The sequence below is a fragment of the Patagioenas fasciata genome, chromosome 2 (assembly GCF_037038585.1).
Source record: "Patagioenas fasciata isolate bPatFas1 chromosome 2, bPatFas1.hap1, whole genome shotgun sequence".
In the NCBI taxonomy this organism is placed as follows: domain Eukaryota; kingdom Metazoa; phylum Chordata; class Aves; order Columbiformes; family Columbidae; genus Patagioenas; species Patagioenas fasciata.
The window spans coordinates 125,098,971-125,156,564 of record NC_092521.1 but is presented as its reverse complement, the minus strand read 5'-3'; the positions used below and the strand labels follow the sequence as shown (position 1 = coordinate 125,156,564).

Here is a 57,594-nt window from a genome sequence, read left to right as displayed (position 1 = left end):
CTGGGAGCTTCAGCCCAGTTACTCATGAGTGTTTACTACATTATGTGCTACAGCATGGTGAAAAACTGCAGAGTCTGACTGACTGCAGAGTCTGACTGACTTCACACATTCTTAACCTCCTCATGCAGCAATATCATGGTCTAGATTCTTGTAGAAGTTACGAGATATTAAACTCCATGATTATTTTGACATTTGCCTATTTTCCTGCATACTTAAGAATGTTAATTACAGGGATTTGAACAGAATTAAATAATTTAATGACAATACTGACTCAGAAATATTCTGGATACTTCATATAAAGAATAAAAAACATTTATTAACATCTTAACAAATCATCCAAAATGATCCCCCCAATTACACTATATACTTTATAAGACATGGTAAAACTATCAAGCCTGTATTTTCAGCTTGTCACCTCTGTCCCCAGGTGGGTTCAGGATCTCTCAAAACTATGAGTACCTTTAAATAAAATTGTGGTAAGTCTTCCAAACAACATTATTCTGGTTTAGTTACAAGAAACTGTCCGCATTTAACAAAAGTAATCTTTCCAAGAGCATACCTTCTAGGGAGTGAGAGTTGAAGAAATATTTTTCACAAAGGGAATTTCTCACGCATCTAACAACATACAGTGTTGTCTAGACCTAGCTACTGAATGCAGAAAAGTTTTTTTCCACATTCTTGTGTCTCCTTCTGCAAACAGTTAAACATACGTTTTATTTCCTATATGAAAAATCAAATATATCAAATGAGTTGCTTAATCCCAAACACTAAAGTTCTTTCAGCTACTAAGAAACAGTAACTTCTATCTGGGCAAAAGCAAAAATAGGCAAATCTGTATTGTCTCTGTTGTATTGAACTTTTATTCTTTGGAACATTTTTTTTCATCATTCCAGGCTTGTTTCTGTTCCACATTGAGGTTTTGTCCTATTCAGCACATGGAATTTCTGTCACCAAAAAGGTACTGAGGATGTTGCTCAAAAAAACCTTTCTGATGTTTTGATGATGCAGGGAGCTTGCTTTGCTTGTTAATATAAAACATGACTGATTTTGCATCCTATCAGCTGAAGATGATACTCGCCAAAACATTGCACAAATTTTACACAGTTCCAAGTTAAGCTAGAAGGTCAATGATTAACCTCTGACTGAAAAATAGGCAATGTTTGGATTTTTTTTTTCCTGTGGATGATCTAAGTGAAAATTCAAGGTTGCTTATAGTGGAAAAAATAATGCTGTCTCTATAACATCCCAAGCTTTCAAGCCATACAGATTATCAAGAGAATTTTGTCCTTCTGCGTCTCTCAAACACTGTGTTAGTCACATCTGGTACCGCTTACACAAGCGTGGGATTTAGCTGAGGTTCAGATAGCCTCTAATTCCAAGGAAGATTAAGCTACAAAGAAGTATCTTACAAAAAGTAATTAGCAAAAATGACTTGAGTTTCTCGCTGCCAGTTTTAGTTTGTTAAAACCTTCCAAAATTACTCTTGCCATTAATGCTGGAGTGGTTGGATGAACATCAGTTTAGATTCTTCATCTGAAACCTGATCACTTCTTATCCTGTCTTTCAGCTACTGGGAAACAAAAGCAGCAGAATGCTCCTGGATTTGTCCAGGTTGACAGCCTTAGAAATGGCAGAGCCATCTTGGTGAATATCAAGTGGTGGAACCCAAAGTCTGTTTGAATTAGTGCCAACTGTTCTTCAAGAGAAATTTTGAGGTAATGGGCCTTTAAAGAAATGCCATCTGATTGTGAGTACTGAATCTACCATTTTTCAGAAGGAAAGCAGGTAAGTCCCCCACAGAAGAATGATACCCTGTGAAAACACAAGAGCCTCCACCCCTGCATTTTTCTGTATAGGTGGCACAGGAGGAGGGCAACGATCTTGGCGGTCATCAGATTCAATTCTCTGTCTTCCAGTAGCAACTCCCAGACAGACTGGGTGAGCAGTGGTATCGAAAAGGGTCAGGACCTGACCCTGAAGAGGGTCACAACTGTCCACCAGATTAGTTACATCAGATTAACAGGATGAACCTCAAGACCGGAGTGGCAACACCCCAAACAAAAACACACTTGACACCCGTCCAAAACCCTCTACAACCATCCAGCGCTAAGATCATGATGGCTTTCATGATTCAGAGGCACAAATGAATAATGCTGCTGGAACTGGGAAGACACTCATACTGCCTCAAACATTGAAGGCTGATGCCACCATCTTGATCTCATTTATGATGGAACAGTCTTAAAAAACCTCATGAACTTCTACGCCCAAAAGAGCAGAAATTTTCAGCACAAAAAGCTCTAAAGGGGAGGGAGAAAAGGACCAAAAGAGCTGTATTATTGCCATGTTTGTGAAGATTGATACTGGAGATGTAAACTAACACTACAGAAGTGGGGAGCTCAGGAAAGTATCAATATTGACAGAAGTCTCACAGATTTGCCATGAGAGTTTTCTGATATAAAATGTTTGGTCCTTTTTACTTAGGCTGCAGATCAGTAGATGAAGTGTGACATAAGCAATTAATGCCCTGAATATGATTCAGGATTTGTAGCTGGAAAAAAGAATTCCCGAAGAACCAGGAATGCTAGAAGCAGCTTGCCAGAAGCCTCATCATGCAGTTGGCAGAAACTAAACAAACAAACAAACAAACAAAAACCAGGCAAAACCACTTCCCTATGAGAGCACAATCAAGGGAGAGAGCAAGTTTTCCTTTTCAGTGAAAGCATGTACATATACATACGTGAAGCCATATACAAGTTATTATCAAGACACAACTAAACCTTCAGCTGTGAGCAACTTGTGTAGACTCAGATCTGTGTAGGAAGGCATCTTAAGTCAGGCATGTCTCAAATGATCTTGAAGTTATTTTAAGCTCAATTCTTTCTTCTGGGTTTTTGGAGTAAGGAAATTAAGATCTAAGGGGCACACAGGAAAATATCCTCCCAAGATACTGTGAGGAAGACAAAGGGAAACATGTATTACTTCTACAGACTATGAAGCAGTGTGGAAAACCTCTCAAGAACAGTAGATATGCTCAATCAATGTACTTATCACCTGCTGCGTGAAGAATAACAGTGCTAGATGCTCCATAAAAACGGAGAATGTAGGTTCCGAGGCTGTGGCTTTCTCATAATCTAATGATGCTGTCACAAAACATCTGTGTAAGCCAGTGTGACAATCTATATAGTTAGGAAAAAAAATTATACTCTTTCTGTGCTACTATCTGCATTATCATCAATATGAGTATTTAAAACACAACTGGAGTTTGAAGCCTTGCTGTAAATCAGTAAGGCACAGTCTGAACACAGTGGGAACTGCCTTTATTAATTTGTATTATTGTCAACAATGATTGCTTTAACCATTAAAAACCAAAAGAGTCTTTACTAATTAATGACTGCTGAAACAGCCAGACCTTCGCAGCCCACTTCATATTCTCCTGAAGCCATTTTACAGCAGATGCAAGCTCCAAGCTGTAAACTTTTTCCATATTAACATTCATTGTCATATGTTTAAGAAAAAGCTTTGGATCAGATAAACGAGCAGCCAGGATCAGTCTCTCCGCTGCCGCTTGATAGTCACTGTTATTCTGAACTCCCCGATCTTCACATCTGAAAGGGAAATTTTCACAAATACAAAATTATGTACCATACAGGCCCTTTGTTACTTGCCAAATGCTTTATACTGACAATGAGGTTACAAACCCATTAAAATAATGCTTCGTGTTCACTCACAATAGACTATGTAAATTTCTAGACAAATTTTATCTGATTGAAGAATTAAAAAGATAGGAATATTGATCTTTTAACATATTTTACATGAATGAAAAGTAATAGAATTTAATGCCAGCGCAAAGTAGGTCTGCAATATTCACAGCATGTTTAATGAAGAAATGCTTGATGGAAAATTCAGTAAAGGAATGTAAACCATTTTATGAACTGGATATAGCAAGAATTCATGTTCATGCTTGAATCCAAAAGGATCACTCATTGTTGGCATGTAACCACTTTTGGAATAAGGATGTGCCTAAGTGACATGCCTACATTTTCACAAGAGCAGAACTTACTCTTCAAGCAAACAAGCAGAGGTACAACAGCATACAGAGGAAAACAAGAGATAAAAAAACTTCTCAGTTATCTAAAGAACAAAATTAAGAGATGTATTCCTTGGGAAGGGTGGAGGGGAAGGAAGACAGAGTACTCAAGTTGGAGATGTCCCTGTCCCTTCTTTACAAATGTTCCTTTCCTAAGCAGTTTCAGATTTTGATGCTGAATGAGTCAATCTCAGAGAAAATTGGTCTTGAAAAAATAAATTATAGGTATAATCTAGTGAGAGTGGTTGGTGGTTTATAGACAACAGGAAAAAGCAGCAAAACACATTTTTATCTGAAGGTACTAAGTCTTACAGAAAGTGGAAAATAATCTAGCAAATTTAAGATATCCCTTAGGAAGAGAATCAAGTGAAATGGCTTCATGCACTTTCCAAGAAACAGTCAAGAAATTAACGTTACAGTTGCTTTTTCAAAGGAGTAACAACTTGACTGTGCCCCTCTACTCCACTGCTTAACCAGAACACAAGAACTTATACACCAAGATATGAAGCCATCTTGGTTTTGAAAATACTGTGCACTCTTGGTGCAGTAGACACATTCGGTCAGGGAACACATGCCAATATCGCTCTGGAAAAGTTACTTTTCTGGTACAAGCATGTAAAAACAATGATTAAAAAAATCCCCAAACATTTACTATTCTACAACCATTTAGAAATATGGACTAAAGACAAATTTAAAACCAAGCATTCATTTTCCCAGCCAATGAAAAATAAGGTCTCTCATTAATTACATGATCACGTGGATAAATACAATCAAAATGGTACATATCTGACAACAAACCTTTTCAGTATTATTTGAAGAGACTGACTAGTAGCCGTTGGACTTTGAATATCACTGGCATTTGAAACAAGAAATATTTCAATGGCCAACAGCATCTCAATCTCAGACAGGTACGCTGGAATCATCAAAAGTTTGTGATATAAATTTCCCTGCAGTGGTGGGTAGCAACCCAATGATAAAGCACCTGAGAGTAAATGCAGAAACAAGAGGAATTAGGATTACCAATACTCAATGTAGATCTGTTTTATCCAGTAGATAGCTAAAGTGTGGAAAAAAAAACCAAACCCAAATAACAAACTCTTAATGAATTTTACTATTTCACCTATTTGGCCTGATTTCAGAAGACAGCAAGTAGTATTCACTCATAATATTCACTGTTATAAAATGTTATGTTTATCAATGAATATTATCAGCGATGTTTAAAAAGCTCTTTCTGAAATCTGGGGACTCCCAAGTGCATAATAACGCAAGTACAATTTAGAACAGGTCAGACAGAAGCTTTATGAACAATGATCACAGTGAGAACACATTTAAACAGCATCTCCCCCTTTGCTCCCCCTCCTCTGCCAAGTGATCCACTAATAATTTTACCACCACAGATCTAGACAGAAGTATAAAGAAATCTAATTTGCCTAGGTGACAAAAAAGATGATGCACTTTTTAACCATTTCAGGGTTCACATTTTTTAAATTCTGAAACTGAGCGTGAAAAACCAATTTTATCACAATTACATTTATTTCATGCCAGGTAGTATGCACAGATTCATATTTTCAGTTGTCACTATTTCCCAATAAACATTTTGGTTATAAATAAATTCCTGATAGTGACATGCAAAATACTTTTTTCTTCTTACAAAGGATATTCTTACCTATTTCTCCCCAACTTACTGATCTATTATGAGCGTCCAAAGAACATAAGGGAAGGATATTGCTTAAGAATCAACTTACTTTTGTAATAGGTCCTAGCTTTAGACCACAAAGAACTTCTTCCCAAAGCTGTGATTAATCCTCTAAGTAAGAAAAAATCAATAGCTATGTTTTTTGAAAGCATGAAGTCTACTGCAGAAGATGAGACCCCAAGGTTCTTGCTCTCAAAACAGGCTTTTATCAGCTTGTTAAAAAGGCAGCTGTACTGAGAAACATCTATAGTATCTGAAATGAAATGAAGAGTATTAACTACTGAGTTAAGCCAAATGCAATCTAATTGAAGAATCACTTCTCCATCAGTACCTAAAATCAGGACTCTTGCTTCTATCAGCAATATGGAACAAGGTTGAGATAACTTATGATAATCATTTATTTGTCAAAAATACTTTCATACAGTTAGTTCCTTCAATGCTGTGAAAGAGAAGTGTTAAGGTCCAAGTAATAATTTCCTGCCAAAACCAATAGGATCAGATAACAATCTCCCTCAGACTTAAAATGTGCACCAATAAAAATCACCTTGGTGTTTAAAGTTCTGCTTCTACTCTTACTTTGAACTGTCCACTTCATCTCAACTGTCTACTTCTTGGCAGGACCAAGCAGCCTTGTATCTACCTCATGCCTCAAAGGACTAGATCCTTTTAGGATTCTCTAAGCAGATGGTCTTCCAACTAAGCTCTCCTAACATACCCAAAAGCACACACTGGCAATAGGACTGAGACCTACACAAAGGTTTCCTCAGTGGAGCCTAAGAAACTACGCATCTCATTTTGAAGTACACACCTAAAACTTGTCAGATAAACTGAGTCCCAAAGTGCACACAGTTCTTAACATGGTATGTGAAAGAAGCCTAGGTTGGCTAGCTCAGTTACAGAAAAACACAACGCCCTCATCTGAAGCTACAATAAAATGAATCACCCCAATGAAATCCCTATTTTATCTTACTGTATAGGCTGTGTATGATCCTTAAAAATTTAGTGGGTCTTTCGTGTTGCTCTGTGTAACTGAACCAACTGGAAAAAAGAGGACAGGTGTACAAACTCTGTGTGAATGGATGTGTGTGCGCACGTGTGCGGCAAGAGCTGCAGAGTACAGTATGTATTTCAACTGACACTACACTCTCAGGAATAAAAAAAATGGGCTTGTCTACAACCATTTTCTTAAAAAAAATTGAGCTGTAAAACAAACAAAAAGAACAGTACAGAATCATCTGTTAAATTTTTTAGCTCTTAACACAGTACCTTTTTCTTTACTTACCAGAATGGTTTTGAAAACCTGGTAAGTTCTGCAGAACTTCAAATGCCTGCCTGTATAAACTCTTCTTCAAGGATTTGTGCACTAGTGTACATAAGAGATTATGTCGATTGAGGATGTCCACTTTATCACAGGGCCACAATGGCCCATTTGTGGTCCACTCTGACTCTGTGGCAAAGAACAGGGCAGTGTTATTTCTATGAACCAAAACTGCTGGACGTTCCACTTTTTCCCATTAAGGATATACTGTAAACTGTAGCAGAAAACAAATTTCAGAATTTCACAGAAAATGCAGTTCTAGTTACTAGTAATTCATTCCTTATCACCAATACTTCTCAGATGGATCTTCTAAACCTTTATACTGTAAATAACCCCTTTTATTAAAAATCACAGTAGTAAAATGGATTGTCACATAAATATATCTGTGTATATAAATATGTATATATCTATGTACATATATAAAATCAAATGGTAAATTTTAGATCCTCAGTATTACTTTATAGGACACCTTCTATTCTTGTTTATACTTTTGAGTTTCTCCTCTTTTCAGCAGATCAGACTTCCAAAAAGGCAGTCATTATGCATTATTCAATTTAACTCTAAAGCTATTTTACTAAATGTGGATATTGTGAGGGGTAAAGAAACTCTGCATTGACCCAAGCCTGAAAATTTTTTGACAGCGAATGTCACCTGGCTCAAAGAAAAACTACATGGGGCAGGGTCACTTTCCAAGCTGCAGCCCTCCCTTATTATGGTAGGCTTTTGAGTTGAATGGTGTAGATGGCAGACTACTGGGAAAACTTTTCAGAAAAAAATTTGGTATTAGTCAAATATTTCTTGTATATATCAAGAAGAGTACTAACCAGTAAGATGTATCACGTTTTATTTTTGATGTCCCACTATTATTAACTTGTTTAATAACACAGACCAGCTTGTAACTTTTATCTGAAAGCTGTCATAGAAGGGGACTATTCAAATTTAAGTCAAAACTCAGTTTTCTATAAAAGAAGCTTACCTCTCAATACCCATGTTGCTCCATCCAGACTTCCAGTTTTAAGAAAAATTTCTGCAGCTTTATTAACAATTTGACATCTTGATGCTAACCTCTCTGCACCTATAAGTCCTTTCAAGACTGTAAAATGTATCTGTAGCTCATGCAATTTATCCAAAACCTTCCTTCCCTGGCATAAGAGGGAGGAGGGAAAGGGGGAAGGTCAGAGAAAGTAATGGTATCAGTGAACACAGAGTATATTTACATAAAATACAGCAGATTTAATTCAGTGATACAGATTTAAAGGCATCGGTTTAGTTATCCAAAAGGAGTGAGGGGAAAAAAAAAAGGTATAGTAAAATTTCTAATGAATAGTAAGGTTTTTTTGACTGTAGGCAGAACCCCCCCACCAACCCATTCTTGAACAGTTCCCAGCACACTATTCTCCACAACATTATTTCTACTATATAATGTTCCCATACAGCATTTTAAAAATACTTTGTAATGAATTTGTATTTGCTGACTTTAGCATATCAGTATTTTTACTCTTTTGATTGCATTCAGCACTACATGACCATAAAATTCTAAAAATATCATACAGAGAGTTTTCATCTTGCAGCAGAGGTGTAACTGTTAAACTGCAATAATTACTCCAGCATAAGCCAAAGAAAACACTGATAAGTTGTACCCAGCAGGACAATAAGCTAGAAAAAATTTGGCCTGTAACAGTAAAACCAACAACTTTATCATAATATTCTGGATTAACATTTTTATACTGGTTTGCTATAGAAGCTTCCTCTTCACAACTAGCAGTCGCAAAGATAATTAAGACATGACGAATCTAAGAACCATGATGATCAAGTCAAGGTGGGATAGCAAACTGATGTCCCCAGGAAGGCAAGGACAGGCAGGATTCAGCACTTACCCTGTCTGGCTGCACCCTGCTGGTCAAGCAACACAGATGAAGTTTTAGATTTGTTTCAGCTCTTGCTTAGTGGGTACATCAACAAGGAGGTGGTTTATTAAAAAGTGTGGTCATGTGTGTGCAAGCATTGTGGTGGTAGAAAAAGGGTCGTGGAGGCAGAGGGAAAGGGAGCCTTAGGAGAACAGAGAAGTTGACAGAAAATGAAACTTACTTATTAAGAAGACCTGGCATATGCTCAAAAATTGAACACTTTTGAAGGCCTACAGGTATCTGCAATAGTTTATTTCAGCATAATGCATCAAAGAATATTGACTACATCATTGACGTTAACATTTAAGGTATAAAGAACCCATTCAGCTGTAGATGTATGTGGTTGAAGGAAAAAATACATACTCAAAAACTCAGCTGAAACTTTGACAGCAAAATAGAGATTTGAAATCTAAGCACAAAGCAGAGACAAAATACAAAATTAAGGAGGATCTGCATCTATTCCATCCTTCCAGGAAAGGGAGGGCCACTAAGAAGTGTGTCTCTTTACAATGGTGGAAAGCATCCAGCTATAAGCACAAATTATCTACAAAGGAAAGGCACCCTATTAAAATGCGCTTGTGGAATGAGAACCTTAATTGGACAAGAACCACTGGCCAATCCTCTGAAGTCATAAAAAGCTGGGTAAAAATAAACCATGGCAAAGTCCTTCAAGATAGAAAATAGCTGAAACAGGAAAAATAGGAAGAGGAGGAAATAGTTGCTAAAGCCGGGTACAAATAAATACCCAGAAAGGAGTCTAGTGTTGCTTGAAGAGCTGTCTCCATGGAAGACTTATTTGCATGTCTCAAATCTGCATGGTTTTTTGGGGTACACCTGGTTTATGAACTTTCCTTAGCTCTTACAAAGAATATTCTCTTCAGGACCAAAGAGCATACATATTTTACTCCTAGGAGGCACCAAGCATCAAAGCTATTTGATAAAGAGGTTTGATGTTCATGAAGGGAAAATGATCTGAAAAGCACATCTAGAGCTTTAGGCAGTTCAACATATTCATAAAATGATGCAGGGCATGTCGTAAAGCCAAAGTTACTTTGGATACAGCAGGAAGAACAAATCCATCATTGCCTTATTTTCTGGACCACTTTTTCTAAGAAACAAGACATGGGATCAAGCTGATAGTGCCCTGTAACCAAAGGATTAGCTGATACATCTAATAGAATAAAACTGGTTGGAGAGAGGTAGGAACAACAGTTCTAGTTCACCCCTGAAGCAGACATCAGTTTGAGATCTGCCAGTTCTGATGAAAGTCATTCACAGCTCGGCCTCATTCACACTGCAGTATGGTTGGTCAACACAGGCTGTCTACAAAGCTATTTGAAGATCTTGGTGAGCAGTCTGTTGAGAGGTGGGTTTGATGCCTAGTACAACATTCTCAAAGAAGCAATGATCTTTTGCTCTAGACATGAAAAAAAACATACTATCGTAAGAACTGTCTACTTCTAGTAACTCCTGTTATACAAGAGAAACACTACACATGCTTTTGACATTCTGCACCTCTGAAAGTAGGACATGAAGAAGAACCTCCTTGCAATATCAGAGGTCCTGCAACCCAAATACTGGGATCTCCCTTAAGATGGATCTTAAAAACAGCTAAAATGTGTCAGGGCATCTCCTTACAAACACTGAATATATCCTGTCTCTGCTGAAGAAGACAGCCAAAACCCAAGCCAAACGAAGTTCTTTGATGGGCATGTAAGCGCTGATCACTCCTCTAATGCCAAAAATTTAGACTCTCTCTTCCTATGGCCAGGAATATCTTGACTGTTCTAACTGCTGAGTTTTCTGGAACAAAAATGCTTAAAAAATCTTTAGCGCACTACTACACAAGACCCTCTCTCCTTCTCTTTACTCCTAAATAGTACCATGCTATGCTGCAGCTTCATAGGGACCTGTTAAAGACCATTCAACTCAGCAAGCTGATGCTGCAAAATTAAAGATTCATCAAACGGCTGTATTGCCTCTAGACTAAGCACCTCTGCCAAACATCTCCTGGGACTTGGGTTGACCTGGGAAAACAGACTGAGCAGTTCATAGGTTTTACATAATTTAATTCCTGAAGGTTATCCCCTAGAGACATACAGTACAAAAGACATTTTAATTCTTTGCTGCAAACCAGAAAGGGTTCCTCAACAACAATTCACAAAAAAACCTCAAGAGACAAAAGGGGACACTGGTCATAAAAATATATGCTATAAACCATCTTGTATGGGAAGAGAAACATCCCAGTACAGCATAATTATTAGTTGTAAGGATCAGGCCCAGTGACACAAAGGTAAGTTCACAATGTGATCAACTGACCAAAATACACACCAAAATCATTGGTGGTTTATATTTTTTCTTATGTTGTCACTGGCCATGTTGCATTGTGTAGGAGATCTGGTCTGGTATACACTGCTTCCTTCCAGGAACAACAAAAAAGACGAATTTAACATTGAAATGGATCTTGCAGTGAACTTATGATCAATACTGCATGAGGCCTAAAGAGTGTAAAACATCCAGTCAAAGGCCTAGTCTCTTAACCCTGGCCTTTTGTTATATTTGACAACAAAAAAAGGATTATAAAGGGTATTTATTTGGGAGGCCAAGTCTTTGCAAGATTCACAGAACTTAGAACCCTACTTCAATGGAAGAAAAACACTTCTGGTGACATTTTGGGGAATGAGCAGTTCACAAAGTGCAGCAGCAGCTTTGCTGTGCTTCTCTTCTGTCTTCCTGGCCTTACCCATTCCCTTTGAGGCCAGGTTCAGAAGGATCAGTGCAGGAAAGCACCCAATCAAACTTTTATAAGTATTGCATGAGTTGGGAGGTCTCAGAATACAGCAGTATTGCCAGATAAAAGAAAGTGACATTTCTGCAAAACAATACCATCAGCACCTCACCCCAGAATCCCAGGACAACCCATCTGCTGATCCATATTCATCCTCAGTTCAGAAAAGTCAAAAGCTGAACCTGAACAATCAAGTTTCTGGGTTGCAAGACAAAGTTGTGACAGGCTCCGCAGAAGACTGCTGCTCAGAAAGGCACAATAAAATACTTTGACCAGGCTGGACAATTAATAAGTACCAAGATGGTGGGGAGGCAGGTGGCACATCCAGCCATTCAACTAGAGGAACACAGTTTAACATCTAGAGAAGAAATAACTTGTTCTTTCTCTTCCCACCAGTTTCCTATAGTCCAGTATACCTTTATCCACTGCAGTACTTTGTGATAAGAATACATTACACTTATCCCAATCCTTCCAATGAAAATTCTGTCTGCTTCATTATGTTGTGAATTTTTTATTACTGGAAAGAAAAACAATGATTTAAAAAAAAATTACATGTAAATGCAGTTTTAAAGAAATTATACACTTGAAAAACATAGTCAATGTGAAAATATTAAATATACTTTATAAAATATTTGCCATTAAAAGCAGTAACTTCCTAAGTCACAACACTAGAAGTAGGGTAAATAACTATAGTTTATTCAGACACTATTTCATAGGAGGCTAATTTATCCATTAGATGCTTGGACATGTAATGGCATAATTTAGCAACATTATTATTTGTAAAGTAAGCTTTGCATTTTCTGGCACCATGAAGAAATGCTGGCAATTACAGAACTTAGTAATTAAGTTTTTCCAACCACATTATACAGATGCTTTGGAAGCACTGTTGATACTCTAGAGCAGTGGTCTCCAAAGTGGGGTGTGAGCACAACAGTCCATTCAGGTGTGGGAAGAAAATATTTTTTGTCCCATTAAAAAATAAAAATAAATAAACCAAAATATTTTTAAAAGTAGTGTCTATTTCATCTTTACATAATCTTTTTAATTTGTACTTTGTGTATGTTTTATAATATACTTAATATATTAATGCAGTAGTACACGTATATAATAGATAGATAGACAGATAGATAGACAGACAGACAGGCAGATAGATAACTAAATCAGGCGTGACTGCTCAAAAACTTTTTAACTGATAGAGGTGTCTATCAGTTTGGAAACCACTGCTTTAGGAAGACAAAGTTCCAAGCCCCCAGCTGGAAGCTGTGATAGCTGTTTTATAATACGAAGGTCTGTGGTCGGAAACGTCATGTCACATGTCTGGAATAAGTATCCATCATGTTTTAGTAGTTATCACAGGCTGAAAAAGATCTGAGTTATCCATTATAAAATGCTTTAATATCCTACTGACACTTCACTGAGTCTCAGTTTTCTGCAAACTTACTAGGAATAAAGATACACATATGTAAAGGAAGTGGCATAGGGAGGAAAGGGAAAACCTGCCAGAACGATAAAAAGCTAGAAAGCATTTTGTCGACTCAGCCCTCGGAGAAATTCTTGTTTCTTTAGAGAATAATTCTGAAAATCCAAATTACTAACCAAAACCAACCAAACAAAAAGTACAAATGTTATACATGGGGGCAGACCTTTTCCAGGGCCTGTTACGACAGGACAAGGGGTAATGGTTTTAAACTAAAAGAGGGGAGATTCAGGCTAGACATGAGGAAGAAATTTTTTACAATGCGGGTGGCGAAACACTGGCTTAGGTTGCCCAGAGAGGTGGTAGGTGCCCCATCCCTGGAGACATTCAAGGCCAGGCTGGACAGGGCTCTGAGCAACCTGATCTAGTTGAAGATGTCCCTGCTCATGGCAGGAGGGTTGGACTAGATGAGCTTTGAAGGTCCCTTCCAACCCAAACCATTTTTTGATTCTACAACTGTTTGATATAACCCTGTTCAATGTGTTCCAAAATATACAAATATATATATAGCTATAATTACAGCTCAAAAGTTTACTTATACTAGTAAGATTATGACACTTCACATGACTGTATTTCAATAGGTTTGCCTTTGTCCTGACAATAGGGGATTCTTATTAAAAGATCACCAATTTTAGTTTCTTTTCATGACTTCACAAAGCTCAAATGTTCTTCAGAACTTTGACTTGAGGTGCAAGCACTGTGGATTTTACTTCTACTAGAAAATGGCTTCTGCTGAGCATTTTAGCTGATTGTAATTTGCACCTCCAGAAATTATGGGTATTGTAACGCATAAAACTAACTAATATTCAGAAAACAGTATATAGATTTGGTTTTTTACCTCTTTTAAAAACTCTACAAAGAATAGAGATGAACAAAAAGCATCTCTTGCACTTTAATTTTACCTGCATCAGCAAAATCACAAAAAGGAACTCCTGGTCTGTCTGTCTCAGAATCTCTGGTCAGTATTTCAGCGATACATAAAGACAATTTCTGAAGATCATCGAAGTGTTCACATCCAGTCCTCGCGTTAACATACAAAGCTCCCAGCTTGGTCCAATCACTTTTTTCCTTGCAATGCTGTGAAGAAGTCAAGAAATAAATATAAGTGAACCTGCTTCCAGAACACCAAACAGAAAATATATTGAAAGTCAAGAGATACACCTGGGCTAGACTTATAGCAGAAAAAACATGCAGATGAAATGCCAAGAACCTCCATGTTCAATATGGCACAGTTATGTGTTGTCTGACTTGAATGGACTGCTTTCCACTTTTGTTCCTCAAGAAATTAAAACCTTTTTCCTTTTATGTCATGACCCCAGTTGGGGAAGTGCATAACTCATTAATCCTATTTAAGAACTGTCAGTGTTTCAAGATTTTTTTTTTTTTTGCAGGATGCATGTCAAATTGATGGTTATTTTCTATATGGGTTAGTCTTTTGCTTGACATATCACTTGACGACTTTGGTGTTACAGGAGTGAAAAATCAGTTCTGGTTCTTCCCATCTTAAATTTTGGTCTCAGGATCTGTGCAGTCAGTGTGATAATATAAACTACATTATAACTGTGCATAATAAATAATTTGCCCTGGAGTATGAAAGATGCAAGTGTCCAACTGAAGAATTTTTTATAGTATTTTCTTGTTCTTTAAAGTATCTGCTTAGTGTTGCCAATTACCGCCATTTACAATTGTGCCTTTTTATACTAGATAAGAACTCTATCTGCTAAATAATGTATTAAATATTTTTTTGAATGCATTAAATATTTTTTTGGTAAGGAGTAATGTACCACTACCAATTACAAGCAAAACAAATGGAAGGCACAGGAAATAATTGCTTAACATTATAAAGTCTTTGAATTAGATGCAAAACCAAGATAAAACCTACAAGTATGTAAATAAAAGGCTGACAACACAGAAAAGCCAAAGATAGTTCCACCCTGCACATTAATCTTTCCCAAATATGGCTTTGCATAAATATATTTATCATAATCTCAATATACCTAATAATAAAGCCCACTAATTTTAAATTCTGTAGAAATTGCTATTTCTAGTAGGTTCAAAAGAAGTCATAGTTTAAGTATTCCACCAGGCTTGAAGCATGCACATACTGTACCTGAATTTCAGCCACTGCCAAGTTGAAGTCAAAAAGCCAGTTCTTTTCAAAATGTCTTTCCTGAACTCTTCCATAAGAAAAAAATATTAATACTTATTTTTAACACATCCTATTAAACTAAACTATGCATTAGCGGAAGGTGATCAACAAATTTCCATATGTGAACTAAAAGCTGATGTGATTTTTGATCCTATTCACTACACACTATGCAAACTGGGCACTGAAAACAGACATCAGGAAGTCAGTACATGTATTAACCAAATAAGTGAGCAGAGCTATTTTCACAGCAAATATTCCCTTGTCTCAGTAGAAATGTAACTGAAAAAGTAAGAACAAGATTTGCAATCCATTAATTAAATGCAGAACTTTATTGCATGTATTTCTGACATAAAGGTAAAAGAGTAGTTAATTCCAAAAAAGAAAAGTGCCCAGGAGCATACTACTATATTCTGATGCTGCCACTGAAAAAATGGATACATCTACCCAGCACAATGCCATCATGTAGAGATACATAACCTACACCTGTATGAGCCAACACATGCAGCTCAAGCAGCACAGCTGCTCAGTCTTCACAGGTACAAACTGCTTTTCAGTTTGCGCTGAAAACACATAAGTACTGAAGCAACCTGGAAGGGGTCACTCATTTGCAAATGAGATTCCAAAAAAAAGTGATAAAAATTACCTTTAGCAAATGTGGTAGTTTGCACTGGTAAAACATTGAGATCTGTGGCTGAAAGAAACTCCATGGGAAAAGTATGAAAAGCAGCAAATAATCTCTACAGTGCTTTCACTTGGAACAGTGATGGCTTGTTTTCACACAGTAGGTGCTGCATGTCTGGTTTCCTCTAAGAATCAAAAGGTTGCTTTATGGATCACAAATTTAGTTTCTCAACTTGTGTGTGCACGTATGATGCAGATGATACAAGAAAAAGGATCATGATCTTGTGCAAGTGATGGGGAGACATCGACAGTTTTGGAACAAGATTTGGGCTATGATTTCACGTTTTGCCCAGGATAATCCAGCAGTACTTAAAAAATTACTCTCCTCCCTAGCCATGTTGGCACAACTGTTTATACAGTTACACAGTAAATGAAACTAGAAAACTTACTTAAGTATATAACTAATCCTCTTGTTACCTAGAAGGGTTGTTTATTGCAGAAGTACTGTTTGCTTATGCAGGCCCAAACGATATATTAAACCATGATATTTCTAATTTGACTACAGTTATATACATTTGTAGCACAGCTGGGAACAGATCGTACAATGATGATCCATAAGGAAAAAAAGAATCGTAACTGTGGTCAGAATCTAAGTTTTGAGTTAACAATCCTTGATCTTTGAAACACAGTAGACTGGCAGCACTTAAAAATATAATTAGACAAGATATGACCTCATTTTCATCCAAAATACTAGATTTGCATTTTCTAATTGCCTTTTAAAGTTTTTACATAAATTTATAAAAATAGAACCTGAAGAAGGAACTAGAAAGACACAACTATGAAATAGCTCCTTAAAGACATACCTGGATTTTATGTTCAAAACAATATTTATTTCCTGACTGGAAACTTGCAATTGGTGTAGGAACTTAATAATACAGTCAAAATGTTCAAGCTCAAGAAGCATACCAGCATCAATGAGCTGTAATATCAAACACGGGGAAGAAAAGTAAGCATATAAAAAACTGTGATTACTTATGTATTTCCAGAGGCAAGTGGCAAACACCATTGGGAAAAACATGTCACAGCGAATCTCAGGTAAAAATTACAGGATAAATAGAAAGCTGTATCACTAATTCAGCTAGTCACAATTTAAAAAACAGTACTAAAATAGTATTAAAGTAGTATGTTTGAGTTTTAAAACAGGCAAGGCATTTCAGAAATTCCAACAAGTAGCAATAGTACAATCGAACTCATACCTTACAAAAGGTACTGATTAATGCAGGCACAGCGTTTCTTATATTCAAAGAAGCCACATGCTCAAAAACTTTCAGAAGAACATCTACAGCTGGCTAATTCAGACAAAAAAGCACAATCAGTTTTGCAACTCTGTTCAATTAGAAAGGTTAGTGTTTTTATAATAGGAACTTTTGAATTGTTCTTTTATTTCCTGCCACATTTGACTACCAGAGTAAAAACAAACTTATTACTACAAATGGCTTAGTACTCAAAAAACTAAGAAACTATGGATCAAATATTTAAAAAATATTACAAGGTCACCTACCAGTGTATTGATTTGTACAGTTACATTCAATATCTGAAATACTTCCTGCAACAAACAGCTCTTCAGCAAAGAAATGAGAAGATCGTTCAGCACTTGAGAAGCAAAACCCACACCAGGAGTAACTTCTCTGTAATATTTCACAAATATCTGGACTGAAAAAAACAATTAGAATAACTTCACTTTGAGGTAACTGATGCTAACTATTTAAACAAGCTATTTCATTAAATTTTAAATGCAGTGTAACAACCCTTCACTATCTGGGATATTATGGGACAGGGATATGGAGAAAAATGCGTGACAGAATCCAGTTTGAATACAGCACTAACATTACTAGACCCAGAGTCACAGAATCACAGAACGTTAGGGTTTGGAAGGGACATTGAAAGATCATCCAGTCCGATCCCCCTGTCGGAGCAGGAACACCTAGATGAGGTTACACAGGAAGGTGTCCAGGAGGGTTTTGAATGTCTCCAGAGTAGGAGACTCCACAACTCCCCTGAGCAGCCTGTTCCAGTGCTCTGTCACCCTCACTGAGAAGAAGTTCCTTCTCAAATTTAAGTGGAACCTCTTGTGTTCCAGTTTGAACCCATTACCCCTTGTCCTACTGTTGCCTGTCACTGAGAAGAGCCTGGCTCCATCCTCGTCACAGTCACCCTTTATATATCTGTAAACATTAACGAGGTCACCCCTCAGTCTCCTCTTCTCCAAGCTAAAGAGAACCAACTCCCTCAGCCTTTTCTCATAAGGGGGATGCTCCACTCCCTTAATCACCTTTGTTGCCCTGCGCTGGACTCTCTCCAGCAGTTCCCTGTCCTTGAAATGAGGGGCTCAGAACTAGACACAATATTCCAGGTGTGGTCTCACCAGGGCAGAGTAGAGGGGAAGGAGAACCTCTCTGGACCTAATAACCACCCCCCTTCTAATATACCCCAGGATGCCATCATGTCATTAAGCTGAACACCATAAACCTTGTAGGTTTCAAGAAAGCTCAATTGATTTTGTGCACAAAACCACGTTAGATTTGGTTAAGCACATCAAGGTAGTAAGGACTTTCCAGACAGGAAGCTCTGGGAAGTGAAGGGCCGTGTTATCACGGTGGATGGTCTCACAACCTGTTCCAGTGCTCGCCTTGGCAGACACGTACTGCAGCCCACTGGTACCCAGTGCTATCTGTGCTGCAATACTCAGTATTTCAGCTTGCGGACATTACTACGCAGGGTGCAAGTGGATCCTACATTCACACTGTGCTACACTCTAATAAGCTTCCAAAAACTCAGGACTGCTCAGGACAGGTAAAAAAGGTATGACTGCACAGAGTGAAACTCAGCCCTTTCTGACCGAACTCAAAAGCTCAGATGGATCTGAATCAACTACCATCCCTAAAAGGTGTTAATCATAATTGTTTGCATATACGGTTATGTGAAAAGACTAAACTAAAGCTGTTTGGGCACTGTAACAGCACTTTATTTCAAGAGCTTAATTCTCAAGTTTTCTTGATATCTGATGTTTGGTCAGAGTCTTCATAAGTGCCTTAACAAAATTTTGGTTCCATTAAACCACCCCCCTGCTCCAGTTACTCAGTTAGACTCTCAAGCCTAGTTCCATACAGGCTAAGTTCATTTTCCATGGAAATAGGATTTATAACAAGCTCCTGAGATAACTATGTATCTAAATACCTAGTCTCAATAGGAAATTGGAACATGCAAACACATGGACTGAATGTACTCCTTCAAAATCAGAACTACTCATTCACTGCTGAAGAAGCACCCATTTCTTCTCTCACAGCCTATTTAAATAAGTACCAAAGATACGTCAAAAGCTACTACTACATCATACCTGCACGTTTTAGAAGGCTTGATTCTTTGATACTGATGTATGTCCTAAGTATTGCCATGCAAATCTAGAAAAGGAGGAAAAAAATCATAGTGAAATGTTACCTCAGCTTATGCCAAACAGAACTACCCATAAACATTAATTCTATTTGGAAATGAGCTTTACATTACTTCTGTTTAACCCATACATACTGAAAAATGGTAGAAGAAGGTAATTGTGTCTGTAGACAAAGGCACTGTAAAAAAGACAGCAAATCAAATAGAAAAAAAAAAGTAGATGAAAAGTTTGGAAAAGGAGCTGCTAGGACCACAACTACATGCATATATGTGTATATACTCATAGCAAACAAAAATGAATTTGAAAATACAGTTACTTCAGAATTAGTATAAATGTGGCAGACTGTAAACAGAGAAAGAGAAGCAAAAAGGTGAAAGTGAAAACATCATAAACAAAAATACATGAATATACTAAGAAGTCCAAAAATCACCTAGAAATGAAGTTGGTAACACTGATCATCAAAACAAGTCACTCAGAAGGACATAGAAGAAAAAACTCAGAACTAACCTGACTTAATGAACCATTTCATCCCAGACCCACTTGATTAAAAAAAAATCCACAACTAAATGACTTAATATGTTGTCTGGTATTGGAACATCCTTGTCTTAACATCTTAAGCTGTCAGCTTTGTGATACTTACACATTTTGCTACATCTCTGCAGATAAAAAAATAAAAAGCTACTGAGATTAAGTCTTAGAATTTCAAGTCAGGAAAAATAATGCACACCCTTCCAGCTACCCTTTGTCACTTTGGCAGCATTTACAGCCTTTCCGCATAACAACATAAATGGGTCATCTTTAATGCTGTTTTGTGAAATAATGAAAAAACATGAGACAGAAAACACTCTAAATTAGTAGTCATGTTATTACAGAATTAAGTTGGGTTAATTTTTACATGTAACTTCAAAAGTAGACAGGATCCACACACGGAATTTGTTACACAGCAAAATAATTATCACCAAAGCAGAAGATACTGGTTTGTGGCCAAGACACATTCTTTTTTTTAAAACCACTGGCTTGTTCAGATCATCAAGTCAAAGCACACAAAAATTGTCCATGGAAGTGTGTTGAATATAAATAAAGCTTATTGGTTTTACTTTGAAACAGTCTCATCAAGTTATTGAAATATAGTCTAAGATAAACCTTTCAGAAAATCATGTGGAAACTTTACTTATTAATATATATGCTGTGTCACCTGGCAATGGGTTAACTCATTTAATCCAAATCTACAATCCCAGGTGGCTGAGGGCATTTCCAAAACAAACTTTAGCACATGCTTACAGAATGTAAATTAGTTTGCTTTCTTTTGGAATCTGTTTTCCTCCTTCTTTGAACTGATGCCCAAAAGAAGCCAAGATTGTACTGGAGCTCTGACTATTCCAAACATTAGTGAAATTGCTTGGAAAATCCAGTTGTAACAGTATTTAATCATGGGACACGTTACATTACATTCGCAAAAGAAACTACAAGTGTTATTCATTTACAGCTTCTAGAAGGCTTCAGTTGAGTTAGTTGTTTCAATTTTAAAAGATGTAACTGAACCTACAGACCATGTAAAAATGTGAGAATCTCTAAATTTTAAGCTAACCATAATAGATTTCAAATGAAGGTACATGAAAGAGACAATTACCATTTTTCTAAAGGTAGTATACATCACACTGTTCTGTCACCTATCACTTGACGCCACAACTCATTTAACATGACAATTTAATAAAAACTGTAACAAAGGGCTGTGTATCTTATATAAGCAACTGACTGTCTGGTAAAACGCAGTTCTACTACAGTAACCCAGAGGTGCTTAAATCAGAAGAACAAGTACCAGAATTTTCAAAATCCTTCAGCACCTCCGAGTCAGTGTGCACTCTGATGTTTAATAAGGGCGAAAACACCACGCTACAGCCCTTCGCTCAGTGACATCAAAACCAGGATCCTTTTTCTAAGAGGTTCTGCTTATGAACCCTGTGGCATCTCTGAGACATGTGCTCCATGTTAAACGTGGCTGAAATGGTTCAAAAATTATTTAAAGGTGGTTAGAGACAGTGAACAAAGGGCAGTGCAACTTAAAAGTCTCATTTCTTCAGGAAGCCAGATTTAAACAAACAACAGAAGCATACACCCATGGCCCTGAAGTTACAGGACGACATTAATGAAGACAGAAATCTTGCTACTCTAAATCCTCTTTGTTTCCTATTAGAGGTTCACAGGATCAAGGACAAAGAGAGTAAGAAGTCACAAAAAGTAAACATTTCTTTAGTGGATACAAGCCCCAAAAAATTTAATGAGTAAGATGTACAAAGCTAAAATAAAATTAGAGAAATACAGTTTGAATAAAGACATGTTTTCAAAGCACTTATTTAACTGTGCAATGATTACCTGTGCTACAGGGTGAAGTGTCATTCAAGCCAAATTGAATTTCCTATAACCTCAATGTATGCCCACTGGCTCTTGTCCTTTCACTGGACACCACTGAGAAGAGTCCAGCTTAATCTTCTTTACCCTCTCCCCCGATCAAATACTGATATGCACCCTTATGATCCCTGCTTCCCGCCCTTTAAATACTTTGGGCAGTATTTAAAACATAGTCTTAATAGTTTTGTTTACCTTGTCTAAAACAAAAGAGATTTCACCGTTCGAAATTAAAGGAATCTTTTAAAAAAATAAAACTTGTAGAACTTGCTGAGCATAAGAGTATGCTGATTCTCAAAACATACTGTGTTTTTCTGAATTAGATTACCGCTGTGTTGGGTGATCAACCACAACTGTGAACAGTGTGAAATCCAAGTTATGCCTTAAAACATCCACCAGTTACCTAATGAACAGGAAGGAATATCCATCATTGGGAAAGGTATTTATCTTCAAAAATTCTGGTAACGATTATCAGTGAAAACAGTACTAAGCAAGGGGACCACCAGACTGCATAACAGTTCCTAAAAAGATTTATTTCCCCTGTATTCGACTAGATGACTGTTGCTGCTTTACCTGTCTTCTATTTATGTACTTTGGTGCCACCATGAGGTGCTTGGTCTATTATAATTTTTAAATGAACAGTTCTAAAAAAAAAAAAATACACAAAAAAACCCCCTGAAGTATACTTCCAGACTACCAAGAAAGTTAGGCTAGGTTTGGTGGGGAGAATGGTAAGTGTGCTGGAGTGTTAAACCACAAGCAATATCAAATGGAATAGATTTTTAATAGTTTCAGGCAAGTAATTTCCTTTTCTAATGTGTCTGTATATAATGAAGCACTGCAAACCCTGATAATTCATACAAATTAGCTGAAAATTACTAATATCCACTACAGTCTGCCAAAGCTAATTCATAATTGAGGAAGAGGGAAAATATCCCATACAGAATTACTCTCAAGTGATATTAGTGTTTTCAAGCTGTCATAGAAATTTTCAAAGGGGTTACAAAACATGAGAAACGAAACAGCTCTTTTTTGAGCCATAAAAAGGAAAAGAGACAATATTAAGAAAGATACAGCTAAATTACACTGATGTACTTCAAAAATTCTGACAAAGTATATTTAAGGTATCAAGGAGATAGATAAGCTCCTTCAGATGCTAGGGTTTTTTTTATTATTTACATCTAAAAGGTTCACCACAAGATATTGTTTACATTTTGATTCTGTAATTTCTCACTTACTGACAGCAATGATAAAATTGTACTCATACTGCTAAGATGGCAGATGAGAAAGAAATCTTGTAAGACCTGACGAGGACAAGTTTAGGCATTTGTCTTTGTTTAGTTGTTTCAACGTTTTTGTTTGCTTTCAAGTGACTTACAGAACCACCTATGTCTCGCTTTCAAACAGCCAATTCCAAAATCTTATTACATGACAGCACAATTAGCTTGCCCTGCACAGGCCTTGGAAGTATTACAAACTCATAATTTCTTTGTTAAATGGTTTAAAAACACATCTACTTCCCTCCACACTGGAGAAATATTTTTCCTTGCAAATATTATGAGAATTGTTGCTCCATTTAAGGAGATTACAGCATCTTTAAACAAACACGCCCCTGTTGCACAAAACGTGCAGAAAGCAATACCCTGTAAATTGTTTTTGACTTTAAGAACACACACAAAGTCTGGGTTTGCTTACAGGTCTCCGATGCTTGGGATAGAAATGTCTCAGAATCTCTTCATTCTTCTACTCCATATTGTACAGCCTAATTCTTGATCTTTTGCTGATGTCCATTCCCTTAAGAAGTCTACAAGTTCAAAATTCTACCATTTTTTTTGAAAAATAATTTTATAGGACCTTGAGAGGAAGAACTTCTAACCATTTTTTAAACCAGTCTCCAACACTTACTCCCCTTCCATATACAAACGAACAAATGACATGTAGTTTTGCATTTTAAAAAGTATTCACACTTAGAATAAATTCCTTTCCTCAGTAAATCTCTTTACCTTTTCATCCCCTTCTTCAGGAACATGCCGAAACCAACATTTTCCTCTTTCACATCCACGCAAAGTCATGAAATAAAATTTGCAATATTTACGAGGCAATTCAATCATATCAAGCATCTGCTGCACTGAATGAGAAGCCTAAAATAAAATAAAAAACAAGCAGAAAAAAACCCCAACAGATAATACTTTTTGAAAGCAGACACGCTAATTTGAGAATTTCAAAATACCTACAATTCATAAACAAAAGCAAAAATTTTGTGATCTCCAATTAAACCTTTGAAACAACCCTTATCACCATATCATATTTGCAGCGTTTCAAGGCAGACCAAGATCAATCCCCTGTCATGTTGTGTTAGTGTCTAACACAACAAAAATCTGTCTTGAAGACCCCAGACAGAGAGAACGCAAGAACTGCTAAATGAGATGGGCAATGAGCAGAGAGCAGGAAGAAAGGTGTCGAACTCCAGCAAGGCTCTGGATAACAGTCTGAGAATTCTGGGGCATCGATTTATGGGGTTTTTTTTCAGTGCCTAGCATAATGGATAATGCAGTCTGTCTTAAACATGTGAAATCTTGTCTGCTTCTCACTTCAACAAAAACAATAAAGCAAAAAGCATTATTTGATTTTGCTTAAGCTGGAAATAGAAATCAACAGAGCTCCACTGTGAATAGCTGTCCCCGTATCATTGATTTTCTTCTCAGAAATTGTATTTTCTCAGTATTAACATCTTCAAAGGAGTAGAAATGTAAACATACACAGATTCATAATTTCTGACTAGATATATGGAGAATTGTCTGAACATCCACAACAAAATTGGTGCCAAACAATCAGAAATCATTAAGGATTTAACAACTCACAACTCTGTTTTTCTCCATCTTCCATGGCTCAAAATCTCCATAATTTTGCAATGGCGGCAAAGGACTTTTTCCTGAAAATCTGTGATCTAAAAATTAGGATGAGGGCAATAAATGGATCCATGTAATAAAACAAATCATGCTGAAACCACTCTCATTTATCTTCTTTTCCTTTATATTCAGAGTTCCTTCAAGTCACAGCAATGATTAATGACAATTTGAATAATACAATCTAAAGTCAGTAATTAAAGTTACAGTTTTCTTAATTATCCTAAAACTGAGACTTTACACAAACTTCAAGAGTAAGCACATTTAAATTAAAAACTTCACTACTTTTCCAAGGTTTCTAATCTAACTTACAGAGATAAGAAGTTTTAATTTCAAAAGGAAAAAAACCCAACTTTATCACTAATCTCTGCATTCCCACATCACTTGTCATAAATTTAAACCATTTTTCCAGAACTTAAATAAAACCTTTTGTACTCTATGTTTTAAGCAGTGCAATATTGAGCCTAAGCCCAATGTAAGTTACTGGTTTCTTAACCATGAAACTTGTTTTTAGAACTGTAATTATTATTTATAACAGACTTCTTTTTCTGAAAAATGAATAATGTTAATGGAAGATAGTTCAAATTTTTTAACTCCGCATTTAAAAATAACGGAGAGCTTCTGAATGCCTTGCTTTCCAGGGTTCCCATCTGGCCTCTTGAGAGAACTGGGTATTCAAAAGGCAGGGTGCCTAGCCCTTTCTGACAAACTACAGGTACTAAAGAGTATTCAATAAAGATGCATGTTCCACTAGAGACTTGCACTAGGTACATGGTTCTCAATCTGCATGCATGTCCTTCTAAGCAGAAAGGACTATGACACGATACAAAGGAGAAATAGAACGTAGAACTATTAAATATCTAAATGTTACATACTGTCACAGCTGTGTAATTTTGTGCAGTGATGGTGGGCAATTAGTAAATTCAGGAACAAATAAATTTAGTGACAGGAAAAAGACCGAGAAAACGGTCAACCACCAGCTGCAGAAAAATGCCACTGGGAACTCAAGCTCAGAAGTCTTTCCTTCAGTTTCTTGCTGTCCCCACAGCATAGAGTTTCTGACCAGGTCCCTTCAACAGTTTGGACTCTCCCTGACAATTTTATGTCAAGTTTGTACGGGAGCAGGCACTAAAGTGAACCAGCCAATCCTGCCTGCAGAGTTTTCAGGAAAAAAAGGCTGTTTTGCCCTCTTCTAGCACAGAAACTCTTGCTTTGGCAATCATTCCAAATGATCTTAAGAAGGAAGACTTATAAGAATTCTTCAGAAGGTATATACAGTTTTAAGGCCAAAGACATGAGCAATTTCAAAGTACTGTAATCTAGAGACATATTTCACAGTTGCTTTCTACGTCATAGATGTTTCTTGCAATTCCTGAAAATATTGTTAAATGATATGATAAAATTTTTCTACAGGTGCAAAATATTCCAAGTGAAAATGAAGTGCTGCTTATTAAATCTAGGTAATTTACTTGATCCAATCTAGTGAATGTCTCACAAACATTTGAATTGGCACAAACAACAAAGTTCTGATGTTCAGCAGAGTGGGCAAATCCCTTGGACAAGTTTTGCTCATAGGTAACAAACAACCAAGAAACTCTGCAGTCGCTTTCTCTGACCACAAATAAAGAAAAACAAGTTACTTGCCAATAGCATGGCTCAAACACCTGTCAAAATACTAGGAATGCAGGTATTTCTGTACCCTCATAGTATCTGAAAACTACAGAATGATTGTTATTCAACCCTACCAAACAGGATTCTGCCAAAAAACTCAAGCCAACCCCAAAACCTCACTAACCTAGAGAGCTTGCATTTTTGCTTCTATGTATGCAAACTAAAACAAATTCCAACCAATGCCTTTAGGACTTGAAGAAATTTGTTAAGATTTTATAGCTAAATAAAACATATGTAAAAACAAATTATGGAGTTTTCACCAATACAGCATACGATACCATTTGTCCGGGATTTCATCACTGTGGCTTCACTGGGGACATTTACTTTTGGGGCACGCAATGGCAATCCTGATAGCAATTCACAGTTCACAAGATCTTTGTATTTACAGTCACTGTTGAGTATTAAAAAACCAAAAATTTGTTTAACCATACTAAACAGGTGCTTGTGCCACATACTAGACACCTAAAAAAGGGGATTAAGTGTATAAAATATGAGAATTTTTTCAACAATTTAAACAACACTTAAAAACTTGCTGTAAATCTAAACCATTAGCAGTCCCAGCAACTTCACTTTAATTACTCTCACTGCCTGGTCCAATCTAATTATGAACTTAGCTGAGATTGCTCTGTCCTAAAGTGTACTGATATGAAAGTCAAAAAATAAGAAGAAAAGGCACTCGTGAACCACTTTAATTTTTTTCACTATGGTGACAGGTGAAGAAGCATCTACTTTTCATTAGTCTGTTACCGAAGAAGTAATCCACAAAGTTTTTGAGATAACATTTGAAGAGCCAACTGTTTTATTTCCTAATATATGGCTCTATTTTGAACAAGACTTAAGTGATTTCAAAGGGAACTCCAATTAAACACTGTTCTGCCTTTAACTTTTCCAAATATGTACATTCTGGATAATTCAACTACTAAAATGTGATGTTTTCCAAAATAAGCTACTAATATTGCTAGCAAAATACCTAGTGATCTCTTTCTTATTTGTAAATAAAGCCCTCTCCTGCCCTCTACAATTAAAAACCTGGGTTCGGTACAACTGATATCTCAGCCTGCTTGCTGTTTGGAGACAAATTTGCTGTGTTCTATGAGGGGCACATTCTAGCTATTTAATACTTCTCATAACCAGGATATTTCAAATATTTCCTAAATTGCAGGCTGTTTTTAATACAATCTGCAATAAAAATGCTCAATTAAAGAAGAATAAATTCTATCTAATAAAGCCAAATTCTGCAACACTAATCTTTATTTTTATTTTAGTCCATGTATTGTATTGGTCTCCAGAGGAAAAAAATCTGCAGATCTAGTTACTCAGAATTTTCAAGTTGCCTCGTAAAATTTTTTTATGTTTCCTTGTGATGCCAGCCTCAGATGTGACATAACAAGATTTTCATAGCAGCTTACCTTCAGGATAACAATCTCAGCTCTCCTTTTAATCTAGAGATGAAACTACAGACAATTTTGCCAGGAACTGTAAACTACATACCTAACTATATAGTTCTACAATAAGTTTTTTTTAAGTAACAGCATCACTAGAAGCAGAGTTTACTAAATAAGAACAGTAACTATGGTTTCTTCTAGATGAAACTTTGCAAAGGTAACATTTTTGAATAAAAATATAGAAAATAGTTAAGACTCCATATGAAGAAATAAATGGCTCTTCTCTAACTGCAGAGTGCTGCATTTCAACTAAGGAAGTGAAGTAATGTAGTATCAGTTGCACAAACATAAGTTAACCAGCATAATCTACTTATTCCGTAGCAAGAACTATGCTACTAAGGTAAATTTAAAAAGGTATTTTACCAGAAGGAGAAGCGTGGAGCTCTCTAGTGGATTAATGAAAAGATGCAATATTCTCCATTTAATGGACTTCTGGTACACTTCAAGTCTGTCACAGAAACGTGACTGGTGCTGGAAAAAAGCAATACCCTCTTCTACGCCAGCTAGGGTTTCTTGATTATTATGAAAATGGCTCTGAAATATGTTATTTCTCTTCTAATTACTTAAGTATTCCATTAGTTAAGTATACTTTTTCTACAGAGTCTTACTCTGCTTCATTTCTGGGCTCCTGTTGAATGGAAGTTTCTCAGTCTGACACTTGGAAGTTGTATGTACAATGAACACTGTAAGCACAGCTTGAAGACAGCAGAACAGTAAAGCACAGGCTTAACTCCACATGCCATGTTTTCAAGTGGCTTTTTCTACTGCTATTCAAATATTTGTCAGCCTGAATTTGAATGAGATCTTTCAATTCTCTCATCAGTTTACAAAGTCCCAAGTGGCGGAAAAGAAAGCTGAAAGTTTAATAGATTTTTTTTTAAAGTTCTAGTAAGCGCTACTGTGGCTGGAAATGTATCTTACGCCATACTCACACTGAGATGTCAAGGTGAGACACTGGCATAAAGTGGATTTATTTCATCACTAGCCAGAGGACAAAACAACCTCTATTCTCCTGTCAGTCTATGACTATACTCGTCTCATACTTTGCACAGTGAAAATATATCATTTGACATACTTATTTTCTTCATCACAGAGTCACAAAAACATAGAAAAATTGAATCAAAATGCTGATGGTGCTTTGGTGAAAACATCACATTTCATTTGCACAGTAACTGGGGAACATCACAGGTTACATGAAGGACACAGTATATATACCTTTTTTCAGCTTCACTCTTTTTTTCTTGTTTAACATCAGGCACTCCATCTGCAAACTTGAACTGTGAAGATATTTAAAATGTACTTTCAGATACAGCAAAGCACTACTGAGCCCGTAACACTTTACACTACAGACTTAAAACTGTTAGTGATCATTGAAAGGTGTGATAATACAGTCTTGACTGTAAAAACTGTAATTTGGACTGTGGGGTTATTCTTACACCATCTTTTAAAATGGACATGCTGCCATTATACTCTGTCATTTTTAGGGATTTTTAATTGGAAAAAAGTGACACAACTGTCTTTGCTTCTTTTTGTTCCCACTGACAACCCCAGCAATTTTTAGGCCTAGTACCTAATTTTAACTGCATCTGACAGATGTAGAGAAACCCACAAAAAACATTCCATCAAGTGTAATGAGAATTTAAAGCTGTATGGAGGAGAAATCTAAGGCTTCTGCTCAGTTGCGCACCATGGTGTATAGGTAAAAAGTCCCCAAAGATATGGGGAAAAAAGACAGCACCTATTTGAGGGTGAGAATCTGAAAGGACTGAAACAGAACAAAGTCATGGAATCCCGGCTTTGTTTTATCCATTATTCATGAACTAACTTGAACTTCACATAATGATAGCCAAAGAATTAGAGATGGATATGCTCTCACTGGATTTCCAAACTTCATTTTAGCAGTTCCCCAAATATTTTTAGGGTTTTCTCCAAGGATAGTTTTTGTCCTTCTCATGGTACTATTAGTTGGAAAAGCCACCAAAAACCCAAACCCCCAAGTAATTTCAAACAGTCGAATACTTGCAACAAGTGTTCTGCCGTTTTGCTCCCTCCCCACGTCTGCACAGCTAGTTTTCCATCCACATACAGGAATAAGTTTATTAGGGCTGTAGCAGTATTTCGTGGCTTAAGGTTGAGTTTTGGGTGAGATTAGTTGTACATATTTACTGTTGTCCAACACAGCACAGAAAAGCAAACATTAGGACACTGATTTTATAAAACCACAACACTACAAAGTAGCCCAATTGGGACTGACCTGGCAATATTCCAACAAGTACTACATCTCCAGTACCCTATATTATTGACAAACTCTTTTATCCTTTCTAAGAGGTCAGGGAACAAAACGGTGGTGTTCACTTTATGAATCAGATGTTAGCAGACCCAATTCCATTTGCTGAAGGAAATGTTTCTATTCTGCTTTTAAAAAGTAATTTTGCCAGGGAAACTGACTCCCTACTGTTTGATTACCTTATGAATTACTCATCAATTTTTAGCTATGTGAATTTTACAGTTTAACTTATCCAGTAAAAACATTATTCACTCTTGAAGCAGAGGAAAACAGTAAATGCTATCAGCAGCTATGTCTGAAGGGCAGTGAGATGTAAATTCCAATCCATTATCAAAGAAGTAAATAGCATAACATTTCAGCAAGTCTTAAAAGACCTAGACTTATTATCTACAGGAAGGAGGACAGAGAGAGTAGAAAGGTCAGATAAAGTCAGTGAGCGAGAAAATGGCTTAATGCTCCCTCTGTATTGCCAGGAAGTCAGTATGTTAATGTAATGGCACTTCTGCCCAAGTAATGAAGCACACAATGATACTCCTTGGCTGCATGATGGCTCTGCAGCTCCCCAGCTTTCCAGCACTACCCCATCCTTCTGAGACTGTGTGGTAAGAAGCATTTAACATCAAATTTAAAACTAGGTATGTTATGTAAAAATGTCACATATGCACAGCAGTACTGTTAAGTGTTCACCAGAACAATAATTTTCATGCAACTGGTAATACAGAATTACCTTAACAACTCATATAACAATATCTTGTTTCATGTCAAATTTGAAGATGAATTATTAGTGACAAATAAAAAAACCAAACCAAACCAAAACATGTTCTGTCAAGCAAATATTACATTGTCAATAGCACAGTAAACTATGAAAAGCTAATATTCTTTTTACTACAGGAAATTAAAAATTTTTTTGATGAAACAGTATTAGTAATTAAAATTATCCAATTACACAATCATTCCTAAAACTATTTAGTGGCACAAAACATGATTTCTCAGTACCTTTCCATCCACAGTGTAACTCTTTAGAAGTTCATCTAGTTCCTTCAGTTGCCCATCTTCAAGAAAGTCCTCAGTAGCACCTCCCAAAGGACTGCTGCCTCTGGAGGAGTTGTGGGTTTTAATATCTGCAGCTGAATACATATACACATATTACTTTGTGTTTCGCATGCTACAAGACAACAAAGCTTTTGCTTCCTAAATATTACAAAGCCTTAATACTAATGACATTTAAGAACTTCTAGGATATCCTACATGTGAAATTTATATATAAAATTATTTCACCTTTAAAGAACAAACCATTTCAAACAACATTAAACTGAATTTGCAATTAAAATCCTATCCAAGCTGTATGTTCTGTAGCAGTTCCCATAAAACAGTACAATAGGTTTATTTACATAATATTGAATTCAATATTTTAGAAATAAAATTCATCTGGGTTTTCGTTATTAAAACACAGCCAAAGATACTTATGGTAATTTGCTAAGCAAATACTTAGTCTTTGCTGGAAAAGGGGATAAACTAATGGTAATGATATGATGCTACCCTGAACTAAATACAGATAGGCTTAAGAAACTCCAAAATCTTGTAATACAGTAAACTCAGTGAGAACTCAGTGTCAGGAAATTTCAGCAGCTATTGCAGATGCCACAGGAAATGAACAGAACACCTGACTGCCACTTTATGAAGCTGCTGTTCAGGTACAACAGAAAAGCCCTATGCAGAAAAGAAAATCACTGTTTCATCAGATCACATGAACGTATTTCAATTGCACTATGTTGTCCAGATACAGGAAGAAAAAATCAGATTATTACTGGAAAGGCTTTTATCTTATAGTCACTGGTCTTTGCGTGATCATCAGTACAAGACACACCTGTGTGAAGACAATGTACATAAGATTCCCACTTCAAAGATGAAGAAGATTGATGCCATACAGAATACCTTAACTGTAGTATCTGCTACCCTTCCTAGACTGTGAAGCCTCTGAGACAAGTAGCCATGATGTCACCACATAACACAAGACACCAAAGCAGTAACATGTATTTCTAAACAAATAGAGAAGTTGTCAGTAATTACCAAACCCAGACATCTTTCTTTTGTTCTGTACAGGTCTTTTTAAAAAGTGGTACATCAAACATAAGTTACCATGTGCATATGAATCTAAGAGTGTGATGTGATCCTAAGTTTCTCAGACCTGGGAAGAATGACTTACTTAAACTTTTTTATTTTAAGCACTGCAAAAAAGACACAAAGACTTTTAGCCTCAAACTTCATTAGAACCGAAAGTAAACCAACAGTCTAACAAAATGTTATATTTACTAAATAGTACAGGGTTTGCTCCCAGGTTTAGTTTCAATCACCTCAGTTCTGCAGATGCCATGGAACAGGACCTCCTGGTTCTTTACATCACCAGAGGCATAACTGTGTAGTTACTCCCTATTCCTGCTCAGGGAACTTGTGCCTATTGGTGTCTGAGCTCTTAAACCCTCATTGCCTTTTATTTCGTCTTCTGATCACTGAAGCCTGAAACTTTTTCTTCCCCAGATAATCACTATTCATTCCTTTTTCTCTAGGAAGCTACATCTGCTCAAACCACTCACTCTTTCTACGTGAACACAAGACATTAATACAGAAAAACAGCACAAGAGGTACTGTCACAGATACTTTTCAAGCCTGCAGCAAAATCAATACATAATGTCAGAGAGCCACGTAAACAGCAAGCTGACAAACTGACACCAGAAAGGGATACACCGAGAACCTTCAAAACCAGTCTCAGCAATCTGTACCTTCTCCAGTGTGCCAGTAACAGGCTTCTGTTCAAAGTCAAAATCCTGTTCCTCCAACATATCTAAGAGAATCTACCACTTCAGACATACCTTGCATACTAGGTCTGTATGCAAACTATAAAAAACAAAACAAATCACACTCAGATGCTGTCTAGTTGGACTGTTCTGCTTAAAACAGGAAGAAAAAAACCCCACAACATTAAATCAGAAGTATCCTTCCCTAAAAAAAATTAGCATACTTATAAAACAGCACAGTTTGTCAGAGAAATGGACATAGCATTCACAAAAATAAAACCAAAAGTACAACCTGGAAAAAAAATATATAAAATTCTATCTGCTGATGAACACAAAAGAACAACAAAGCAGTATCACAATACTCAGCGTCTTATTATAATCTCATCAACTAACAGGCTTTCTTGCCTAAAGTATCACAGAGAAAAAAACGCAAACAAAAAAACCCCCACCCAACAGCGAAGTACTACAGAGAAGCAGATGTTGCCTGTAAGGCTCAGGTTTGTACCTTTTCAAAATACATTCATTCTGTACGCATTAGGAAACACATAGCTTTTACAATACAAAGGTACTACTGAACTGTTCATATAGAAGTAGAAATCCTAGGGTTTGCCACTGAGCATCTTTGTCATTACCTTCTTCTCTTGATTACGCATCCAAAAATCTCCAAAGACTCTTACCTTTCAACACCCAATCACAGGAATTTTCAGAACCATTCGACATTCCAGATTCTTGTATGGTGATGTGTCTGTTTTGGACAAAAAGTGTACTTAACATTTCCATCTTGCACAAAAGAATTAATCTAACCAGTTACACATAATAGAAGTTCTCAGTAACACTTCTAGTTATGGACAGGTTCCTTACTTACAACACAGTGTTGTAAGACTGTTCTTAACTCTCTCTTTTGGCTTTCTTATATCCATCTTTATAAATATACACCTAAACACCTTAAGTAAAACCAAGACATTGCAAATCCCCAAATTTGTCAGTAAAAGCTCATTATGTCATTTCACCTTTGCCTAAAACACCAAGAAGGGAAATCTCTGTATAGTAAATCATGGAAATACTGTGATAATAAACCAATTCATCAGTCTCTACAAAATCTAATTTCTAGTAATTTTATATTTGAGACAATTTGCATAACAATGAATCTAAAAGAAAGTAACAAAACATTTGTTTATAGAAAGATATTTACCTCACCCATTTTAAAAATAAGTTGGAAAAAAAAAAAAGAGTATTTCTCCTTATAAAAGCTAAGAAGGCAAAAATACAAATTAAAATATTACCTATAGAACATATAAACCAACATCATCACAGATTTTAGAAACTTGTACCTGGTGAATGACACCAGGTATAACGACAGCAAGCTGCCCAGTAAAATGAACAATGAAAATTTGCAATAATCTAGTGGAAATGAAAAAGTTCCCCAGTACACATAACTTGGAACTATACAAACATTCAGGCACAGATATCTATGTATATACACAAGATACATTAAGAAGCAGAGTTAAATAAGTTACAGCAAGTTTGCAGAGATGAGAGGGATTTTTTTAAAGGCAGGTTCTCCGTAGGTTTCTCACACATTTAATGTGAAATTTAAAGTTTGATTGATTTTGCCTACAACAACTGACTTTTTTGTAAAATTGCAGTGCAGACAGTTCCAGATGACTGTTATCTTCATAAACACTGCTTAAAACTGAAAACATTTAACTGCATCAGGAGTCTGAAATCTTCATCTTCAGGTTAAAAGCCACTTCCAAATCTTTACTGGATTCTGCTAATTGTGTAGTGCGAAATAGTTAACAGAAGCACCTTCTAAGTTCTTGTGAAGAAGGAGCCTGAAACAGACACAGCAAACTATTCTCATTACAGTACTTGGCCTTTGTTTACCAGCCTGACAAATCTAGGATCTCTGGCAGAAGCAGAAGAGGTCAACACATTTTAGAGATCTAGAAATGGAGACAAGACTAGATCGTATCAGAATGGGGGATGCTCTTGTAGTATGTTGCTGCTGCTGAAGTTTAAACAAATCTCTCCTTACAGTGCAAGTTACATGAACCACAATGTTCAATTTGCTATTTTGCATATGAAAAATGGATTCAAGTTTAGGCTTTTTATTTAAAAGGAAAACAGTAAAACGCACAAGTCTCCTAAGAGTAAGAATGGCTGCTGATGTGCTTTCAAAGGTATACACTGAATCTACTAGTTCTGTCAGGATCTGAAGACATACTGGATACCACTTAAAGTGTCCAGATTCCCTACATGAGAGGAAATACATACTTCAGATGATTGATTCAAAAACCTGCACTGCTGGGAGTTACTTAGGGGTATGCAGTAGAAAACGGTAAACAGAAATCTATGTGAAAAGTGAGTTTCACTGCCCCATTCAGGCTGCAGGTCCAGAATCCTCTCTTCATGATGTCAACTAATAACTGGAAGCAACCAGCACGTGCTCTTCTCTTCTTGAAATGCAACCACGAGAAGAATAACCAGTCCTACTTGTCCTAAAGGTCAGAGCATGCTAACTGAATCAAACCATTCAGGACATACACACACATAAGAGCCTGTTCTGAACCTTCCTGGATTAAGAGTACTTGCTTGTCCTACTTGAACCTACTTGTTTAGAGACATCAGTTCTGAGCACATGTACAAGCAAAATTACAGTAGTCAGGAAACTTCAAGCCAGACAGATGCACAGCTAGGCCAGGTGTCCCTTTGGCTGTTGGGTGCTTTGTTGATTTGCTTGAAACTAAAAAAAACAAACAAACAAAAAAACACCCAAAAAACAATTTGAATTTTGGACCTCCATCACTTTTGCAACCAGTATGTTCTACTTTTGAAGGACACATGTCCTCATTATCTGGAATCTGGAAGGCAAAAATTATTTTTCTTGGATTTTCAGAACTAAAAAAACCACTCTGGCTTTTGAGTATACATTCAAAGATGAAAACTGTCATTGGCTAAACACTTCTTGTTTAAATTCAAAGCTGGATCCACATTTAATGGTTCCACATCCACAGTGGCTTATAGTTGCCACTGAACACTTGTCAGTTACTGAATCAACCTGAAATAACCTTCACACAGTTTCAGTGCTTTGGTTTCAAAAATGAAACTTGAATTAAAAGTATTACTTCATTATAGCAACTGTCATTTTGACAAGCTGCTAGACGTAAGATTTTCGTGGTTGGAAGAACACCAGAAATTAAGGCACTAATCAGTTCCTTTACAACTACAATTAAAGTGCTATTAAACTCCTAAGTAACACTCAACACATTTTAAAAAAGCTTTTTAACAACACAGCTATACTTTCAGAATAACTTGCTGCTGGCAGAATTAGTTCTTACTGATCTGTACAATTCCAGACTAAAATATCAGTACTCAAGAAGTAACATGCTGAAATTCATCCCCATGTATACATGCACTAAAACAGTTTTAGCAAGGATGCAGATTCTACCATCATCTAACAAAAGCTATGTATTGATAGTTAAAGAAAACATTCAGCATCAACCACAATGTGCAGCCATTAAGTGCTTGCATTGCTCTTCTATGTAAAATCCCCTGGATTACATTCATCTAGAGAATAATGGCTAACACTAACCAAATGTTCAACTAAACATGCATATTAGAGATGGTTTACAATAGTGGAGTTCTGACTCACTGATCTACATGGACAGACTAGAGTGGTGTTACCACCTAATACTGCAATGAAGCAAAACTGAGTATGCATGAAATAAGAAGCCAAACAAGAACACATATACAATACTCTAGAATATCTCTAAAGGAAAAGAAAAAAAGTATACTAACAGAAAAATATATTTTATTTTAAAATACGTAGTATGATGTGGGAGTAATTCTACCAGAATAATGTTTTTGGATGGTCAAAGTTGAAGTCCCGGCTGCATCTGGTAAATACTAACAAAATAAAACACAACAGTAGGAACTGGCCGTTCGTCGTATTATCCAGTGATATCATAAGCTACCTGATAAAACTCTGATAAGGTCTATTGCCTTATTTTAATATTCTTGTGTTCAGTTCATTAATATGTTCCTGACTGTTACAACTATGATTAGTCACCGTCTAATGATCTTTGCATGAAATCATGGCTGGTGAAAAGCAAAAATAGACAATTTTGCCTGCTTCTTTAGCAAATTAGAGGGAAATTCTAAGGAATAAGGACCATGCATTTTTATTTTTCTTATCTGATGGCACGCAAATTCAGCAGATAACAGGAAGAAAGCTGAAATATTACTTCAAACAAGTTCAGTTTTCATCTATCTCATGGTTGTGATAATGTCACTCTAGATGTCATTACTAATTAAAAGGACAATCTGGCCTCCCTACAAAGTTACTTACAAGACCAAATAAAATCTCCAGTTAGTATTTATACAAATAGCAAACTTTACACTCATGTATTCATTATGGTATAACAGCAAAGGGCTCAGCAGCTCTGGTCTTCCTTTCTGTGCAACAGCTTCCAGGACACAGTTAGTTGGAAACCATCTCTGAACAGTCATTATTACCCTGAGGTAATATACAGTGAATACTCATTCTGTCATACAGTGCATATAATATACACTGTACTACAAAATGAATGCTCATTCTAATAAATTTACTATACAGTCTAGCTGCTGCTTAAGAAGTTGGATGGTCCTACTAAAGACTTGCCCTGCTCTTCAGAAGTTTGTTTTCAGCAGAAGTTTTATTCTACTAACATCTGAAAGTTTTATGTTCTCATGTCTAAGAAACTGCTCAGCACCTCAAAAAAGAATCTTTTTCCTCTTTTGCACATGGGTGTAATGAAGGGGAAAGGATAAGGAGAGTGAAGAGTTAAAAAACAAAACAAAACAAAACAAAAAAAACCCCACACACTTATAAGATAGTGTAATGTTGAAAATAATTAAAACATTATTTAAAATACAGATAACATAAAGCCACCCAGAAAGAGCAGAGGAAGAAAATTAAAACACCCCTCTCAATAAAAAAAAACAACTCTTCAGAGGAAAATCTTCTACTATTTCTATCTCAACTTTACGTCTTTCTTCATAAAATGAAAAATGTAATCTTAAAACTCATTTATCAAACACAAGAATCAAACTTTAAGGAGAACACAGGCTAGACAGTTGGTAAGTTCATCCATCCCATGAAGGACTACTACCTCTTTTACAAAAGTTTGTTTCTACTTTGAACTACTTCTACTTCTTCCTTCAGTGACTTCATTATAATCTCAAAACTCAGAAAAACATGAATGTTTAGTAATTTACACCAGGAACTTCCTGAATGAAGATACAGGATCATGAACATCTATAATGTGTTAGCCAAATTACAGATTTGAAAACTATTCACACGTCTGGCAATAGGAGAAAGGCAGGGAGGAAGAATGGCAGAAACATCCATCTACTCATACAGATTCAGCAAAAGAATAAGCTACACCTAGAAAGTAAAAAATATGTCTAAGTATTATATCGCTTTACAACTAAAAAACCACCTTGAGATATCGGCTGTCTCCAACCAAGTAATATATTTTAAAATATTAAATTTATTAAGAATATTAGTCTTAATTACTTTTATTTATACTTTCATATTTCACTTTGTTTGGTCTAAACCAATTCTTTAGGGCTACGTTCTCCTTTGATTCAGAGTTTATCCTAGTTCTTATGCAGAACAAATTATTTTGCACTCAGAATACAGTCATTATCTCAATCAAATTTTGACACTTAAAATCAACCCAGAAATTAGTGAAATTCTGTAAGGAAGGCTAACCACTACAACCAAAGTATACTGATATGAGAATAAGCTACTTAGGATTATTGTAATAGAAAGAACGATATGCATACCTAAAATTATCGTCTACTGAATCTCGGTTTTCTGAGACAACTGGACACTCAGGCTTAAGATCCCGCTTTTCATCTTTAATGCTGATGCTAGTACATGATGCCTTCAGAGGACAATTTTCAGAGTCTGCAACTGCAAGCTCTTCTTCATCATTGGCTCCAAAAAGGTCAGGGTCATCCTGAAGTACATCAATGACAAGAACATCTTCTTCATAAGCTTCAAGAATATCTGGAAAACTCTGACTTTTATGTTGTGAAAGATCCTCTCTCGATTTACTATCATTTATTTCTAATGCAACGGGGTGATCAACTGATTTCAGTACACATTCAGTAGCCTGGAAATCAGGCACAGACGGCTCCAGTTGTCCATCAAGAAAAGGACGTGGGTTTAAAGAAAAATGTTCAGGGAGTGCAGACATCTCATTTGAAAGGTTTTCAGAGCTATCATGCTTAAAGTCCCCAGTGTTGATCTCAACAGCTTCTTTCTTCATAGAAGCTGTACACGTCGCATCACTTGTGACAGGAAGAGGCTGCTGCTCAGAATTTACCAAAACCTCTTCACCTGTTTTCTGCCTCCTTGAAACACTAGTGCTGTCAAGAAGCTCCAGTGGACTACAGGTTTCTCTTTCCAATGAATGGGCAGATTCCAATTTCCTGGATTCAGGTTTGTTTCTACATAAAGGAATTTTGAATTTTGTCAGGTTTCCAGTGTTTAATATTTTCATTAGCTTTAAATCAGAAATTGTCTGGTTTGCTACTGATGCTTTACAGCTGTAGTTTATTCTGCTTTTGTTACCTGCAGATGTACCATTCTGGACTGCCACAGACAGGTTTCTTTTTGTTACAGCTCCTTTATTTTTATCTTTTTGTTTCGTTTTAAGATTCAAGGTTGATTTAACTTCTTGCACATCATCATGGCTAAAAGTCACAGCACTTCTATCCATATTAAGTGGTGATTCCACATTTTCATTGCTTATTCTCAAATTCTCATCCATATCCACAGAAGATTCTGGTGTTTCAAGTGAAGTCAGACGTTCAGCATTTGGATCCATTATTTTCTGTGTAGATTCTTTGTTAATTTGTGTCGATGACGTATTCAAATCCAACTGAGTCAAATTCCCAGCCACAGCACTGTTTCCTACAGCACTTTTTCCTACACGGCTTTTATCAGGGGATTCCTCAAGGGCAGCCCTCAAATGTCTTTTTCCTTTTAAGACAGACCCATGATTGTTATGAACCCATTCAGATGTCCTGGCACAAGATTCCAAAGGCCAAACATTTTTACCAGTCATAGGTACTGCTCTTTGACAGGTAAACGACTGCAATTTCTTAACTTTGTTCATTTTTAATTCTTTCTTGCTTTTGTGACTACGAGAAACATCATGGACCTCAGCTAGCACTCTCAGGCTACCTGAGCCAGCAGAATGATGTGCTATACTGTTGGAATTTTCTCTTTTTGCTATTACAGAGAGCTCAGATGTGTTCTTCAAGCCATCTTCAAATGCAAGTAATTTGGTACTATTCATTCTCCAGACTGATCTATTTTGTGCTTCTTGAGTATTTTTTCCTACATGAAGATTTGATGTACGATCACCTGAAGCTGACAGAGTAATTTCATTATGATTTAGTCCTAAGACTGTAAAGGAGCTTGAGATGGCAACTGCAGCTTCTGTTTTTAACTCACACTCACTGCATTCATTAGCTATGTCTGTGAAAATATTCTGCACTGATGACTTCTCAGTCATCTTCATCTTTTTCCTAGGTTTTCTACCAATATTCCACTTCTTTTCCCTTAAACACTTACTGTTTTCACTCTGACAGCATGAAAAACATCCTTTTCCGTTTTGAGTTTTTTCTTCTTTATTAAACAATAAACCACCTTTTATGGGTGATCTTTCATTTTGCATGCTACTAGTGCTGCAGTTCATATCACTCTGTTCTACAGTGCCATCGGGAAAAACATGCTTTCTTTCACCCCGGGCTACATGGAAGAATCCACTTAATTTGTAACTGCTGGTATTTCCACTAGCTGAAGACTTTACAAACGTATTGATGTAACTACAGGTCTCTAATCTCACAAATGGATTTTTTTCTGTTGCACAGAACAAGCCATTACAATCGTTTAGGGCATTTCTGCAATGTTCAGGATCACATTTTGCAGATACATTTCTCACTTTTTCACCAGAAGTCACACTAAAAGTCTGCAAGCACTTGATTTCATCAGGTCTGGGTTTCTCTTTTTCATGCTTTACTCCAGACTTTTTTGTTACAGGATGGCATAAAAAGCTCTTGCTTTGAGTCCCACCTAATGTAGTGACCGTTGGAGATTTAGAATAGGGAGGTTCCCTTTCCTTGGAATCTTCTGATATCTTTCGATTTGTCTTAAGCTTCTTCACGGTCTGTGTACTGGAGTCTTGCTCAACTGCTGTCCATTTTTCCTTTGCTGATGAAAAAAAAAAAAGAAGCGTCATTAAAAAACACACTAAGGGAAAAAGACTACACTATTGCAATATTTTATAAATAGGAAAAAACATTCAAGGCTACTAAAGAACATGACGCTGTAAGGCTAAAACATTTCTGTAAAGTTTTATCATTTTTTTTAAAACAAGCACTATTAGCAGACTTATAGTAACAAATAATGTTTTGTCTTCAGAAAATGCAAAGATGAACAGAATCTTAAGGTGTCACAAGGACACTGGAAGTTGTGTATTTAACTATAGGTGGAAACCAAATTAGAGCAAGTCTGTCAAGAAATTGCAGATCTTGTTTGCACAGCCTTAAAATCTCTTTTTTTTTTTTACACAGAAGATTCTCCGTGATAAGAAAGCTTGTTCATAAGAATACAGTTATTTATTTCAGGTGTATAGTCCAAACAAATGCATCAGACTGTTCAAGAAGATCCAGGAAAACCGCCGGACTTGCATTTTTATAAAGTGTTATTTTTTACTTAAGATCAAGTACAGATTATGTAAAAAAAAAAATTAAAAAAATGTACACCTGAAAATTTTGTCTGGAGAATAGACTCAACTATGTACTAGTAAAATGTTGGGCTTTTTAGATCTTTGTTTTCAAAGTAAGATACTATTTTAATACCTCAGTTTTTCAGAATATCAGTTCTAGACAAAACGTTTATTAACAATTACAGCCTGTATTTGTCATGTGGATGTACCCACTTCGAGAGTAAAAAGAATGTCTTTTAGATAATAGTCCTGAAAAAAATGAGACTTTAAAAAATTCTCTTTCACAATTCTCCCAGTTTGATATAACACGCTCTTAAAACACCAAAAGACAATCTTTGTTTCTAAATATTTTAGGATTTTGCAGAGAATTGAAACTAAAAAGCAAAATGTTCTGAAAACAAACCCTGGCATCCTATGAAGGCAATCACTAAAACAAAACAGCATTATACATATTCAAAAATAATTGAATAATATACAGATAAATGAATAATTGACTTTTATTTGTGCTTTGCTGAAACTACTGCCTCCTTTTCTGCTTGTGCCTGACCTCTCACTCATAAATGAACAGACTGTTTTTGACAGGGAAAAAAAAAATTCTTACTCAGGGTCTGGTGCTGCCAATATACTTTCCACCCTCCAAGTAGGAATCTGGTCTCCCCTCTTTTGTGCTAAAGAACTTTACCCCTTTAGGAAAAGCCTTTCCTCTTCCTAAAAATGTTTTCTTCTCAGGCTGGTATTCACCGTACTGTAAAGCAGATCCTAGCTCTTTTCTCTACATTTCTTGAGCTAAGTTAGCTGCCACACACTAACAGTCGCTTTGATATAGGGTACAAGCCACTCTTTCCTGCTCCCATGACTTTGTCTCATATGGATAAATGTGCAAAAGAAAAATTATCTCCTGTATTTTTCACTTTCTAATGGGGTCTTACTGCCACACCAGTCCCTTGTCCTGGGAGCTCAAATTCTGCACCTGTACTTCTACAATAGGATACAAGTGCTTACCACTTTCCCCCAGGCCGTCTGCTCCTTTCTGAGGGTCTGAGCTCTGCTGCTCTTCTTGCATGCAACGCTTGTGCATCTTTCCTCTGCTTGTTGGTAGTGCTTGCCCACTTACACCCTGTAGCTGCTCTGACACCAGTGTGTTTCTGTCCTTCCTCAGAGCTCCTTTCTTGGACTCTGGATACGGTATATGCAGTTCTACCAAGGCAGATCTACCCCCTTCTCTGGGACCTTGTAGTTTTGGTTTCAAAGATGTCCTGCCTTTCTTGTTCAAGCATCTCTTTCTTTTCGCTTGTGTCCCTGGCTTTCTTGCTTCAATTAAAGTATACCCATCCAACCTCTCTGGTATATCTACCTCTTCCTGAGGTTTTGGTTCACACAAGGATTCCTGAGTCCCCAAATTCTTCTCAAGATCTGGGATTTGCATATTCAATATCATTAAAGAGCCAGTGCTTTTCATTTGAGGACTGCATGTGCTGGGATGCAGCACCTCTGGTTCTGGCAAACAAGAAATGCCATGTCTCTCCGTGTTTTCAACTTCCTCCTCTGAGGACGGGATTTGTAGTTTTACTTCCATAAAGGAGTATTTGTCTTTTTTTGCTGAGCTCCCAGGACTCTCCCGGAAAGCTGAGAGGTTCAGTCCTTCTGAGCTATGTTCTTTCATTTCAGTCCCTGTTGAGGATTTATTTTGCGAAGTAGTTCCTGAAGAAAATGGCTGTTGATCTTGTCCCATCCCTGTCCTTACACTCTTTTCCAAGCACACTGCTGAAACTGTGGTTGCTGCCTGCCAATCTTCACATACAGCAGTGTTCGAAACTGGCAGAGTTACACCCTTCTTGCTTCTGGCAGCCCTCCTACACCGTACCCCCTTGTTTTTTTTACCTGGGAGTCTCTGGCTACTCTCACCTTCCTCTTTCTGCATGGGCACAGGAGGAGCAAGTTGTTCATAGGAATCGCTGGGGGGCATGGCAGGTTGCATACAGCAAGGTAAGGGCTGCCCAGGTTTTCTCTTTGGTGCCAGAGGAGGCCTCTGCTTGACTACCAATGCCTTCCCTGGCTCATGTCCTACCTCTGCACCCTGAGAGCTTGGGTTGGCGACTGTCCTGTCAGCCGACTTCACCTCGCTGGATGTTACCACTTTCCCAGACCTTAACTGCGGCATCACAGGAGCCTAGAGACGGCAACAACATCCACAAAACCCACTCACCAGTGTGCCTGTAACAGCACCCCGGCTCGCCCAGCACCCAGGCAGGCACAGGCCCGACCAGGACAGGAGCACAACCCCCGTCAGGGGTCACTCCGGGAGAGCCCAGCCGAACAGAAATCAAGCCCAGGCCGCCTGGGGAAAGCTCACGGCCACAAGCGAGCCCGCACCACGGCAGAGAGGGAGAAAAGCAGGCCCGCACCTCCCCCGCCTCCGGGACCGCGTCGCGGCCGCCCCAGCCACGCCGCCCGCGACCGCAGCAGCCGCCTGAGCCACCACCCGCCCTCTCTCCTCGCCCTGTCCGTTCTCTACCGCTCCTTCCCTCGACGCTTCGTCGGAGCCCCCGCCAGCGCCGCCTGCCCGCAACGCGCCCTTCGCAGAGCGAGGGAGCCGCCCGCCGCAGGGAGCAATGGCGGCGCAGGGCGGCGGCGTGAGGGAGGCCCCGCGGTGGGGCGAAGGGGGGGCCCCGGGCGGGCTGACACTCACGGGCAGGAGCAGAGGAGCCGCAGTCACCACCGCCTCCTTGTGCTTGTCCTCTTGCCGGGTCGACGCTGCCGCCTTCATGGCGGGAACCCCTCTCGTGAGGCGGGGCCGGGCGCTGGGGTGGCGGGCAGCGGTTTCTTGGTTTCGGCTGCGGAGCCTTCGTGCCGCTCCTTTTGTGGCCCGAAGCTCCGTGCCCGCGGCGGCCGCGGGGTAAGAGGCTGCCAGGTACCGGGGTCCTGGGTAGAACTACCAAACCTTGCGAGGCGCCAAATGGCAGCAAATGTTCAGCTCGCCCAGAGCTGAGAGAAATAAAGATGCTAGACTGCCCGGTTTTCCGGTTTCTTGAGGTGTTTCATCCACCTCAACGATGCATCATTGCGTCCTTTGTCCACAGCACCTCAGAAGCTCTACAAAATGGAGGGGCGATACGGTTGCATAACCATAGCTTACATGAACTTTATATTTCAAATAACACAGTTCCTCAGGACTGGAGCTGGAAAAGAAGTAGCTCAAAGAGTTAGGCTACATAGTCAAAACAGCCCAAGTTAGTGTTTGAGCTTCAAATGGAGTGATAGTTTCAACACAAATGGAGGACACCAAAGCTTCAGGACAACTCACTAATGTGAACACGTAGAAATTGGTTTGCAAAACCAAAGTTATACGAAGGTTGAGTCTAAATGGCGAGTACTACGAAGATCCTAAACGATTAAACGTTGATAGTTTAGTGCCAACAACGCGATCAGCAAGATTGCATGTGCTTGATAAGCGACTGTGTCCTAGCAGTGGTCCCTTTCTGTTGGCAGGTGGTCTCTGAGAGATGACATCCCTCCTTCATTTCGCCCTGACTTTGTGCTTGGTGGTGGTCACGTTTCACCTGTCCTAGTTGGAGACCCCTGCACAGAAATAAAGCTTTTTGTGTCACTGCTTTCAAGAAGGGCAGGACTGTGGAATGTAAAAGAGTAGTTGGCTTGTTGTGTGTCTTCAGCTCATGTTACTCACCTTATCTCTGTTTCTCCATCTACAGGTAGAGATAGTACATCGCTGTCCAAATAAAGACAAAGAACTCTGGATTTTTGGCGAAAGCCCTCCAGAGATGAGGAAAGAACAGGCAGGCTGGGAAGCCATTAACTTTCTTTTGCTTATCATCTTCTTAGGTTGCATAGACACGCTTAAGTACAACAAAAAAGTCGGTGAGTGGCTAACTAAAGCTACTCAAAACAGAAAATACAGATTTCTTAGGCAGTTCCTCCCCCAGCTCAGCATTGTGCTTCAGGTCCTTGGGACAGAAAAGACCGATAAAAGGGAGTTAGCTGCACAGCATTTATCATCGTCCGTGTTCTGCAAGGCTAGTATTAAATAAAACATTCAGCTCTGGGAAAATTTAACATTTTCCAGTTCAAATATAACCTTCTCCACTGTGTAACACAGACTTTTAAGTTTGATAGCAAGACAAGAAAGAAGAAGATATACTGAAAAGCAATACAGTAGTAAAGGAAATCTGGAAGAGAAGTGTATGAATTATCTTACTGCTCTACAGTGTAATTTTTAAGATTTGAGTATTTAGTCAGTTATTTACAATGATGAGAACTCTACTCAGACCAGATTTTTATGAAATGAATAAAAAATGTACTTAAAATGAATACTAATTAAAGACATTCTTCATGAAATCCTTTGAAAAAAGGGCTAGAGCCTCAGAAAGGGCATTTTGAGGCAGCTGTGGATTATGTTAAAAACCAGATTGCATTCAGTTTGCAATACTGCTAAAAAGAGGTAGTGTAAACATTGTCTTGCAAAGTGGATAAATTTAACCATCTTTTAAAAATACTTGAAAAAAAGAGAGAATTTTAATACCTAGGCATATTATTTAAAGAAGATCTGTGTCAAATATTTATTAAAACTGTAGTATTAAAGTGGAAATAACTTTTAAAAATCATTTAAACAGCTTAAGGGGAAAGAATGAGTTGTTTTAACATTTGAACAACATTTGAATTAATAATACTACAAATGAATGTTTAAACTTTGTTTTAAATTTATACTTTGTTTGGAAATAAATGCTTGTTTCTCTTGAGTTTTATAAGTTCTGTATCTCAATATGGTATCTAAATTTTTGAGCTATTAATAATTCGACTTTTGCTTTGTTTCACTTGTTTCGTGTTCATCCTAGACATTTAAACACAGTAAGATAAATATGAGATACCAAGTGTCTGAAAGTAAAAAGGGAATCCTAAAAACATGTTTTTCCAGAATAACCAGTACAGTCAGAGCTGCCTGGCAATTTCCAAAAGAGAAAAAAGAACTCGTGTGACTACATTTATGTAAAGTCCATGAAATTATTATTTTTTTATTCTCTCAGAAAAGTAAGTGTGTGCTTTTAGCCCCCCAGCTAATTACATTACAAGTGTGGAGAAATCGTGGCTGCAGATCTAACAATGCTACATTTGAGTAACCTTCTGAAAGTTCTTGAAAGATTGAAATTTATAAGCACATGAACCACCTACATAGGTGAGCAAATCGTATAATTTTTTTACTGGGCTGTATTTTAGGCTTTGCTAATACACTCATCTAGCAAGAGAATTAAGTCGTCTTTTTTTTAGCTAGGGAACTGAAAAGAATTAACTTGAAAATGAATTGGGTTTTTTGTGAAGCAATGTGAAAAATGTCCCCTGGGACCACTTCTTTTTTGCACAGCTTACATCTTCATGCTTGGCTGAGGGATAGATTTGTTATCTCCAGCAAACCTTAGTGGAAAGAGCTTGGCTGTGCTGTAATAATTGAGCCTGAGCTCTGATGAATATGCATAGTCTGTTACATCCTTAAAATGCGCCAAATTTGTCCCTTAAGTAATACAACTAAAATGAAACAGAGAGAAGTTTTAGTCCAGTATGTCCAGGGAAGTACCCTTTTATAACCCCAGGGATTGATTTATTAACAGTTCTGAGCTATTTGTTTTGCAAAGGTAGCACCCAAAGATAGTAAACATAGATATGATTTTTAAGTAACGTCTTTACCCCCTGCCTTCTGTTCAAATACATGGGTGTTTGGGAAATAGGTGTAGTGCTAATTTGTTAAATAAAGGAGTTTTGTCTCAAGCCGGTCATGTACATCCCTCTAAAACTGCCCTTGCTTTTTGTTCTCAGCACTTAATGCAGGAGCCACTTTCGACATGACATCTGACGAGGATTGTGCTAGCTGCCGTTGTTAGGCTTGAGGTGCAGTGTTCACATTCGACTCATCCTTGGTAGCTCAAACTGTAGAGGTGTTGATCCAGTTTGTACTGACAGCTGTTTGTCTGCTTGTCTAGCCCAAAGCTATTTGCTCCGATAGACGAGGGCCAATATGGTGTTGAGAGCAGAGGTACCTCGGTGGAAATATGCGATCTGTTTTGTCAAGTGATTACACTGCATGGCGTCAGGATGGTAGACGAGGTAAATCTGGTGAGTAGATGGATATTTCAACCTCTGTTCTGGTGTCTGTTTCTATTGTAGAGCTATACAGGGTAGATTAAAGTAACTTAATTTTCCACCAGTTTAAAATGAGACGCTGGAGGAAAAAGGACAGCTGGTGTATTTCATAATGAACCATCTGGCATTTCTTGGTGGATCTTCTGATTCCTAATTTGCTACTGAATTGTGACAGCATGAAAATCAAAATTATTGATTGTGTAGAATCAGTGTTTCCCTCTGGCACATTTTGTGCTCCTTCGGTTTCTGTCAAAGGATAGTCATAGGAAGGATGAGCACCTCTCACACTGAGCTTTGCAAAGCTTGAAAGACATCTATACCATTTGCCTTTTTTGGTAAACATGCTGCTTGACATTTATTCTAGAAGACCAACTTTCCAGATGATCACATCTGATCTGAACCTTACAGAAAGTGGCACTAATAGGTTTTAAGGTTCCTCGAGGGAACTCCTGTGTTGAGTTCATGTTCTGTTTTATTCCATTTTATTTATGGCTCTGTTTTAAACTTCCACTGCTAGGAGTTCATGAAATTAACTAACTAGCTAGCTGGAATTTGAGATTCAAAAAATACAGATGCAGTAGTGAATTAACTAGTCAACTAGGAGACTACACATTCAGTCTCAATTTATTTTAAAATTCTCTAAATAAAGCACATATTTGTTATAACTAGATATTACATAACCACGTATCTACCACTAAATCTACCTTCAGAATCAACTTATTTTAGTGGCTGGATGAAAAAGATGTTGGACTTACAAGGAAAGCATCTGCATACCAGCAAGTACATGACAGCTCCGTCTTGCTGCCAAAAAAGATTATGAAATGTGATTTCTAAATGAGAATTAAAAAAGAAAGGAAAAGAGGAAATAGAAGTTGAGTAAATCAGAGCTAGAAAAGGCATAGGATTAGAAATTGTATGGGTGGGGTAGGGTATAGACAGAATGTAATAAAAGAGTACATAAATAGCGGAAACAATGCTAGACAGAAATCACACCAAAAATTGGCAAATTGCTTCACAAAATTGCCCTTAGGGAAAGAAAAGAGAGGTAAAGACAAAACATGGTAATTGGAAACTTCTCTCATTCAGGTTGACTGAAGAAACGGTGGAGGATCATCTTCAGCAGTGCTCCTAGGGAAAGTAAGGAGAGCGTTGAACTTTGAATGGTGACAGTGATCAATCGCAAACTAGAACCCAAATCAGAATCCTAATTAATCTTGCTGTTGGGCATTGAACAGTGCCTGGCTTCCAGTTCAATTTCTTGTGCTATGGTCATCCGTTAAGACCGTATGTTTCTGTCTGCTGAAAAGTGTCAAGGTGACTGACATACAAAGTGTGGAGCCTCAGAATAACTTGCTGTCTCTTTTCTTCCTTGAATGATTCATCCATAAGCACTAGATCACTCCATATCCCCCCAAATATTATATATTTTGTATATTTGTATAGTTTTGAACCTGCGGAGCGTATTTGCAGTTAGTGTATGTTTTCAGAACTTGAATCTGAGTTTTTTAGAGCTGCAGATCTACAAAATGGATGCTGCTTACCTTTTTTTTTTTTTTTTTTCTGAGAGAGAGAGAGAGGGTATTACTCTCTAGCGGTGAAAATACCTTTTACAATTGACGAAACAATTGTTACAGCCATGCTGACTGCAGTGGGCAATGGGCTGACTATGATGCTTCCCCTAACCAAAGCAGAATACAACCATTTAAAAACATATGCTGACTTCACCACTGAACATTTTCCCACTGGCATATGCAGGGTAATCTATGGGAAGAGCTTCCTGAAAGTTGACATTATTGGTGTATGTGTGCAACAAATTGATGTGCAGGGAAGGGGAGAGGGGACCAGAGATTAACCTACTTTTGCATTCATCTGCTTTCTTCCTTGTATGTAATTCACTATGCTATTTGAAAACAACAGAAAATGATCTTCAGATAAACCAGGCACATACTAGGTGCTGCAGTGAGGGTTGAGGTAAAATTCATTGATGCTAAGTCAAAGCAAGGCACCCATTCAGCAGGGAGCTGCATCCAGCATAAATTCTTCAGTTAATATCGACATCACTTGCATGTCTTCATACTTTGATGAGCTGAGTGGCTGGGTCATAACCTCTAAGTGGAACCTCTGCTATTTGTATTCTGCATATGAGAAGACAGGTTCATTTAAAATTCAAATACTTCCTGCCTGTATGCTCTGCTGCTTAAGCAGCATTTGGGGATGGATAATTTCTTTTTCATCTCTTCACCTAGGTAAATATTTTTCTCATCAGCAAGAGGATAGTTGACGTGCTTGTGATTGTCCATAATGTGTTAAATGCAAGAGTGTCCACTATTCTGCTTGGCTGTAATCTGCTGAGTCAGACTGAGTGCCTAAGTAATTATGGAAGGTGCTCTTTCTGAAGTCAGTGTCCCGCAAACAGCAACTCTGTGACTGCAGAGAGCTGATCCATACCTATCAGGTGTAGTAGTTACTGAAGAAATTAGATGTTTCACTGTTAAAGGAGGAATTATTTGCTGGAGTTGTCTTCAGCCTTGCTACTTCCTAGAGCAATTCCTTTGACTCTAAATAAAGAACAACTCTAATGATATAATACTCACAACAGCTCTGAAAACCCATTATGAGTAATGACTCCACTGTAGGCTTTCTGCGTACTATTACTATTAAATTGTTAGAGTCCTAAAAAGAGTAATTCCTGGTCTCCAAGCCAGTCAGCTGAAGATGGTTGAATAAGCTATCTCAGGTGTTAGTTTCATTAAGACTTTCCTGAGCAGAGACTGTACACAGATGGTTTAAAGACTTTTATTCATTATGATAATTAAAACTATAGTTTTAGCGCTTATTCAACGTGTTGCTCAACACGAGAATTGGAGTTCTTTGCATTACTCGTGATAATCAGGTGAGAAGTGAGGTTACACATTTGCATGGCGTAGGGTACAGAAGTCAAGAAAAGTAGATCTTCTCTGATGTTACTGTATCTATGCAGAAGTACCTTTCTTGCACCTCAGGTGTTTGTCTTTCAAAAGCCTATTCACCTGTAATAAGGCTGGCAATAAGGATAATGCTCAATTAGTAGCAATGTTGTCACCCTTCAACAGACAAGTCAGAAGAGCAAAGCAGTCTGTTTCCTTCATGGCTGCAGTGATGGTTCTGGACTCACTGCTTGTGTGCCTGCTTATGTCAGTCATTCCTTCCTGGCCTCTGAGTAAGCATCAAACATTGGGCAATTTCCTCTAAATTTTACTGTGTTGGGATAGAGACTGCACAGCTTTTAAGTCCATGCATATTTCATGAACATGGACATCCACATAGATGAGAAATTATCCATGGAAAGAAAGGCTCACCCTTTATTAAGCATCAGAGAATCCACAGAAAAGGGAGATTTCAGATACCAGGTCTTGTCCTACTGCCTACAGAGCTACTGGTTATAAGCTCTTGAACAGGGTTTCAGGCAGGACTTGCTGTCAGGGGCCATCTTGCTGATGAGAAGACCTGCTGGAGGGGAGAGAGCTTTTATGGAAATTACACTTGATAGCAGAACTTCATGACCAGAAGGGCCTCAGTATTGTTCCTGAGGGTTTCTTGAAGTTGGGGCACACAGGCTAGAAGATGCAAAGCAGTGTTACTCCATGTGTGGATTAATGTTTCCATATGTGACACAACTGAATGATTTTTCAGGGCTGCCCCAATGAACCTCTTCCTTGATCTGTGTGAATTTACAGCAAAATCATTTTTATACTTAGTTTATATTGTGTAATAAAACTATAAATAAATGTAAATAAAGGTTGCCTTTTACATTAAAAACATCTAAATTTCTTTTGCAAATATGCAAATAGTTACTTATGTTTGCAATATATGTTAGAGTTTCCCATTCTGTTTGAAACCTTAAAAAGAGCCAGGTAATAATTTGTATTCATTTTGCATGCTCAACAGTCTGAAGAGAGACAAGTGAAATCAGTCACTTGCCTTATGTGAGCTAAGAATGATGCCTCCAGGGATTCAGGTGATTAGGGCCAGGCAAATGCTGTCCTAAAAAAGCTGTCCTGCTGTCCTACCTGTAGTGCAGGAGAGACTTGGTACTGTGCCTTTTCCCCACCATCCCATCCCATTTACATTTCATCTTCAGGTGGTGGTTTGTCACACAAATCTACATTGTGGTCTTCCTGGGGGGTGTTATCTGTTGTTCCTGGCCACTGAGGAAATTAATAGATGTAACAAAAGACAAATAATTTTTTCTAATCAGGAATCTGTTTGGATGTGTTTAACTAGCATCCTTGCTTTGATGTAGTTACAGGCTTCCTTGAATACAGTATGTTCCCTTACTTTATTGACTGTGTTTATTGAAACAGAAAGGTGATTTAACAAATCGCTGCCTCATTAAAAAAGTCAGACACTACGTACAGCATTTATTTTTGATGCTGCTTTTTCAGAGACCTGTTTTCTGATACCCTCATCCTCCTCTTTGCCTAAATAAATGTATTCCATAGAGTGGGATGGGAAGGAGGTTATTGTAAATAGTTCAGGGACTGTGCGGAGTCCTTATGTTCACTGTGGAATTGGCAGTGCTCCTGGATGTACTGCACTGCTGAGAGGCTATGTGTGGGGTCACATAGAGCTCTGTGATGGAGTTTTTTGGTATTGCTTAACTCCAGAGAAATAGCAAAAAAATGATCCCATGCAAGTTGCTGCGTGATCTCTTAGTAAAACAGCCCTGCACTCTGATACGCCCTCTTGTCCCCAGGAGTCCTGAGCAGTGAATACTGAGCAGAGATTCTAATTTCAGTTGGCTTCAACTGGATATTATTAGCAGGACAAAAAGCAATGCAAGTGTTGCTAAAATACACAAATGAGGCAGGACATTCCAGTACCCATTTCTGCCAGACACAACCTGGGGGCTGCTAGGAAACTCTGCTCCAGGTCTGTGGAGCACTGCCCTCAGGCTTTGGAGCGCTAGCTGGTATTTTAGCTGACCCTTCATTTTGAATGACTGCATTTGAGCATATTTCTCTCAATAAAGTGATGCAAGGATTTAGAGATGGCCTGAAAGCTGTTCAAAATCAATGGCCGGCCAACTATTTCCCTGACACGTCTCTCTTCCTCTTCTATGTGGGAGCAGATGCTACGGGCATATCCCAGTGTGAATGAAAGCTGGTGTTCATACAACAAATCCCTCCATGCCAAAACCAGTGCACTTGAACCCTTACCTCAGGTTTTGTACCTGCTGTTCTCTTTCAGGGTGATAACCAACCTCCTCGACCAGCGTGTGCTGGCCCTGTGGACTGGAGTTTGTGCTCTGCCACCACAACCAGCATTCAACACACGTACAAACCTCTGCACTCTGGGAGGAGAAGAAAAAGGAGAAGCAGGACACTTTGGAGAGAGAAATACTGACATGCTCTGTAAGGAGGCTGCCATTTCTTTTCCCTCCTCAGCATGCTGCTGTGCCATGCATGAAGGCTTCAAGCTATATAATATGAATTAGTATAACACATGCCCTATGTGAAATAAAAGCAAACTAAAACAGCACGCCTCATTAGGTAGAGATTCAGAGACACTGTTCTGAAAGGCCATTGTATACACTGCAATAGTATTCTCTAGAATGCACAACTTGCATGTTTTTATTATCCCCTCTCATACATGCCCTCATTTATGCCACACTTTTGGGGAGACTTGCCTTTGAAACTGCAGGCTTTTGGGCCGGGGACCATTGCTCTGGGTGTCTTTGACCCGCGGAGTGAGGCAACAGCCGGTGGAGCCTGCAAGTTGCTGCTGTGCCCCATACATGTGAGATAACAGCAGTAACATTTGTGGGGCAACCAAATGAAGAACTTCATCATATATGGCCTTTAAATATTGGTTAATTGATTTAACACTTGAAAAATATTTGAGGGTTGTGGATTTGTCTTCTAAAACTGTAAATAGCTACTGCTAGCAGTTCCCAGCTGGTTTCGGAGAACACTCCTTGTCACAGTGATCTTCCTTCCTGTTAATTTTTTGTTACTAGCTTAGGAAAAAGAATTAATCAGGAATGTTATTCAGATTATTCAAACTATAGTAATCTTTATGTTAAAATGTACGTTTTGTGAAATGAAAGCATTTTTATGAGGAGGAAACTAAACTATGTTGAATTAAAGTGCCAGAGGTTGTTACAGTTAGGCATTTATATAGATTTATACTCTCAATTTTCCCTGCTATTTTATGAAATTCTCAGGGTAGAAACTGTTTTCTAGAATCATAAAATGTTTTCGGAGAAATACAGTTTGTGGGTAGTAGATTGGATTTTTCAGGACTGAATGGGTGTTCTGCTTGCAAATACCATTGTGGGGCAAATGACACAGTGGTGTAGTGAATCTGCAAAGTTGTAGACAGACAGGGATGAAAATCCAGTAATATTTTGGTATGTTGGTAGCTGTAAACTGGAAGCATTTGTTTGAAAAACATAATGGATGGCCCTTTCTTGATTGTTAATCTATGATGATATTCTCAGTGAATAAAAAGTTCACACTGAAATTCTGAACACACAATCAGATTTTCCTGTGCTAACTTAGTCCACTGGGATTACCAGTAAGAGTGGAAAAGTGTTTCTGTAACAAACTAGATGAATTGGCTCTCCAAAGTGCATCTGGTCTTTAAATCTCTGATATATTCTGTCATCTTGAACCACCTTACACCATGCACAACTGGTTGGCTGATACTGAATAAAGCCTGCAACTCTGTTAGGGTTTCCTGGGTGACTTTCCTAGATCTTTTACTCAATGTAAAGCTTATATCTTGAGATAATATAATTTAGTTCAACTCAGTCTTAACTACATCTTACTAAGAGATCCTTAGCTCTTGGAGGTTTTGTTTTGCTTTAAAGGAGATCCAAGAGTTATGGTTTTGCCCAAAAAAACCCACAAAACCACCCCCAAAACACAAAATGCTTTGTGGTATCACGGAATACAGCGTTTCTTTCAAGAAAAAAGTTTGGCCATTTTTCAGTCAAGTCTTTCTAGTCCTGCCTATGTCACACAACACAATGGGCTGAGAAGATTCCTGAGGAAGGACAAATTGAGGTATTTTTTGCAGCAGCAGTGGTGTGGTTGTCTCAGTGTGTTGCCCATACCCTTAATCAGCGCTTCTGAGGGTGCAGAAATTCTGTCCTGGAGTACCCTTTCAGGGTGAAGTCTTCCTGATTTCCATCAAAGGTTCAAACTCCTCCAATGGATGTTTTTCTGAGCAGAAAAAAAAAATAAAACTGAGAGAAAAAGAAGTGCCTGCCAAAATTTTCCAGCTGGCTCTTGCTGTTAATGTGGGGAGGATGCGTGGTGTTTTTCATAGCTAATGAAGATGTTGATATCCTACTTTATAATGAAGCTTAGTTTTGACTGTGGAAATGTGACTAGTTCTACAGATTTAATGCTGGCAAAACAACACAGTCAGTGCTATGCTCACTAGCTCAGATCTCTCACCTAGCTCCACCTTTTGTTGGATTAACCCTTGCCTTTTATGTCTCACTTGGATGTCTGAAACAAGTCTGCTCAGAAGGGATGAACACCTATTATAAAACCATTGCTCAGTCCAAGGGGCCCTACATCAGGTTCCCAACTGAATTTTGGCACTGCATCCCAGTCTCTTGGAAATGCCTGCCAGTGAAGTTAGCCTGCAGAGGTCAGAGGCCACTGTATTGAAATGACTTCTTGGATAGGACCTTAAAATGCAAACTTTCTGGCGAGTTCTCCTAGGTGCCAGTTGCTCAAGTAACAATCTGATTAACTCGCAGTGATGAATCACTTCATCTTTGCTGAAAAGAAGGGAGAAGAACCAGAAAAGTGGAAATTTTTAGGGCATCTTGTGCTTAAGAAGACGGGTGGTGACAACTGCTGGTGCTGGAAAGATGTATGCAAAGCGTGTGTGTTCCCAGCAGATGGTGCTGCCCTAGTGACCATGAGTGAGGGATGAGCCCAGGGCTGCTCCTTGTCCCGTTATCAGCAGTTTGTGATGATGCAACTTGAGCTGTAACATTTATTGAGGGAAGGGGATCCGAGGACACTGGAAATTGCCAGCGATTTAGCCATCCACATGTGATGTGGAAGTGCTCTGTTTACCCACATGCATAGGTGCTGTGCAATCTGAATTTCTCCTTGTGGTGTTCCATTACATTTGCATTAATCTTTAGTTCATTTGCGCTATTGTCTTTGTATTGTATTGCCTCAAGGTTTGCATAATTTGTATAAATATACAGCATACCTCGGGGGCTAGAAATAATGTGCACCCTCATTTCATTAGTTCTCTTAGATGGGCCAAGACAGTGCTCTTCTTCCATTCTTCATTGAAGAATTATTGAGCCTTTTGGGAAAAAAAAGAACAAAAATAATCTTTGCATCACCTTGTATTCTACTGTTTTGGAGTAACCTGTAAATGTGAAAAGCACTTTAGCAGTTAGGTAGGCAAAACTGCAATTTTTATCACAAACAGTGCACTCAGGAATTGACACAAAGAAATGTGAGTGTTCACTTAAGTTCTGGCTGTGTTTCTTGAGCAGGAAGGCACTGGCAGTGGTCAGAAAGGATTTTGCTGATGTCCTCCTGCCTAGTGGAGGACCAGTTGCCTGTGGTCCATGGTGTGACTAATTAGGGATCAAGGTTCCTGAGAAATGGGGACGGGACCCCGTCAGTGACATCATGGCTGATAAGACCAGCCCTAGTAAAGTCTTCCTACATAAATTGTCTAATCATCTGAGCAGGCAAACCTTTTAGGGCAGCCTTCAAATCATTGGCGTATTTTGTGCCTCATCTAAACACATATCATAGTGCTTAAATACTGTATTGTAAGTATGTGGGAGGAACACAGAAATATATGCAAAGTGCTATGGATTACCCTGTGCTTTGAAATACCACCTGATTTTTAAAGACCGTATTACAAATGTCATAGTAACAATATATTAGGACCCTTAACATGGTTTAATAGGAAATTTTTAATCCTGGAGTCAAAAGACCTGTTTATCAATGTTGAGTGTAATCAAGCAGAATAAGCATATAAGAAATCTTCACAAGGAACACAACAAAGCAGCTCAGTGTTGTTTCCCTTGCAAGGCCATGGCCTTTTCATCACATTGACTGCGCAGATGTAGCAGGGCTTGCAGTATTTTCTTCCCTGCCTTTGTGATTATCACTAAGCAACTGGCCCCTCACTGTTTCTCTGCTCAGAACTGTTTCAGAGACATTTGCATAATTTCAAACTTTTGTAGAAACTGTATCACAAATTAATGGACTAAAAGCAAAGTGCCTTAAATGAGTGACATTTCTTTGTTGAAGAATTATGGATTACATTATCTTCTCCAGCCCTCTATGGAGAGAATGTGAAAAGCATCTCTGCAGCCCCCTCAGCATCCTACTGATGTTGAAATCTTGCAGGTTTGGGGAAAGTGAATTTTGAAGATGCCTACAAACAATATATCAAATGTATGTGCTTGCACATAAAGGTCCCAGTTCAGCAGTTGAACAAATCATATGCTATCAATGCATTTCAGATGGTTTGCTACGTTGCAGCACAGCACAAGATATTTCTGTGCAGAGATCGGATTTACATAACCTGTTTCCCCCCGAAGATGAAATCTGCAGCAAAAATTTTTTTCTCTGTACTTCTTCTAGGTCATTTCCTGGGAGAGAGGAGCTCTCT

The 57,594-nt window shown here is 37.9% G+C and overlaps 1 protein-coding gene across 4 annotated transcripts; it reads right to left on the bottom strand.

Annotated features, from left to right (window-relative positions):
- Positions 1-1,080: 1,080 nt before the first annotated feature.
- On the bottom strand, positions 1,081-44,644 carry TOPAZ1 (testis and ovary specific TOPAZ 1). Of its 4 annotated transcripts, XR_010650942.2 has the most exons (22): positions 44,483-44,644; positions 42,796-43,963; positions 38,837-41,276; positions 33,682-33,749; positions 31,206-31,336; positions 29,138-29,199; positions 26,756-26,868; positions 24,762-24,847; positions 23,904-24,041; positions 19,441-19,504; positions 17,605-17,756; positions 17,300-17,392; positions 16,907-17,022; positions 15,384-15,450; positions 14,176-14,350; positions 12,213-12,313; positions 8,078-8,243; positions 7,066-7,230; positions 5,833-6,036; positions 4,886-5,069; positions 3,052-3,605; positions 2,882-2,947 (listed from the first exon to the last, which is right to left on the bottom strand). XR_010650942.2 is itself a non-coding variant. In XM_071804916.1 (21 exons), exons 1-21 carry the CDS (start codon positions 44,558-44,560, stop codon positions 3,359-3,361), a joined length of 6,018 nt encoding a protein of 2,005 aa, XP_071661017.1. In that variant the 5' UTR covers positions 44,561-44,644; the 3' UTR covers positions 1,081-3,358. The 4 variants fall into 4 exon arrangements, 3 of the variants coding, with proteins under 3 accessions (XP_071661017.1, XP_071661018.1, XP_065687926.2); XM_071804916.1 differs by having other exon boundaries at positions 1,081-3,605; XM_071804917.1 differs by lacking the exon at positions 3,052-3,605 and having other exon boundaries at positions 1,081-2,947.
- Between the last annotated feature and the right edge of the window lie 12,950 nt (positions 44,645-57,594).

Bases quoted from the DNA above. Each gene is read 5' to 3' on its own strand.
- TOPAZ1 (XM_071804916.1), bottom strand. From the start codon at position 44,560: ATGAAGGCGGCAGCGTCGACCCGGCAAGAGGACAAGCACAAGGAGGCG. The intron at 15,451-16,906 runs GTATGTCTTTAA...TTCTTATGGAAG, and splicing joins GTTTTGAACATAAAATCCAG to AGTTCAGGAAAGACATTTTG. The intron at 12,314-14,175 runs GTAAAATTAAAG...TTTTCTTTCCAG, and splicing joins TTGTGATTTTGCTGATGCAG to TAATAAAAAATTCACAACAT.